Source organism: Hydra vulgaris, chromosome 07 (genome assembly GCF_038396675.1).
Source record: "Hydra vulgaris chromosome 07, alternate assembly HydraT2T_AEP".
NCBI classification, from domain to species: Eukaryota; Metazoa; Cnidaria; class Hydrozoa; order Anthoathecata; family Hydridae; genus Hydra; species Hydra vulgaris.
Window position 1 is genome coordinate 1,136,116 of NC_088926.1, and position 68,885 is coordinate 1,205,000.

The 68,885-nt window shown below is 27.6% G+C and overlaps 4 protein-coding genes across 8 annotated transcripts; 3 read left to right on the forward strand and 1 right to left on the reverse strand.

Annotated features, from left to right (window-relative positions):
• Nucleotides 1-13,208: 13,208 nt before the first annotated feature.
• Nucleotides 13,209-18,763, reverse strand: LOC136082221 (uncharacterized). Its single transcript, XM_065800758.1, has 6 exons — nucleotides 18,657-18,763; nucleotides 14,929-15,136; nucleotides 14,688-14,787; nucleotides 13,833-14,403; nucleotides 13,558-13,756; nucleotides 13,209-13,408 (listed from the first exon to the last, which is right to left on the reverse strand). The coding sequence occupies exons 2-4, from the start codon at nucleotides 15,122-15,124 to the stop codon at nucleotides 13,992-13,994; spliced, it is 708 nt and encodes a 235-aa protein (XP_065656830.1). The 5' UTR covers nucleotides 15,125-15,136; nucleotides 18,657-18,763; the 3' UTR covers nucleotides 13,209-13,408; nucleotides 13,558-13,756; nucleotides 13,833-13,991.
• An 11,915-nt stretch (nucleotides 18,764-30,678) lies between these two features.
• Nucleotides 30,679-37,802, forward strand: LOC100203178 (serine/arginine-rich splicing factor 7). 3 transcript variants are annotated; one of them, XM_065800761.1, is made up of 4 exons: nucleotides 30,703-30,802; nucleotides 33,671-34,025; nucleotides 35,567-35,596; nucleotides 37,548-37,802. In XM_065800761.1, the coding sequence occupies exons 2-4, from the start codon at nucleotides 33,682-33,684 to the stop codon at nucleotides 37,573-37,575; spliced, it is 402 nt and encodes a 133-aa protein (XP_065656833.1). In that variant the 5' UTR covers nucleotides 30,703-30,802; nucleotides 33,671-33,681; the 3' UTR covers nucleotides 37,576-37,802. The 3 variants fall into 3 exon arrangements, 2 of the variants coding, with proteins under 2 accessions (XP_065656831.1, XP_065656833.1); XR_010639486.1 differs by lacking the exon at nucleotides 33,671-34,025 and having other exon boundaries at nucleotides 30,713-30,802; nucleotides 37,548-37,755; XM_065800759.1 differs by lacking the exons at nucleotides 35,567-35,596; nucleotides 37,548-37,802 and having other exon boundaries at nucleotides 30,679-30,802; nucleotides 31,796-33,924.
• A 213-nt stretch (nucleotides 37,803-38,015) lies between these two features.
• LOC100212585 (probable splicing factor, arginine/serine-rich 6) lies at nucleotides 38,016-44,890 on the forward strand. 3 transcript variants are annotated; one of them, XM_065800762.1, is made up of 6 exons: nucleotides 38,016-38,415; nucleotides 39,481-39,540; nucleotides 40,299-40,409; nucleotides 44,227-44,304; nucleotides 44,510-44,602; nucleotides 44,685-44,890. In XM_065800762.1, exons 1-6 carry the CDS (start codon nucleotides 38,027-38,029, stop codon nucleotides 44,755-44,757), a joined length of 804 nt encoding a protein of 267 aa, XP_065656834.1. In that variant the 5' UTR covers nucleotides 38,016-38,026; the 3' UTR covers nucleotides 44,758-44,890. The 3 variants fall into 3 exon arrangements, with proteins under 3 accessions (XP_065656834.1, XP_065656836.1, XP_065656835.1); XM_065800764.1 differs by lacking the exons at nucleotides 44,227-44,304; nucleotides 44,510-44,602; nucleotides 44,685-44,890 and adding exons at nucleotides 40,854-40,954; nucleotides 41,625-41,851 and having other exon boundaries at nucleotides 38,027-38,415; XM_065800763.1 differs by lacking the exons at nucleotides 38,016-38,415; nucleotides 39,481-39,540; nucleotides 40,299-40,409 and adding an exon at nucleotides 42,296-42,756.
• A 449-nt stretch (nucleotides 44,891-45,339) lies between these two features.
• On the forward strand, nucleotides 45,340-54,252 carry LOC100209098 (probable splicing factor, arginine/serine-rich 6). The gene is made up of 4 exons (XM_065800765.1): nucleotides 45,340-45,733; nucleotides 47,940-47,996; nucleotides 48,073-48,309; nucleotides 53,917-54,252. Exons 1-4 carry the CDS (start codon nucleotides 45,378-45,380, stop codon nucleotides 54,023-54,025), a joined length of 759 nt encoding a protein of 252 aa, XP_065656837.1. The 5' UTR covers nucleotides 45,340-45,377; the 3' UTR covers nucleotides 54,026-54,252.
• The last annotated feature ends 14,633 nt before the right edge of the window (nucleotides 54,253-68,885 follow it).

Sequence of the window (68,885 nt, forward strand, 5' to 3'; positions counted from 1 at the left end):
CTTACGCGTATACGCGTTAGAGACTTTTACGCGCACAATCACTGACTTAATTTAAAAAAATTAAATTCCTCAAACCAAAGCATTTATTAATTAAAAAGAAAAACTGGTTCGAAAAATATTTTAATATTATATAATATTAAAATATATTAAAAACAAAATAAATATTTATTTTGTTTTTAATATATAGTGTTTTTCCATTTTCAACCTTGTATTTTTTAAAACAAGTGTTTGATATTACAGGATCACTTCTAATCAACAAGTATTGGTACTGGTTTTTCATTCATTTCTAGATATCTTGGCTGTATTGTTTAATCTAGCTTTGCGAATTTCTTAATTTAGAGCCTCTTGTGACTCTTCAGAGAAGTAATCAATTGGCAGTTCTAATGCCTCAGATATTTGCACACCATGTTCTAAGAGTTTATGAACAGTTGGGGGAATCACATACCAGCAATAGTTTTTGAGTATAAGAGCTGTAGTTTCATAGCAATACTGGCCAAAACTTTCAGAGTTCAACTCATAACAGGAGCATACTGCTATTAGGATTGTCCTCAATCTAATAATTACATCTACTGCCACTCCCGTTATATCAGCGAAAGTTTCAGCATTTTCAAATGCTCTTCTGGCAGTGTTTCCATCGTTAGTGTTGCCAAAACTCTGTTTGGGCATATCAACTATAAGACTTAGCTCTTCTCTAAACCTCAGTTGAATGTTCGTTTTTTTACTTTTTACTAATGCTTTTTCAGCAGGGGATTTGGCAAAGTATTTTTTAATGTCTAATTTATATCCTAAATGTAAAATATATTCAAAACATCTGAGCCAGCAATGCAGAGTAGAAAGACCCAAAGATAAAGCTTTTTCATTGATTGGTTTAGATCAAATCTGATGGGTTATTAAGTTCACTGGGCTTAGCTCCGCAAACATTACATGATTGCGAGGACAGAGTGTTAGTGAGGGCATTAACCACTTTACCATCAAACATGGTTAAATCTAGTTTGAACTTAAATGTGATAGTCGTATCCGGTTTGCCTTCCTATACTTCTAACTTTACTTCAAACTTGACTAGTCTATTTATTTCTGCTTTTAAAAGTTCATATTCATTTCTTATCGATTCTTCCGTTTCTTTTTGATATTGGAGATGGAGGGGTCTACAGTAATGTGTACTAGAGGGCTTTTTATTTAACCATACATTTTTGTTCATGATGGTTAATTTAAGTGGAACAACAGCTGTCTGGAAAAGACTTTGTTCATTAACTTGGGCTTCACCAATATTTGTATCAGTGTTTTTTTGTTTATAGACACTTTGACTGGAGGCACCATCAAAACCACCTTTAAAATGAAGTAGACCTTTAAACCTCCCCCCAATTTCAGCAAACATTCTCATAGAGTCTTGGCATTCCGTAAAAGTTAATATCCTTGTCAGAGTATGATTAAACATACCCTGTAGAGAAGTTGAAGCAGATGTTTCTGTCACAATTAAACCCTCAGGATAACATTTGTGTCTCTCATTCTTATTTTCATGAAGTAAAGGATAAATATCTGCATTATGTATTATCGATGAATTTCTAATAATTTGATACTGTTCATCAGAAAGGTCACACTGAATTTTTAAGTTCAAGGCATCTTCGGTTTTCATTTTTATCGGAAAATTTATCTTTTTGATTTTATCTTTTTCAGAGTTTGTAGCACTTTTCACAAGATCAACGAAGTCTTTTTTGCTAGGATCTCTAGAGACTTTTTTTATTGAAGCTAATGCCAATGCTTCAGCAGGATATTCAGCCAATTTGGCAACCTTAAACAAGATAATATTTAATATTTAAGCTTGTAAACTATTTTTTTAACTGGGTTGAATTTAATTTATTTATTAATACCTTAGATCTTCTGCTTCTATCACATAAATCTTCCCAGTTCTTGCACTTTCTACCTGAACCTGATGCAACATTTTTTTTGTTAACAGTAACATCTTTGTTCAACCAAGTTCGCTCGTGTTCTAAAAGTCTAGAGAAGGTTCTTGCATACTTCCGCAACTTTGATCGGAATTTACATTTATATATTATTAGAATTTTCTTTAGATTTATCATTTCAGGTTTTTCAATACTTTTATAGTATAGACCCTCCAGTCTACAAAACTCACATAGAAGAGCCTCGAGTAAGTTATCATTATTAATTCTTAACTCTTGAATTATAGGAACTAAATGTATTCTTTTCATGTTGAATTTAAGCAATGAACTATTTTAAGTTATTTTATACACAAGTTTTAATTTTAAAACGTGCCATCAAACGTTGCATATATTGGTTTTTAAGGTTTGATAATTAGCACCATTTGCATGAGCATGAGTTTTTTTACGAATAGGAACTAAATGTATAATTTGTGTAATGAATGAAAGCAATGAACTAATATTCGCTACTTTATACGGCAAGTTTTAATTTTTTAATTAATATTTTAATTAATTTTTATATTTATAATTTTTATGTTTTAATTAAGATCTTATATATATCTTATATATATATATATATATATATATATATATATATATATATATATATATATATATATATATATATATATATATATACATATACATACATATATATATACTACAGCATATTTATGTAACAAATTGTTACCATATTTTTGTTACATTAATTTTTTTATTTTGTTTTTATTTTTTATTGTTTTGTTCTTTTTATTACATTTTAAATTAGCATTTCATTACAATATTTAAAATACAAATGTATAATAATAATAATAATAATAATAATATATATATATATATATATATAAAAAGTATATATATATATATATATATATATATTATATATATATATATATATATATATATATATATATATATATATACTTTTTATATATATATATATTTTATATATATATATATATATATATATATATATATATAAAGTAATATTTATAACGTATATATATAAAATAAAAAATATATATTTATATATATGTAAAACATATACACATATATATATATATATATATATATATATATATATATATATATATATATAAATATATACACATATACATATACACGCATATATATATATACACATATACATATACACACACATATATATACATATATATATATATATATATATATATATATATATATATATATATATATATATATATATATATATATATATACATATATATACATATATACATATATACACACATATATATATACCTATGTATATATATATATATATATATATATATATATATATATATATATATATATATATATATATATATATATATATATAAAAGCGAAATATACGAAAGCGTAAAGCTTTCGTCAAGATAAGACGCTCTTTTTCTTTAAAAAAAATGGCAAAAAGTTTAACAATCACGCAAGTGAAAGAGCTATTAGAAGCCTATGAAAATACTTTATTAAAAATCTTTGGAGAGAAAATTGACAAACTGGAAGGAAAAATAGATCAATTAAAAAATGAAAATATATCACTAAAAAATGAAATTGCTTTAATAAACAACGGGATGAATTTTCAAAACGAACTATACGAAAAAACCATAAAGGAAACGAACGAACTTAATGAAAAACTAAAAAATCATATCAAAGAAAATGAAAAAAAAATTTCAAGCGAACTTTTTATCGACAAAATTGCTGAATTAGAAGATCGTAGCAGGAGAAACAACTTGAGGTTCGAAGGTTTTGAAGAAAAAGACAACGAATCATGGGAAGAAAGCGAGTCGAAAGTAAAATGTTTTATTAAAGAAAAGTTAAATATAAAACATGACATACAAATAGAAAGAGCCCACAGAACTGGAAAACAAAAAGAATCGGGACAAAAAAAGCGACGAACAATAGTTGTAAAGTTCCTTAACTATAAAGATAAAGAAAAAATATTAGATCATTACAAGCGACTAAAGCTTTGGAATGAACGAATATATCTCAACGACGACTACAGCGAAAGAACGATTGAAAAAAGAAAAATACTCTTTGCAAAAGCCAAAGAATTAAGATCCTCAGGTAAGTATGCAAAAGTAGTCTATAACAAACTGATAACACGCGATTAATGATATCAATAACGAAAAGAAATTCTTTAAACCTGTGCACATGAAAAAATAATTATAAAAATGAATGACTTTCAATCGCTAACCTATAATTTTTACGAAAAATACATTATATCAGATGAAAACGCAGACCCAGATGTAAATTTTTTTAGTGATATGTACACTGACAGTTTATATCATTACCCCAGCACCATTAAAGAATTTCTTTTTAAAAATATAAATGATATAAACAGTGAAAAAATCAGAATCCTCCACATTAATATAAGGAGTTTAAGCAAAAATAATGAAAACTTTCGGCATTTTCTAGAAGAAACTGAAAACATTTTTAATATTATATGTGTTACGGAAACTTGGTGCTCTACTTACGAACTTGAAAATAATTCTAATTTTCATCTTAAGAATTTTGAATTAGTCTCATTAGAAAGACAAACAAATAAACGCGGTGGAGGAGTTTTGATATACGTTAAAGAAAACTTTGCGTATAAAGTTAGAAGCGATTTGAGCGTTTCTGACGAAGATAAAGAGATCGCAACAATTGAATTAATTATTAACAAAGGAAAAAACATACTTATAAGCAGCTGCTATAGGCCACCTGACGGCGCGTGCGAAAATTTTAGCTCTTATTTGCAACATAATATAGTTCACGCTGGTAACAACGAAAGAAAAAAAAACTTTATAATTGGGGATTTTAATATGGACTGTTTTATTTATAACGACGACAAAAAAGTGAGAAGTTTCTATGATGAAATTTTTTTAGCAGGCGCAGTTCCCCTAATCAATCATCCAACTAGAGTAACTAAGAATTCTGCTACCCTCATTGACAATATTTTTACTACAGACATCTTTAATAACTCCATTCAAAAAGGTATCATAAAAACTGATTTATCGGACCACTTCCCTATTTTCCTAACCTTTAACACAACATTATCTAATAAAATTAAACAAAATAGAACTGTAAAAAAACGTATTTACAACGACAAAAAAATAAATGATTTTAAACATCAACTATCATTACTTCACTGGGGGCATATCAACTTTAATGAAGATGCAAGTAGTATTTATAATAAATTCTTCGAAACATTCTACTTAGTATATGACGCAAACTTTCCAGTATGTGAAAAATTAATAAGTCATAAAACCTTTAACAGTCCTTGGATTACAAAAGGCTTAAAAAAATCTTCAAAAATAAAGCAAAAGTTGTATATAAAATATTTAAAGACTAAATCTTCCGCAAATGAAAAAATATATAAAAATTATAAAAATTTATTTGAAAAAATTCGTAAAAATCTAAAAAAAAATTATTATTCTAATCTGATCAATAAATTTAAAAATAACTCAACGCGCACCTGGAAAATAATAAAAGAAATAACAGGAAAATCAAAAAATCACTTAAGTTCTTTACCACAAACTATAAAATTTGAAGACGTAAATATAAGTGAACCGAACAAAATTGCATACATTTTTAACAAATTTTTTACTGAAATTGGAACCAATCTCTCTAAAAAAATTCCTACGACCGAGAGTTCGTTTGAAGACTACTTGTGTCCTATAAATAAATCTTATTATAACAATGAGTGTACTTCTGAATTATCCCAGGACGAGCTTGCTAGAGCCTTTAAATCTCTAAAAAGAAATAAAAGTATTGGTGCTGATGAAGTAAGTGGTAACATAGTCATAGATTGTTATGAAAGTCTGAAAGATATTCTTTATAAAGTATTTAATGCATCTATAAAACAAGGAGTTTTCCCGGACCAATTGAAAATTGCGAAAGTTATACCAATTTACAAACAAGGCGACAAAACAAATATTAACAGCTATCGCCCAATTTCGGTTCTATCAACTTTTTCAAAATTATTAGAAAGAATAATATATAATAGAATATTTAAATATTTTGACCAAAATAATATACTATATACCAAACAGTTTGGCTTTAAAAAAAATATTTCAACTGAGCACGCAATTATTCAATTTGTTAGGGAAATCTCAGAATCTTTCGAAAAAAAACAATATACCCTAGGAGTCTTTATTGATCTTTCGAAGGCTTTCGATACCGTTGACCATAAAATATTGCTTAAAAAGCTCGAATATTATGGAATTAATAACAATATGCTAAAATGGTTTCATAGTTACTTATCAAATAGAAACCAACCTGTTACCTCTAATGATGGCCTTCAAAGTGACTATATTGAAATAACCTGTGGTGTTCCACAAGACTCTATTCTAGGTCCTCTTATGTTTTTAATTTATATTAATGATTTAAGTAAAGCAGCTAATCTTCGGAGTATTATGTTTGCTGATGATACGAATTTGTTCTTATCAAACAGTAATATTAATGAGCTGTTTTCTGATATGAAGAACTTAAATGCGTATCTGAGTGGTTTAAATGTAACAAATTAACCTTAAACCTTGATAAAACAAAATACATTCTGTTTCACCCTATATCTAAAAAACGTTTTTTACCAACAACCATGCCAAAAATTCTTATTGATGAACTTGAAATAAAAAGGGAAACTTTTACTAGTTTTCTTGGCATTTATCTTGATGAGAATGTTACATGGAAACCGCATATTGACTACATTTGCACTAAAATTTCTAAAAGAATAGGAGTCCTCTATAAGTCAAGAAATTATTTAAACAAAACCATTTTAATCCAACTCTATTACTCATTTATACATAGTTATATTAACTATGCAAATATTGCTTGGGGAAGTACAAGCAAAAGTAAGTTGCGTACTCTTTTCCATCGTCAGAAACATGCAATACTCTTAGTTTGTTTTGAAAATCGACTTACGCATTCAAGGTTTTTATTTAAAAATATAAAAGTACTTAATATTTATGAAGTGAATGTATATAAAATATTATGTTTTATGTTTCAATGTAAAATCAATCCGTCATTACACATTTTTAAAGATTTTATTACTTTAAAGACAAAAAATAAGTATACACTACGAAATGATAACTCACTCTATAAACCCTTTTGTCGAACAAAATTCAATCAGTTCTGTATAGCTTATCGTGCACCAAATCTCTGGAACAAAATCATTTTACCTAATTTTGACTTATCGATTACCTTCCCAGTCTTTAAAAAGAAATTAAAAGAATTCATTCTTTTTAATGACAGTATTTTGAAATACTTTTAAAAATAAGTAATTTATATAAATACGCTCTTTGTTTTTGTATTTTGTCATTTTTATTTGTTTATATTTATTAATAGTTTAAGTTATATTTTATTATAACGATTTATGGTTCTGGCGACAAGATCATTAGATCTTCTATCAGATACCAAGTTTTTATTTAAACTTTTTTTATTTTGTTATTTTATTTTTTAATCTTATTGATGTGGTGATTAAATTCTCTATTATAATTTATTAAAAGTATAAAAATTCCAATATTTGTAAACGTAAAACTTTATTTTAAAAAAGAGGAGAATATAGATATAAAAAATGTATGTATGTATGTATGTATGTATGTATGTATGTATGTATGTATGTATGTATGTATGTATGTATGTATGTATGTATGTATGTATGTATGTATGTATGTATGTGTGTATATAAATGTATGTGTGTAAGTGTGTGTATTTATGTATGTGTTTACATACAAACAATAAAAAAAAAAAAATAATAATAATAAAAAATAAAAAATTTATCACACCTGAACACATTGGTCAAAACAGCAATTTCTTAGTATCTACGCTTTATTGATTGTCAAGAACTTGAAACGATTTAAAAGAAGAAGAAGAAGAAGAAGAAGAAGAAGAAGAAGAAGAAGAAGAAGAAGAAGAAGAAGAAGAAGAAGAAGAAGAAGAAGAAGAAGAAGAAGAAGAAGAAGAAGAAGAAGAAGAAGAAGAAGAAGAAGAAGAAGAAGAAGAAGAAGAAGAAGAAGAAGAAGAAGAAGAAGAAGAAGAAAAAGAAAAAAAGAAAGAAAAAAATAAAAAAAAATAAAATGAAGTGCTATTTTATTAAAAATGAAAAACGAACATTACGATGAAAGAAAAAAAGATTAATAAATTTCTTAAAAAACTGAAGATATGGATGTGTAACAACTAAAAATAATTGTGACTTTGTACAAAATTATAATCGGATATAAAAACTCGAAAAACAAATTTCTAGCTAAAGACACACAAGTTCTGAAAGTAAACATTTTCACCACAAACAAGTTATAAAGATAAAAATGTAAGCTATGTAAACTTTATTATGTAAATATAAAAAAAAAAAACAAAAAAAAAAAAAAAAAAAAAAAAAAAAAAAAAATATATATATACATATATATATATATATATATATATATAAGATTTAGCGTATTTACATTATGCAAAGATACAACACATTTTAATATATAATAAGCTGAAGATTTAACAAATACATTTTACATTTATTTTTAGTAGAATTTTAGAATGTTGTCCATAGAGAGAATTAATTTTTTTAACTTAATTTTAAAAACAGGAAGAGTAATAGAAGAATCAAAGTTTGGTAAACTATTTTATTCCAAAGATGGGGTGCACGATATGAAATACAAAATTGATTGAACTTAGTTCAACAAAAAGGTTCACTTAAAAAACTAAAATTTCTTAATGTGTATTTATTTATTGGTTTTAAAAAAAAAGGTCGTTAAAAACAAATAAAGATAAATCGTTGTTCCATATAAAAGTAAAACATAAGACATTAAATACGTTCAGTTTATAAACATCTAGAACCTTCATATAATCAACAAAATATTTTGAATGTGAAAAGCGATCCGCATAAATAGCTACGCGGATTGCATGTTTCTGACGGCGATAAAGATGTTATAATTTACTTTTATCCGTACTTCCCCAGGCTATGATTGCATAATTTATATAATTGTGTATAAATGAATAATAGAGTTGGGTTAGGTTTTTTTTGTTTAGATAATTTCGGGCTTTGCATAAAATGCCAATGTTTTTAGAAATTTTTGTGCTTATATGATCAATATGTTTTCTCCAAGTAATATTCTCATCAAGATAAACACCTAAGAATTTTATAACAGTATCTCTTTTTATTATCGTTTTATCAAATTTGAGGCAGATTACTTGGTAAAAAACGTTTTTTTGCGCAAGAGTGAAAGATAATCCATTTTGTTTTGTTAATATTTAAAGTTAATTTATTAGCTTTGAACCAATTAGAAATGAGATTGAGTTCTTTGTTTGTAGTTGAAAAGAGTTCATAAACATCAGTATGCGATAAGAAAAGATTAGTATCATCAGCGAATATTATACTTTTCAATTTGGAAGCATTGTTTAAGTCGTTTACATAGATTAAAAATAGTAGTGGTCCGAGAATAGAACCTTGTGGAACACCACAGGTTATGCTCAGGGGTTCACTTTGCTGACCATCATTACTACACACAAGTTGATTTCGATTTGTTAAATAGCTTTTAAACCATTTTAAAATTTTATTGTTTAAACCATAATGTTTAATTTTTTTGATTAAAATTCGGTGATCGACCGTATCAAAAGCTTTTGATAGTTCAATAAAAACACCTAGTGTATATTGAGATTTTTCAAAAGATTCAGAGATGTTATGTATAAATTGAATAATGCATATTCAGTTGAACTTCCGTTTTTTGAAACCATACTGATTGTCATAAAATAAGTTGTTGTAATTAAAATAATTGTATACTCTGTTGAAGATAATTCTTTCTAAAGTTTTAGAAAATATAGAAAGAACAGAGATAGGACGATAGTTACTGATATTGGATCTGTCGCCTTCTTTGTGGATAGGGGTAACCCTGGCCAGTTTTAAAATACGTTCAGGAAAAATACCTTGATGAATTGATTGCTATGAACAATTAAAACATTTTTTAATTGTTCGTAGCAATCTATAACAATATTTCCGTTTATTTCATCTGCACCAGGTGCTTTTTTTTTTTTTAAGGATTTGAAAGCTTTTTCAAACTCATCAAATGATAGTTCGGCAGATAATTCTTCAGAGCAAATATCTTTGTCAATAGGTACCAAAAAATCATAAAATGAGGTTTGGGTATTTGGTATTTTTCTTGACAGAGTTGATCCAATTTCAGTGAATTATTTATTGAATTCATGAGCTATTATTTGCGGTTCATACAAGCTATTGTTATCGACTTTTAGCATTTGTGGCAAAGAGCTTGAGCATGTTTTTTGTTTTCCAGTAATTTCTTTTAATACTTTCCAAGTGCTTTTTGAGTCATTTTTAACTTTATTAATTAATTTTGAATAGTAAGTTTTTTTTAAATTTTTTCGAATTTTTTCGAAAAGATTTTTGTAAATTTTTTCGCTAGCTGGTGTTTTTGTTTTCAGATATTTAATGCATAGCTTTTGTTTTGTTTTGGATGGTTTTTTGAATCCTTTGGTAATCCAGGGATTATTAAAGTGTTTTGTTTTTAATGTAACTATAACAATTGGGAAATTAGATTCGCAAATAGAGGTGAATGTTTCAAAGAACTTTTCATAAAGGTTGTTTGCGTTTTCATTAGAATTTAAGTGTTTCCAATGTAATAATGAGAGCTGATTTTTGAAAGACTCAATATTTGATGGTTTAAAAAAACATTTTTTTATAACTTTATTTAATTTTTGTTGTGGTTGGTCAGTGTTTATGGTTAGAAAAATAGGAAAGTGGTCTAAAATATCTGTTTTTAAGATGCCCAATTTTATATTACTGTTGAACAAGTCTGTGGAAATAATATTATCCAGCAAGGTTGCTGAATTTTTTGTTACTCTAGTTGGACGATTTATTAAAGGAATTGCTCCAGATTCAAAAATTGCATCATAAAAATTTCTAACTTTGTTATCGTCGTTGTAGTCAAAACAATTCATATTAAAAAAGAAAGTTTTTTTTCTTTTCGTTGTTACCTTTCGCAATAACTTTTTGCTGTAAAAACATGTTCAAGTTCTCGCTCACGCCATCTGGCGGTCGATAACAACAGCTAATTAAAATGTTTTTTTTTCGTTCATTAATAATCTCAATTGTTAATATTTCTCCATCGCCGTCAGAAACGCAAAGATCATTTCTACTGCAATGCCTAATATTTTCATGAACGTAAATTAGAACTCCATCACCACGCTTATTTATTTGCCTTTCAAGAGAAATCATTTCAAAAAGAGAAAGATAAAAATTAGAATTTTTATTAGTGTCGTTTGAGGTAGCCCAAGTCTCAGTTAAGCAAATAATATTAAAAAAGTATTTAGTTTCCTCAAGTAAATTTTGGAACTTTTCAAAATTACAATTAATGCTTCTGATATTTACGCGTAGAATTCTAATTTGAACGTCGCTTTCCTTGTTAACATTCTTAAATAGAATTCCTTTTAATTCACTTGGATAATAGTAAGAACATTCGATTTTTGTATCATGAAAATAATTAATATCTGGGTCGGAGTTTTCGTGTAATGAAAAAAATTTCGTTTCAAAAAAATAAAGGCAAGAGTTTCAAAGTCACTTTTTAAAGCCTTTTAAAATGGTTTTAAAGCACTTTTTAAATGATTAGTTATAACAAATAAATTAAAAAGGAGTTCTTTTTAAGAACGTACACATTTACTTCATTTACGAAATTCTCTAGAAAAATTTTTATCATATTTTATAACTGCATACTTACCTTCGAGTCGCAGCTTTTTGACTTGATCCCACAGCTTTTTCGGTTTTCGATCGTTTCTTTAACGAAATCCTCATTAACATAAATCCCTGTTCCTCGCAAGTTTTTTGTAGCATTACGTATTTTTGTTTTGTCTTGAAAATTTAACAACTTTGGGACAATAGTTCTTGGTTTCTTATCTTCTTTAGGTGGGCCTATTCTATGAGCTCTTTCTATAACTATATCATTTTTAATTTTTAGTTGGTTTATGAACATTTCCTTTACTACATTTTCGCACTCAGCCTAATTTTCATTTGGTGTTTCATATATCCCGTGTTTTCATAGAGACCGGTTCTCTAGATCTAATGCCTTTTTATTTAAATTGTTTATTTCTTTTTCATAACGATTCGTGATCTTATTTAATTTTTCCGTGATGCTTATTTCTTGAAAGTTAAAACTTTCTTTAAAATCGCGTAGGTCTTTTTCTATGCACAAGACTTTCGATTTGTTAGTGTCTACTTCTTTTTCAATTTTATCTAATCGCTTAGTGAGTATTTTTAAATTTGCACTCATTATACCCGTAAAAATTTTTTCTTGATCTTTTAACAGGCGCTCCGTTTCTTTTCAAATACTCTTTTTTTGTTCTTCGAGTTTGTTTGTAATTAATTTCTCTATATTTTTCAATGTAATTTCCATTATTTCTTCTTTTACTTTATTATGATCAAGTTCTTTTTATTTTATTAAATTCAAATCAGAAACAATTCTGTTCAAATTTACCAAAAAAAACAAAACAAAAAAATTTGCCAGAAAACAACAATTAGAAAACGAAAAACAACAACTTTCAAACATCTTCAACAACTGAATATATTGAATTATGAACATATTGACTATGTTCTTTATTCTTTTTTCTTTGGTGATTGCTTTGTTAACCACGGATTAAAAGAAAAGTAAATTGATGCCCAATTAAGCCGCCATCTTTGCTCGCCGTAAACCGTATAACTTTACTGTATAACAGAATAGCATGACCAGTCAACAGTCGCCAATCCATTTGATCGAAAAATTTTTGGAAAGTCTGTTGGTATAATATGTTTTGTGAACTATTGCATTTTGATTTCACGCAACTTCTTTAATATACCCAGCAAACATGCCTTTATCGGACCGCCGTGTTGCCGCCGTCGGCATTATATGCTGGCACGACGCTGGCGTCCGGTGCCGGTGCCGCTGCATTTTGCTCATCGGTTCTATGGCGGCCCACCATCCACAAGCCACTGATGGGCCATCATCGAACCGGCAGAATCCCCGAAAACAAACCTTCCTTGGACCACCGCGTTCCCGGCGTCGGCTAAATATGCTGGCCCAGCTTTGGCGCCCCGTGCCTGTACCACTGCTTACTTTTCTTATAGCTCCTATGGCGGTTCTTCGGCGGCAAAGCAGCATTGTATGTTGCACTAATTTTATAGCATTGTTGCACCTCGCGGTGCAACAATGTATGTTGGTCAACATTGTATGTTGCACTAATTTTATAGCATTTTTGCACTTCGAGGGAGCGAATTCGAATAAAATAGTAAAAAATTAGTCATGAAACTAAAATAATGCTATTATTAAGATATAAAATTTATTCTTGCGGTTCGTCATCATTGTCGATATCAGCTCTTCTCTTTTCGATAAAAGTTCTTCTTTTAACAATTCGGTCTGGCGCTCCTCGTAAAAATCGTACAATTTCTTTTTGAAAATCACACTCACTAACTGTACTTGTAGGCGGATTCCTTAGCACGGCTCCTTAAAATAAACATACGCGTAAGAGATTTTAAAATAAAAATAGCAAGTTTACAATTATTTTATAACCTATAAAATTATCTCCGACAAAACAAATGACATTTTCTCAGAAAGGCATGCTAATATACCTGCATAAACAAAAATCAACTCACTTTCAAGTACACGCCTACACTGCGATTCTTTTAATCCAAATTTATTTTTTATATCCAATTTAAGGTCAGCTTCACTTCCTTTACGTTGACCACCGGTCCAATTAAGCTGACAACAAAGTTGATTTGTAAATAGAGAAGCAGACATTCTTCTTACAGCATCTTTCAGGTTGTATCCGCCTTTGCTAGCTACAGCAATAACCTATATATAAAGATTGGAAATACTTTGTAGCAAAATATTTTATTATGTTTATTAATATTTAAAACAATTTACTTACTAAGTTTGAAAATACTGTCTTATCGTTCTGTATGAGCTCTTCAAGTGTATTCAGCTCTTTTAAGTCGTTAAGAGGTAAGTATAGCTTATCAAAAATTCCTTTATCATTTTCCCCCGCAGTTAAACTTTGCAGCAATTTTGTATTAATTTCAGTTTGACGTTAAAGATCTTTCAAGCAAACTTTGATCTCCATAACAACATTTACTAATGATGTTATATCAGTTGGCAAAATGTTCAAAGATGCAGAAGGAACGACAGGATCATTAAATGTATTTTTTTTAAATATGGGTTGTGTTGCTTTCTCGAAATTGAATTGACAATTTGTTACTGATGACAATTGATCTGTATTATTATTTGGTGAAGATGATAATAAACCTGGAGAAGTTACTCTATTAGTAAGTATATCATTTCGAACCAGTTGGTTTGGTATTGCCAATGATATCTTAGGAGCTTCAGGTAGAATGTGTCTCTTCAATAACTTTGTCATCTTAGCTTTGCTTTGCTTATAGCTGTTATTAAATTTATTTGTGTCATTATCACTCTCGTCCTCATAATACCAGTAATCGTTCTTTCTGGAAAAAAAAAGTAAGTTAATGCAGAAAATAAGTTAATGTTTTAGAAATGAGAATTTTTTATTAAATACAAGAAATTCTTATCTACTAAATTCTAGTTTTATAAACTGTGCAGAAATTCTATTGAAACTAGATAAAACAAACAAAAAACTAGACAAAAAGGTAATAAAAAAATAAGTAAAAAATAATAAAAATAAACAATTCTCAAGTAAGAAAATGAATATTAAGAGAAAAACATCATTAAAACTATTTCCATAAAATCAAAAAACTGTTAAAACATAAACCTTTTTTGGCGGCTTTGTGTCTTATGCTCTTCATCTTCTGTTTGTAAATCTGAAGTATCTTGCGCAACCACCAATTTTTTACAAGCTTTTTCATATGTTTCTGAATAATAAATAATTTTATTTAATTTCATAAATATTCGAGAGGTGGTTTTAATATTATCTGAAGATGGTTTAACTTAGTTTGCCCACTAATTATACAAATCTCTTACTTTCTGAAAAAAAAAGTTTTAAAAGATTATACCTGTTCTATACATGATGGAAATAGTGTCCTTTGACCAGGTGTCATCTGGGATCTCCCCGGCTTTTCTTGATTTTTTAATTCTTGCATCACTAACATATTGTGGCCAATAGCATGAACAATCATCCACTAACCAATTGTCTGGTATAACATACATTGAACCTTGTTCGTTGAGAAATGATACAACAAGGTATTTCATTTTTCTTTCTTTCTAAAAATCAAAAACACTACTGGGTTAGGGTTAGGGGTTAAGGTATTACGGCTAACCCTAATCCTGATGAGTAAATATTAAAAAAGATTCATTGCTGTCGAATGAATATATTGCTAAACAAATATTTATTTATGATTTAAATGTTATTAGTAAAAAAAACTAAACAATCTACAAACAAATCAAATAGTAATTAATATTTAAAAATACATTCTATAATAGCAAGCAATGAGCAGCTTTTTTTATAAAACCTGGTATACAATAACTCTAGTGCCTGCTTATTTTCTTCTTGACATTAGACTTAATTAACTTATAATATATTGCATAATTTAGTGAAACTAAATGTTTTTTAAATTATTAATTAAAAAAATACAATTTGAAACAAAATACAAATTAATTTTAAATATATTTTGAACTTATAAATAATCCATTACATAGACAAAAAAAGCTTTTAAAAATACAAAAGTGGGAGTGCAGCATATTTTTGGTTGTAAGGCAAAAGTGCATACTTCTTATCAATGTTACCAATAGAGCAAGACTTTGTATTGTCTGATAAATTACAAACTAAGTATATGCCAACGGATGATGAGTTCCAAGGATATGTGAAAGTGTTTCTACGCTTTCAAATGTGTTGTATAAAACTAAAATATCACCATCTTTTCCATATTTTTTAACTATGTTTTGCACAAAAATAATTTCACCAGTTTTCAATTGACAACAACTGTCACCCACAGTACACTTGATACAAAAATCTCTTAAAATCACTTGCTTATGCTGAGATTCAATATCTGTAATATCGTTTGGAAGCCTAACATTCTGCTGCTGTTTTAATATAGGATACTTTAATTCAACCGCTTTTAGTATTAATAAATTTTTTTCATGCAATCTTCGTTTTACCTGTTGTAATGGAAAATTTGGCTTTCGTATTAACTTTTTCAGCTGACCAAGATAGTTTTCAAATGGAAACGCAGATATGTTGTCTAAAGGTCCATACTTGATTGCATCTTGGCACAAATGTGAAAGTCCATGCACATTATAAGTTATCATTTCTGGACCATATATATCTGAGGTATGTTTTATGAACAGATTAAGAAAAGTATCAGCACTGACAGCATGATGTAAACATAATTTTGGACACAATAAAATTCTCATAGCAACAGATAATAACAAGAAGTTTTTATACATGGCTTCATTTAGTATATCTGCTAAGTATACAACACCAGTATATAACAAGAACTGTCTGAGTTCGGTTGCTTTCCATCTTTCAAATTCAGACACAGCCCTAGGCTTACGAGCAAATTCTTTTGGTATATACTTGGAAGCACCAACCAATCGAACAGAAAGTCGTGTTGAATCTCTTGCACTTAATCTAACATGCAAAGGACCTTTCAACCATATGTAAAGCAACTTTCTTACCACTCCCAAGCAGACAAGATGCATATAGTCATGAGGAAACTGTGTTACCATTCCAATACCAAGTTCCAAAAGAACAGACTCCCCATTGTGATGTTTTTTTTGAGTCATGTTAAAAAATGACTGATCTGTTCGAAGTTTAGCACCTAAAATAGGAAAGGTTACCCTTCCTATATAAAAACCTTTTAGGCAGCACTTATCACATCCGAAATATCCTCCATGCCCTTTGCATGCTTTTACAAATGCTCGTGCTGGACTATCACAAATAACAGCTGATATACTAAATTTGTATAATTTTCCACAGATAACAATTCCAGAAAGTAAAAGTGCTTTACTTTCTTCAACAAACTTTTTTAGAAACTCGTTGCAGTTTGATGGTTTACTTTTACCATAAAATAAACCAATTATAAATGGAGATTTGTTTTTCTGAATATTGTTTTGATGATACTCAATTAAACCCAATATTGGCCAAAACTGACCATTAGAACTTTGAAACAAAGGAAGACCATCAATATTTACTTGTATAGATATACAATTTAAATCATTAAAAAAAATTAAATTTGATATAGAACTCTTAATTCCGCTTTCAACACCAAAGTGATAATACTGTCCTCCAGAAATTTTGTCTACAGACATAACCAATTTTGTTTGACGTAAAGTACGTGAATCATTTGGCAACTCTGGAAACCAATTTTGCAAAACTTTTAACAATGAAGACAAAGCTTTCTCTGTAATGCCAAACTCAATTGACCATTGTGCCAAATTAAATCTTAAATTATAATCAATATGTAAAATACTATCGCCAGAAGATTCAGTGTCGGACGATTCTGGATAGCAATCAGAATTGTTCAAAATAGAATCTAAGTTTGCATCAATTTCATAAGTAGAAACATTGCTTTGACATTGGACTACATGATTTCGTGCTATATCAGGACTAATAACCAATTGAAGATTTGCATTATCTGCAGTTTTTGGTAAAATGTTTCTCTGATCATCTGTGTAGTCATCTAAGAACCTCTTGACATATTTTACTACCATTCGTCTTTTTGTCCAATAACTCATTACAAAAGATAAATAAGTAGTTTTGTTAACATCATGTAGTTATTGTATAGTTTTAAGATTCCACTCAAACAAATTTAAGAAATATATATATATATATATATATATATATATATATATATATATATATATATATATATATATATATATATATATATATATTTACAAATACATCATAAGTTGCAAAAAAGTGCGCTTTACTGCTTTAAAAAAGTGCGCTTTAATTCTTCATAAAAAATGAGGGAAACAAAGAAGATGTCATCAGTTGCGCCTAATGCTGCATTTGTAGATGTATATATATATATATATATATATATATATATATATATATATATATATATATATATATATATATACATATATATATATATATATATATATATATATATATATATATATATATATATATATATATATATATATATATATATATATATATAGCATGTACAACTTAAGTTGTACATGCTATATAATAAAGCATGTACAACCTAAGTTGTACATGCTTTATTATTAAACACAAGGAGAAACTTCTCAACATAAGGAGAAATTTCTCCTTATGTTGAGTTTAAGCTATACAAATTTTTTTGTGAACTTTAAGCACATCTGAAATATTATGAAAAAATTATTATGAAGGAAAAAATAGATAGATGTTACTTATGTATTTCTAAGATCTTTAGTTACTAAAGATCTTAGAAATACATAAGTAACATTATTTAAATATTTTTTTTACTAAAAATTTACAAAGCTAAAGTTTAGTAAACTTTTTTAATTATAAATGGTAATGGGGTATATACCCCATTACCATTTATAATTTTTCAATTAATATATATATATATATATATATATATATATATATATATATATATATATATATATATATATATATATATATATATATATATATATATATATTAAAATAAAATTTTAACGTTAAAATTTTAATATTAATATTAAAAACCAACATTTTTTCATTAGAAGGCTTTAAATAATAACATAATAAATTTCAGTTGCCATAAAATATGAACTATATTTATTTACTTAAATTTGTTACCTTATAGAAATGTGTCCAATCAATTTAAATAATGAACAATTTGAACTTTACAATAAAACTTTACTTAAGTACTTAAGTTCTAATTTGAACTTTACAAATTTCAAATTAAAAAAAAAACAGCGTGAACTTAAGTTCACGCGTAAGAGTAAATTTACACTTCTCGCCAATTTATTTTCTAGTTAAGGCACTACAGATATCGGACCGCCATGCTGAGTTGCCGCATTCGGCATTCTGCATAGAAACGACAAAGGGCCAACATGCACTAGCCTCTGTCGGCATTTTGTAGGCAAATCGAGCTATGGACCGCATTATAAATTCCGGCGGCGGTATTTTGTAGGTTAATCCAACTATGGACCGTTTTTAAAATGCCAGCAGCGACATTTTAGATAATGGTCCGCAACCGGCATGTTTGCTGGGATACTTTGCTCAATAGTCCTTATGTTCATAGTAGACGTAACCTTTAACTATTTGAATGTCGTTTTGTTGATGATTACTGGTAGCAATAAAAAATGTAGACGATAATTAGACCGAATTTTTTACTATAAAGTTTATATATATATATATATATATATATATATATATATATATATATATATATATATATATATATATATATCTTTGGCTATTATTTTTATATATAAATAAAATTTATATATAAAAATCATTTCTAAAAACAAGCGCCAAAATTTGTTAGTTGTCTTTAATTTTATTTTAGATCAAAAACGATTATCTCAGCAAAAAATGTCTTACTACAACTATTTGGCTAAAAAAAGTGTTTGTCTGAAGCCTAGGCTTGCAAAGTTTCTTATACCCAATCAAAAGTTGCTGTATATAATTGAAGACCACACGGGTAAAACCACAGATGTCCACTTTTTAAAAATTTTGAGTTTGAGATATTTTTATGATATTCTAGTACTAAGCTATTTTAATTTGAAAATTCATAATAAAAAAACTATGTTATAAGGTTCTATGATCATTTAAAAAAAAAAAGCATTGATACGATAGTGCAGCATGTCAAGTCATTTCGAGGACGATCTTCTCATTATGCTAGAACGAAATTAAATATTTAGAAAACTTGAATATTTTTAAAATGTACTGCATTTTTAAAGAAAAGTATCCTTTAGAAAAGTGTTCCTATGAAAGTTATCATAAAGTTCTTAATTCAAAGTTTAATATTTCATTTGGATATCCTAGAAAGGACACCTGCTCATTTTGTGATTTAACAAATAAAAAAGTAGTTGCAATAGATTTACAAGTACCTATTGGCTCTGTTGTTGCTAATGATTTGTTAAGAAACAAAAATGCTTTAAATGGATCTCTTGAACTTCATCAAAGGAAAGCTGAAATGTTTTACCAAAGAAAAAGAACTGCGCGTTCACAAGCTCAGCAAACTTTAGACTGTGCAGCAATCTGCTTTGATTTTCAAAAAAATCTGAAATGCCCAAGCATTTCAACTCAAAATGTATACTACCCCAGGCGACTGTCATTTTACTCTTTCAACATTCACATACTTTCTACTCAAAAAGTATTTTTTTATTGCTATGATGAAACCGTAGGCAACAAATGCTTGGATGATGTATGTTCTATGATTCATGATTTTTTTAATTGTCATTTGCCTGAAAATGTAAAGCATATCAAATTGTTTTGCGATTCCTGTGCAGGACAAAATAAAAACTGGACAAAAACTGTTTTGCGTTTCTTTTATCATCTAGTTCATAAAATAGAAAGATTTGACAGCATAACAGTTTCATATCCTATTAGAGGTCATTCCTACACGGAATGTGACAGATATATGGCTATTATTGATCAAAAGTTTTCAGCAGAAACACCAGAAGATTGGAGGAGTGTTTTCCAGACACCTCGCAAAAAACCAGAGCCATTAAACATTATAAACATGACACAAGAAAAGTTTCTGAAGTTTACAGAGTTTTTAAAGCCAAGCTTTTTAGTTGTTTGTCCATTTAAGACACATTCACTCAGAGAAGTTGAAATATCAAAAGCTAATTATGTATTATAAACTCAATTATGTATAGGGAAAACTGGAGTGGTATATTTAGTTCTATGCGTGTTACATCCCACAAGTCTAGATCATGTTCTGGTTCAATGAGAGGGAGAATATTGACCCGATCTAAACATGTCTTTGAAGTGCCTGATAAGCCAAAACAAGCATACATAGCCCCTTTGCCACTTTCTTGTGAAAAATTCAAAGACTTATTGAAGCCAAAAAAATTTGGAAGTGAACAAAATAAGTCTTTCTATGATCAGTTGCCAGTTGATAACCTACTTGTCCAGGAATCAGAACCAGAGCAAATCTCTGACGCAGAGTAAGAAAGTTACAAAGTGCTCTAAAAGGTTACAATTTACGCTAAATATATTGCTTTCTATTACAACCTCATATCGTTAATTTAAAAAATACAAACAACTTGAACTTCACTGCTTGCATATTTGAATTCTTTTGTTATGCTCATATTACCCAAATCTACCCTTATCTTTATTTCTTTATATTTTTCAGTAAAAACTTTTTTCAAAAGAATAACCTTAATATCCTAAGATAAATACCTTTTTTAATTATTAATTTAAGATTTAAATTTTTTTATATCAATTTGTTTTTGGAAAAGACTTTTTATTTATGTTTTTTAATAAACTTGTATTATATGTAAAATCATATTTAAAAATAAAGTTGAGTAATTTTGTTACATTAGAAACTTTGCCACCAAATCATGTAATGACGTAACTATTGGACAAAGATTCTCTTATGATTTAAATTTCGATTAGAAGAAAAACAAATTTCTTATCAATTTATATCAAAATAGTACCTATTTCTTTGAAGACTTGATATGAAAATTAATTGACAAAAATAATCTTCCAAAAAATAGGAGATTTAAAGTTCTTGTTTAATTTTTTTTTTTTTTTTAGAATTTTTTTCGTCATTTTCATGATAAGTTATTTACAAAATATTTTGAGTAAAGATATGACCGGAGCAGGCAGAAGACAAAAGTCTTATTATCTAGCCCCGTTGTATCGTTTACAATATCATAAATCATAAAATTTTACAATATTAATAAAATAATATAAATACTTTTAAATAAACATTTTACATTTTTTTATACATAAAAAAAAAATATTTTTACATACATAAAAATATATATAAAAAAAAAGGAAATAAATACAAATTTAGATAAATAAGCAAAAAAAAAATATGTTTTGCTTTTAAGCAAACGAAAGAAAAGTTAAGAATTAAAAAAGAAGATATTAAAAATAAAATAGAATTTGAGATATGTCATAATCAAGTAACTATTTTTTTAAAATAACTTTGAAAGTTTGAAGTGAAATAAAAGTTTTACTTTCAATTGGAAGGAATGAGTTCCACAAATGTGGCCCTCGGTATGTTATTGAGAAATTAGACTGTTTTAATAAGGTTTTTGGTACCTGATAGTTATGCAATGAATGCTTTGTTTGATATTTATGATTTATAATAACAAAAAGGTCGTCAAAAATATTTAGCAGCATACGATATTTAAATCTAAACATGAATAAAAGAATACTGTAAATATTTAATAAGCAGTGGATTGGCACTGGTGTATTTATTAGCATTTAATATAAGGCGGCTTGCTTGTTTTTGTTTATTTAAGATACGCTTTATTTTTGATGGATAAATTTTGGCCCACGCAATATTACAATAACTGATATAGCTATAGACAAATGAAAAGTAGATAAGTTTTAAGCAGTTTTTATCCAACATATGTCTTGTCTTGTACATTGTTCCAATACTCTTTGAAATTTTGTTTTCTATTAAATTAATGTGGTCTTTCCAACTTATTTGTTCGTCAAGTAAAACGCCTAAAAATTTAATGCAGAATGTCCGTTGTAAATTAGTTTTTTCTATTGAAATATTTGAGAGTTTTAGGGGCAAAGTTTCAGATTTGGAGGATTTATAAAAAAGAATATATTTGCTTTTAGTTTTATTTAGAAATAGTTTGTTGGCTTTCAACCATTCATTGAGGTTGTCAAGCTCACGATTCATAGTGACAAAGATTGACTCTATGTTTGAGTGGGTATAAAAAACCTGAGTGTCGTCAGCAAAAAGATTGAAATTTAATACACTAAAAGATAAGTAAATATCGTTTATATAGATAATAAATAATAAAGGCCCTAGAATAGATCCCTGTGGAACTCCGCAAGAAATGTTTTCTAGTTTAGTACAGGTTTTGTCACAAGATACACATTGTTTGCGGTTATTAAGATAGGAAAAAAACCATTTATAATTATTATTTTTGACACCATAATTTCTAAGTTTGTAAAGAAGAATAGTATGGTCCACAGTATCGAAGGCCTTTGAGAGGTCAATAAAAACCCCAAGAGTATATTGGTTGTTTTCAAATCCGTTTAAAATTTCTTTAACTAATTTAATTACTGCATGCTCTGTCGAGTGCCCTTTTCTAAATCCGTACTGATTATTATTAAGTAATTTATGTTTTATAAAATAATTGTATAGCTTATTATGCATTGTTCTCTCTAGAATTTTAGAAAAACATGGTAGTATTGAGATTATTATTAAAAAGTATTGTCTATAACTAGATAAATCTAATTATTTATTTCCGTCAAAAAATTTAAAAAACTAAAATGTAAATTAAAATGCATCCCTATTTACATTAAATAAATAAAATAGAGATGCGTTTTGATAACTAATATTATTTTCTTCTATCCTCTTGTTTTGGTAATTAATTTCTCAAGTCATGTTTTAATTAACTTTAATTGGTCTTATAAGCAATTAAAAGTAATTAAATTGATCAATTACCAACAGCAATGCCTCAAAACTACAAAAGAACATCTCGTCGCGTTGGTTTGACAAGGTTCTAACTGACATTTTTACCAAAATTGACTTTATCATTTTATTAGACTATTTAAATCATGATGAACAAAATAAACTGAAATTTACAGCGGTATAGCGCAAAACAAGCAAACGGCTTATGTGCCAAAGTTCTATCTGCAACTTTATTTGACTAATATTTAGTTTGACAAGGTTCTAGCTAACAATAACTGCATAATTTCTTGCTGGTTTTTATTAACTAATTATTATGAAAAATTTAATATCAAAAATTTAATAAAAAAAATTTTATATCAAAAATAATATAAAAAATGGGTCGGAAAATCAACAAAAAGTGTTTTAATTTGACACCGATGTAGAATAAAATACCATTAAAGCTATTATTTGAAAATTAAAAAAAAATCTTTTTTATAACGTTACTCAAATTGACACCTGTCACAATGGGAAACAAAAAACAGTGGTTTCGATTAGCATAGAAATAACTATTATAATTCAAAATAAAAGAGGGTTTATGAGCTAAAATTATTATTTTATTTTAAAATAATGATGTTTTGGCATTAATAAATTTACAAACTTAGCGCAGCCAATGTAAGTATAATTTGCCTTTTTTGAAAAAAGTTTTTGAAGCAACCAAAAATGGTTTGAAAAACCAGGCTGCGTAGTTAAAAAAAAAAAAAAGATTTAAAAAATGATTTGAAAAAATTTTTTATGAAAGTGTTTTTTGAAAGTTTGAAAGTAAAAAAAAGACAATTTGAAAAGAATTAATTTTTGTTTTAAGTAAAATATCAACAGAAAATGGAAAGAGTAGCATTTGATATCAAAAACAGTTATTAGAGTGATGAACTTGTAGGTCCAACCAGTGAAAGCGGCGAAGACTGCTGTGAATTAAGTACACGGTTAGTAACCTAATACAACTTTTTTGTATGACTTTAGCCATGCATTTACATATTAAAATAAATTTATAAGCTTCGGAATAGTTGTTTAAAAAGATTTTTACTTGTTAACATGTTTAAACAGGAAGAAGAGGCGTTTAAATTTAATCAGAACTGCACCAGATTCTAAACGAAATATTGTAGAAGTAGCTTCTGGAAACAATGACAATAATGTTTATGTAGCACAGACTGAAAATAATTTTGAGATAGACATGAATGTACAACCTACGAATGATGCTGAACTAGTGACAAACAAATAAGCGAAATATGTAGTGGTCCCGCTCGATGATCCTCTAAATCTTAAATATTTTTTACTATAGTTATGGTTTGTTTTTATCATAAAAATTTTATCTAAAAAGTGATTTTGACATTAAAATCTACTGTTATATACAAAGTGAACCATTTTTAACCTCTTAAGAATGATTCAATTAGTATATAATAATATACTAGAGATACTATTATCTACTAAGTAATATTACTCTTCAAAGGATCACGTTCAACAAACGTTTAAGAAAAAATTTCGAAAATGAATATCTAAACCTGAAACCTGGGGATGTAATAAAAAAAAAAGGCATACCAAGCTGGTAAAAATTATACAAGTTGAAGAGGAAAACAAGTACCAAATAAGATCATTCAAACAAAAAAAACAACTGTTTGGCAAACTGTTAGTTCGAATGTGCTAAGAAAATATCAAAAGATGAGCGAAACGATATTTTTTATCATTTTATGCCTTAAATTCAGCAACTGAAAAGAAGCATTTTTTTATTACTTCGACTAATCGGCAACCACTGCTAGACTAAAAAGAAACCACGAGGAAAACAATGGTAGTGAAAATGCAAATAAAGAAACTGATGACCACGCTGAAAAACAAATTTTTTCCAAAAGAAAGTATGCCCATAGATATTTTTTTCTTATAAAAGGAGAAAAAGTGCATATTTGCAAAACATTTTACTTAACTACACTGCCAATTTCACAAAAGCCAGTTTACACAGCCCTTAACACCAATGATGTTAAAACAAATCCTCCTGCACAAGATCTACGAGGTAAAATAATGAAAGGCAAGCGTATAGCGCACAGTGATGCCAACTCAACTAGGGATCACATAAAATCTTTTCCAACAGTTGAGTCACATTACTGTCGTGTAAGTACCAATAGAGAATACCTTGAGTCACACCTTAATGTTTCAAAAATGTATAATCTTTACAAAGAAAAATGTATAAACAAAAATATTGAGCCACTAAAAAAATCTATGTACTACTATATTTTTTCAACCGAATTCAATCTTGGTTTTCTCATTCCCAAAAAGATAGATACGACCTTTGTGAGAAGTTTAAAGTTGCTGAAAACACTGATACTATGTCTGAAAAATTGAGAGAAAACTTTGAAAGACATCAAGTTTTTAAAAAAGGAAGTGAAGAAAAAAACGTGCTGAAGAAAAAAACGATAAAAATGTTCTAGTTTTACTTTTTGACCTCCAAAAATGTTTTGATTTGAAAAATTTTGACTCCGCATGCAGAAATTAGTTCCCTTTTTTATCTGAGAAAGTTAAGCGTGTATAATATGACAGCTTATTTTTCAACAAACAAATCATTATGGACTGAATCAATGGCAGGAAAAAGCGGCAATAATCTTGCCAGTACCTTTTGCAAAATTTTGAGTGATGTGGCAGAGGAAAACGACGTAAGTGACTTAATTACTTGGTCTGACTCCTGCGTTCCTCAAAATCAGAACAGTATATTACCAAATGCTGTGTTACATTTTTTAAAAGACAATCCTAACATTAACTCAATCACTATGAAATACTCCCTTCTAGGTCGTTAATGCGTCCAAGAAGTGGATCATGCCCATAGCGAAATCGAAAAGCTAACGAAGAAAACTGATTTTTATAGTCATTTTTCCCCGTGAATTTTTTTATTTGAATGATACGATATGGATTTTCTCAAGTTAACAGAAAAAGTCCTTATCGTATCATTCAAATGAAACCGCATGACTTCAAGGATTATTCAGTAAAAGCGAAGCTGTTTAATTACAAGTCAGTTCCTTTTTCTAACGTTGCTGTTCTAAAATTTACTCAAATATCTCATATTATACATTTTAAATCTAGCCATGATTGCAATGAACCTATGAACTGTGCAAATGTCAAGTTCAATGAAAAACCTAACAGAAAGAATGCAGCAACAAATCCATCAACTCCCACTGTTTTGAATGTAAAATCAAAGATTCAAAATTGTACAAAGGAACTTGCAGACTTTTAAAAAAAAGATGTTAAAGCTGCGTTTCCGTTTATGCCTTTCGAGGACAGAGATTACTATCGATTTGTTCTTCACCTATAAAATAAAAAATACAGTACAAAAAAAAAAAAAAAAAGAGTAAACAAAATGTTGTAACCTTGTTTTGTAACTGAAACAATAATCTAATTTATAAAAATTAGCTTTTTATTATATTATTGTTTTAGTTACAAAATTTAAAGTAACTAACTGCTTCAGTCACAAAATTTCAAGTAACTAACATGTTTCCATCTACCGTTAAACAACAGTTAGAACCTTGTCATAGTGAAATCACTATGACAAGGTTCTAGCTACATTTTTCTATGCACGGCGATTTTTTTTGCTTTAAAAATTCTTTTTTTTTTAAGAAATACGAAATTTGGTCCAAAACGTCCGCAATTTTTTGAATTTTAATAAAAAGTTGCAAAAAATTACCATCTTTAGCATTGAATTAGGGCTATAAATATAATTTTATGTATTTTTTTTCTAATTTTTATTAAAGTGTAAATACATATCATGGGTTTTTTTATAAAATCTGCTCTTTAAAAGTTATATAGATATTGAAATTTTGTTTATTTAAAAAACCAGTACAAAAACTAGAAATAATCAGCTTGATAGACTAAATGACAGTTTCCTTAACTATCAATGTTATTACTTATAAAGATAAATTTCATTTGGATCTCAAATTCCAGTTTACAACTTTATTTCTAAATTACAGTTAAATAGTAGTTTTAAGCAAAATAGACATAAAAATCACTGTTTTTTAATGAAATGCATATATATTTACGACATTAATTATCAGAAGGTATATGTTGTAACCTGGAATCCTAGATATACACATTATGAACCGATGTGTGAATTTTTATATCATAAGATGCATCATGGATCGAGTCTATCCACGAGTTTGAAAGTAGGTTACTTTATCGGTAAAATGATGGTTCAGAAACCATTTTGAATTTTTATTTAGAGAAAACTTATTTACTTGGCGCGTAAAAATAAAATAAACTGTTTTTTTTTTTTTTGATGCCCCAAGAAGTCCTAACGGTCTTGTCACAGAGCACCGCCGAAGTGTATTTAACCAGGAAGTTCACGCTTCCTTCCTTACCGTGACGCGAAAATATGTCCAAAGCTTGTTTCGAACCTGGATCTCCTGCTTATAAAGCAAGTGCTCTAACCACTGCGCCACGGCCGTTTTTGTAACATATGGATCCGAAAATCTCGTAAACCATAGCAAGTGGGAGAAAATCAATCAAAAAAAATCGCCGTGATGAAGAGTTAAACATTTTTTAATAAAAAATAGTAATACTTATAGCAAATGCTGATGTTATCATGAGTAAAAAATATTATCGATGGATTTTAATAACTTTTGATGGTAGAAACATAACAATTTTTAACACTGTTTTACTCAAAACTACTCGCGGATCAGTTAAAACCTTTTTAAACCAACGTGACGATCTATCACCAAATATAGCGAAAAACAAACGGAAAAAACCATAGCAAAAGTTAAAGCGGGTGAATTGAATGGCGAACACTCTTGTATTTTAATTTGCAAACTTTTTTAATATGCATAATGGTTTTACCTTTTTTTTCTGTTCTTATTAATAAAAAAAATTCTTTTTTTTTTGTTAATTTACAAAGTTTAAAAAAATATTAATAACAATAATAAAAAAAGACATTATTTGCATTTTTGGTTCTCAAGTAATTTTTAATTTATGATTTTGGTGGCAAAATTACCCCAGTTTACTCTATGTATCATATCATATTAAAAAATGATTGAATTAAGTTTACAAATGCATCTTTATAGACATTTATGTAAACTAAAAGTAGAACAACGTACTTAACACTAAATTTTTATATTTCGGATTTCTTATGTTGCACATATTGCTTTTTGTTCGTAAGGTAGCTTTTAATAGAAGAACAAACTTTATAGATGAGAGAGTACAAAAATTCTTAGATCCAATGTTATTTTTGATATTGATAAACTAATGAATCAGTGACAGATCCAGGAGGGATGGGGTATGCATCTCCCCTCCCACCAAAAACCCTTGGATCTTTCATTGTAATGAATACTCAATTTTTTTCACCAACTTTAACTTTTAATACATTTTTAAATGATGATCTTAAAGCACTCTCTTTGCTTAACCAATTTAAAACACTCTCTTCGCTTAACCAATTTAAAACAAAACTCAGGCAAGTTTTTCTAATAAACGACAATGAACTAAATTTCTTCTAAGGCGTTAAATAAGAGTACTCTTATGATTTGATTTATATAATTATGAATATATTTATTAATTTCATACATACATACATATACATATATATATATATATATATATATATATATATATATATATATATATATATATATATATATATATATATATATATATATATATATATACATATATATATATATATATATATATATATATATATATATATATATATATATATATATATATATATATATATATATATATAATTTATTATACAACAATCAGTTTGGCTTTAAGAAGAATTACTCAACCGAGCATGCAATTATTCAGTTGGTACGTGAGATTTCCAATTCTTTTGAAAAATCTCAATTTACATTAGGAATTTTTATCGATCTTTCAAAAGCATTTGATACTGTGGATCATGATATTTTGCTTTATAATCTTAAATACTACGGAATAAATGAAAGAGTTAGTAAATGGTTTCAAAGTTATTTATCCAACAGAAAACAATTTGTTTCTTATAATAAACTTAATCATACTCAGTTAAATGTTTCCTGTGATGTTCCGCAAGTTTCCATCTAAGGCTCTCTTTTGTTCTTAATATATATCAACGACTTGCATAAAGCATCAAATCTTCTAAGTATTATGTTTGCTGATGACACAAACTTATTTCTCTCTAACAGTGACATCTACCTACTATTCTCCGTTATGAACAAAGAACTTCAAAACATATCTAAATGGTTTAAAAGTAACAAATTAACATTAAATGTAAACAAAACAAAATGGATTTTTTTCCACCCGCTCTCCAAAAAACGTTCTCTACCCCAAAATTTACCAAAAATTTTTATTGACCATATTGAAATAAAAAGAGATTCTGTAACTAAATACCTGGGGAATTTCATTGACGAGAACATCACATGGAAACATCATATTAACTATGTCTGCTCGAAAGTTTCAAAAAGTATTGGAATTCTATATAAGGCGCGTACTCATTTAGATAAAAATAATTTAACTAAACTTTATTATTCTTTTATTCATAGTTATTAAGTTATGGAATTATTGCCTGGGGTAGTACTGATCAAAGCAAGTTACAATGTCTCCATCGCCGTCAGAAACAGTTTTTATAATACTTTACGTACTCTGTTTTGTAAAAGGCTTCTGACGATAAGATCATTTGATCTTCTTTTAGAAGCTTTGTTTGTATTTGAAAAAAAAAAAATGTAATTTATATAAATATATATATATATATATATATATATATATATATATATATATATATATATATATATATTATATATATATATATATATATATATAATATATATATATTATATATATATATATATATATATAAATTATTCTTAATCTAACAAAAGAAATTAAAAAAAGAAGAATAAGATATAAGAGGATAAAATATAAAAAATAAATTTTATTTATTTATTTTTTTTCTCTCCTTTTTTCTTTATTTAAAATATAATTTTTAAGAAAATTTGATTAATATTTAAAAGATTTTGTATTATCTTACACGGTTTTAAAAAGCTATGCTTTGTATGGTATATAAGGCTTCGTGATAATAAAACTATAGTCTTCTTTTTGCTCCTGTCCTGTAAATTTTTATTTATTTACTTAGTTATTGTAATTATTATCAAACGGCGAAATATATATATATATATCAAAAAAAAAAAAAATAATAATAATAATAAAAAAAACAACAGCAAAAACTTAAGATCCTCTGACTTACCATTACAAATGGAAAGAAAAATTAAATGTCACGTGATTAGTCTTTTGAAAGCGCCTGACCATTTTACTACGGCCCGTGTGAAAAAAGTCGAGTCATACATGCTTCAAATCTCTTGCGCGCTGTATTGGCTTGCTCTGTAGATGTTCTATTTTTCTCCTTGAAGTAAGTTGTATATGTTTTCGTTTACTTTAATTATAATTTTAATTAGCAAGTTGTATTAAAGGGTTTATGTTTTTTTAAATTAGTCATCATAGATAGATTTCATTCGTTTTTAGAGGTCTAAAAATTACTTTATAAGTCTTTTTGTAATATTTCTGGTAACTAAAATTTTCAAGCTTTTTGAATAGCTTTTTGAATAGTCGAAACTCGAAAGGTTTAAAAAATATAAAAATAATTTCTTATTAAGGCTAAACAAATTGAATGGTTTAAATATTGTGTATAAAAATTATGGAAATAAACTATTAACATATATAGACCTAAAACATAATAAAAATATGCTTTTTATTATTGTTTGCATGAATTAAACTGGTGAAATTAGTACATTAATTGTCAGGGTAAGCGAACTTTTAGTGCTCTTTAGTAATGGTTATTTACTTGTATTTTTAGTTACATTTACGTTTTATTTATACCATTCTGCATGTTCTTAAAATAAATATTGCCTATTTTGACTGCTGGATGTAATCTCTTTAATAATTCTAAATCAGTTTTAATCTTATTTTGCAATGACTATTTTTGAAGTCTAAACGCTTACTTCATGTTTTTTAGTTTAATGTGTCTTCTAAACTCTGTTTTAAATTTCTACTACTAATAATATAGTATGCTTGAATATGTTTTCTATGAATTTAGTATACTTCTTAATGTGTTTTAATATAAATAAATAGTTCAAAATAAGATTTTAAAATCACAGATTTTTAATATTTTTATGTCAGTTAAACAAAAAAAACATGACTACATGCAAGAAAAGTCTAATTTAAAATATATTAGACAAACAAACTTAAATGTATTTTGTCTCCTTTTTTATTATATATTTTATAAGTTGATTATTATTGTGTTGTTTTTATATTACTTTTTTTTTAACTCATGCACTTAGTTTTAAATTAAAACACTATGTGTATTGTAAAGAATTTAAAAGGGTTCTTTATTTTTCTTCTATAGAGTTTATATGTATTCCTTATGATATGGCGGAGAAATCAGGTTCAAAAGCTTTGGATAATCTCCTAAAATTATCCCTAAAACTTTCAGATCAAGAATTAACAGAATTTAAGCATACTGAAATAAATGAAGAAAGGAAAGAGTTTCTTCGAGCTGCTTTAGAATCAGTTTTAGAAGATGATGATGCCAAAAAGATGACCCTTTATACTGATTTGCTATGCAAAGCCAGTCTATTAAAAACTTTTGGTCCAAATGAACTAGAAGATTTAGCTGATATTTGTGATGAAATAAATCTTTTGTTGGAAGGCTTTGATATGAACATTGTTTTTAATAATTTGGGTGGGTTAAATGCTTGTTTAATTTTTCTTACAAGTTCATACTCCTCTATTCAGTGGCGAGTTGCTGATTTGATTGCAAATGCTGTACAGAATAATGTAAAATGTCAAGAGACAGTTCTTTCAAACAATGGTCTTCAGACTTTGATTCAGGTTTTAAAAGAATCAGAAACTGACATAGTGAAAGTTAAATGTTTGTATGCAATATCTTCTCTAATTAGTGGTAATGATCGTGCTGAGTGTCTTTTTATTGATTTAGATGGTGTTGCATTAATTTCATCTTTACTAAAAAGTGAAGTCCAAAAGATTCGAATAAAGGCTACATTTCTTTTACAAAAAATTACTTCAACAGATGCTGGCAATAAACTGAATTTGTCAAATTTGATTCCTTTACTACTAAGTATATTAAAAAAAGACCCTTGTGAAGAACATGAGGCTGTTATTGGGACGCTCGCTCATGTACTTCAATCAAAGGATTTATCCTCAAGAGAAATTTTTAATAGAGAATTGCCTGATTTAAGAGTGCTAATAGAGCAGCGTTTGAATTCAAATAACATTGAAATAAGTGAAAGTCTTTATGATGCTTATAAAAATCTTCAATTATTTTTTTGATTTATGTCTTATTATTGAAATTTCAATTTTAAGTAGATTTTTTTACTTTCGAAAAGGGAATATAATCATAATGTTATTTGTTTAAATAGTATCAGTAAAATATTTACACAATAAGTAGTGTGCATCCTTGTAAAAAATCTACGAAAGAAAATTCTTGTTAAATAACTGTTTATGATAATCAAGTAAAACTTGCAAAATAAAGTGTAATAAATATTTTTCTAAGATTTAATATTTTTTTTGTATAAACATTAATGGTTATATAATGCAAGTGTTTACTGGGTTCTTCTACTGTTTTCTAGGACATATGTAGTTTCTGATTCTAGGTTTTTTAATTTTAGATAATCCAATTTTAGTATTACTTGGCATTTAATGATATTATTTCATTACACTCCTTAAACAAGTGTTATTGTTGTTTTTATTTAATATTTTTAATTTTTAAATGTTTAAATGCAATATCGTCAAACAGATCACAACAACCTTTGCATTTTTAAAATATCAATAAAAAAGTTTTTATCTTGCAATAAAAAAGTTTCATTTAACTATTGGTTTTATTTATTTTTATTACTATGCTTTTTATCATCTTATTTAAAGCTGTTTTTATTTGATTTGAACTTGATTTTGAGTCAGCAAGTTTAAAAAAATTACAATGTTCATTCATGCTCAGTATTGATAAACCAAATGTTTCTAATGAAGACTTCACAAAACATTTGGTTGTCAAGAAATTAGCATCTGAGTTTTTGTTTATATCCTTTCTTAAAAAGCTATTTTAGAGTGTGCCTGTAATTATTTTTTATATTAGCAAAAATGTGTTTATCCAATATTAGGATTCCAAAGAAAGTATTTCTATCCATGGTATCTTTTGTTGTTTGTGTTTGTATTTAAACATCATAACTTTTAGTAAGCATTTTTATTATACAATGGTAAATTTTAGAACCATAAATAATGTCCAGAATCTTCATTGGTGGTCTTCCTGAGGATGCTTCTCGAAATGAATTAGAAAAGGAATTTGAATCTTTTGGCAGACTTCGGGATGTATGGGTTGCACGCAATCCTCCAGGATTTGGTTTTATAATTTTTGAAGATGCTCGTGATGCAGAAGATGCAGTCCGGGAAATGGATGGTAAACGAGTTTGTGGTTCAAGGATTCGTGTTGAATTTGCAAGAGGACCTGCAACTGGTAGAAAAGGGAGAGAGGAAAAATGTTATAATTGTAACAAATTTGGGCATATGTCCAGAGACTGTCGTAATCCTGGTGGCGGAAACTCTCACAGTCATCGCAGATCAAGGTAAGCTTTCTTTATTTCATTTGACTAATTAAAGTTATTATATCAATACTCAAGTAATAATATTTTTGGTTTTGTCAAAGTTAGGTAATTTTAATTGTACTATATATTTTTTTCTTTTTATAAAATGCTTCATCAATGGGTTTAAATGAATAAATCTGAGTCAACAAAAGCAATCAACACATGCTCTTCCAAAATTAGTTTATAGAAATTGACTACTAATCAACTGACTGGATGTTTTTACATTACATTGAATCATAAATCTAAAATACTTTCTACCAACTGCTACAAAGTCAGCTAACTAAATGTATCTAAACATGTCTGTCATATCTGTCTTAAAGTTGTTAGTCTTCGTGTTAAAGTTTTGCCTCTGAATAATAAAAATACCAACATCTACAGCAACAAATCTCAATGAATATGTTCATTTTAATTTAATAAAATAGTTATTAGGTTTTGATAAAGATCATCTATAGGTTAAATAATATAAGGTATGAAACTACAATATTCATTATGTAATTTTGTAGTTTTATACCAAATATATTATAGTTTTATTTAGTATTATGTTCAAAAGATTAATTTACAACTTTGTTTCTGAATTGCCTTTAATCTCGCTTTTTTTAAATGTTTTTTTTTTTAATTATTTTTATTATGCATGTGAAGCACTTGCTTTAAAGTAAAACACTTTAAATTTAAGTTGTTTTTTTAATTATAAAAAGAAATTGCTTATTAAACAATTCAAACAGTCTATGAAAGTCGGAGTTAGAGTAACAATTAAATTTGCTGATTTTTTCCTAATTTTTGCTGCTAAATGAATCATGTTAAAATGCAGCTAAAGTTTTAATTACTATGTACAAGGGAAATAACGTTCAGCTGTTTGCTAAATTTATTTATTCAATACTTCAAACGCTGCCTTATCCGGACCATTTGTAACCTTTATACCTACGCAACTAACAATCAGTATATATTTGAAATGGTGTACCAAACCTCAATCGTCTTTGAAAACAACTAATTTAAACTTTCATGTCTACATTACTCAGGGGAAAGTGATTTTTAAATGATTTTCAACTAAAGCTCGTCTCAGCAATTTAAGTTTCATTCAACAATAGGCAAGCATGTAGTAGCAGCCAACTTAGCACTCTGTTACTGAGTGGTTGTATCTCAGTTCAACCAGTGCTTCATTTGTCGGTTTTAAGCCATAATCCAAGTTGGTTTTCCAACTATAATCCAACTAAATGTAGGGTATTTGTTTTGTTTTGGTTTTTATTTTTGATTTTATGAGAATTTGATTCAAGTACATTTTTAAAAATAAAATCAGTGTTTAGAGAATAATCAGAATATTTTTTTGGATCAGGGTGGGAGAAATTTGTTTGAAAAGGTGGTTTTCCAACTTTTTAGCATGTGCACCAATAAATAAAATTATTTAACTATGGGTGGTAGCACATGTTTAGTTGTGCTAGTCTTCTTTTGTTTATTTTTAGTATAGATTGTTTTATTGTGAAATTTTTAATTTTTGTAATTATTAGTGCAACTTATACAATTTTTAGATCTCGGTCTCATGAAAGATCCAGAGACAGGTTAGCATTTTTATGTTAAATTATTTATCGATGCTTTTTATGTCCATAGGATTAAAAGTAATTACTAAGTATAAAATGGTTAGTAGAAATAGAAAAAAAGTAGGTATTTGTGCATATGGTTATTCATTGTATTAAGTTATGCTCTATATTTATAATATAATATTAGTACACAAGAGTAAACATTGTTGATTTTGACTAGTGTTTCACTTGAATAATTTTTAGACATAATTTGGTGTTTTAGAATTTAGAAATAATGTTGTTTAGCAGATTACATGTAAATTTTTTAAATTTATAAACCTATATGAAAAACTTATATTCCTTTATGGAAAAGAATTTTTTATAGATATTTTCTTTTACTCCTGAAATTTGCACTTGCTCACAATTCATGTTACATTTTTACGTAACCATTAAAATTAAGAGAAAAACAGCAAATATTAACATAAGTGCAAATCGACATTTTGCACTTATGCCAATGTTTGCAAATTTGTTTGGTGCACTTATGTCAGTTTGCACTTGTGCAAGTATTTTCACTTGCTTCGCATTTATGCCAATTTGCACTTATCCCGGTTTGCGCTTAGGAAATTTGTATCTATTCAGTTGTCCCTTTGCAAGTTCTATAACATTGATTGTTAAAAGTTCTTTATATGAATTATAAGGTTTTATGAATTTAAAACTGAGAATAGTACTGCAACCCTCAATATCCAAAGAGTTTCAGTGCGGCACAACAGTGCCAAACTTAGCTGACTGCAAGGTAGCAAATTTTTGTTTGTTTAATATGGGGTAAACAAAATCAATTAAAATTAAAGAGTAAATATTCTGTTTGTTGAATAAATGTTGCTGTTCTATTGTTCAGAATTATAGTTAATAAAGTCTGTTTTGAAGTAGAAATTATTAATGAATTTTAAATCAACATTAATGTTTATCATTGATATGTATTTAAAATATAGCACAATAACTGGGCTAATAATAATAATAATTTTTAAAGAAGCAAGAAAGTACTAACACACTAATGTTTGTTTTATTACCTTTTTTTTTACTTAAAAGTTAATGAAACAGTGTTTTAACTTTTTAGTAAATCAATTATCTGGCTTTGCTATAAATCAACTAATGATTTAGCTGTGGTGTAACTGTTTTACTTTAAATTTGTTTTACTTTTTTTTGCTACAATGTTTTGTTGTTTGTTTTTTATTAAGGATTTCTTGGCTTTAATTAAACTATTAATTACAACAACTAATTTGTTAATTATTTAATGTATTATATGTATGTGTGTCTATATATATGTGTGTTTATATATCTGTATGGCCAACCTGGTTTTTCAAGGGTTACTTTCTTTTCTTTTTTTTTCAAGGGTAACTGTAGTTCTAATTTAAATGGAAATCTTTGCTTTCATTGCAATTTTAGATGTGCATTCTTAAATTTCTTGCAATATATGTTAGAGTTTTGTTTTTAAACTTGTTAAGTTTCTTTCCTGGTTCCGCAAAAAATATTTAAAAAAAAAAAGTAATAACAAAATTAAATTTTACATTTTTCTGAATTTAAAGTTGATATTAAAAAAAAAAAAAAAAAAAATATTGTTTTTCCTCTTTACCTATTTATTATATGATTAGTTTCTGATGTTCTTGGATTGTCCTTGATGTGTCTTAAGAATTAGATTTCAAATAAAATATTAAATTTTTATTTCATGTTTTATTTGGTGGAAAAATGTGGTGGTGGTAAAGTGCTTGTTTTGAGTGCAAGAAGTTTTGGGTTTGATTTCTCATAATCTTTAAATTCGAGTACAAGTACATGTATAAAGCAATAGTGAAATTTAGTTATTATCTTTTAAGAAATAGTAACTATAGTAACTATGAACATACTTAAAATATATGTAATTTATCTGGTTTGCCTTTTTATTTGTTTGGATTTCTATCTTTATAATTTTCTGATTATGATTTTGCATTTCTTATATTAGGGGTGGTGAAAGAAGATATCGTGATTAAAATACAATTGCATGAAGATATCGTGATTAATCAGAGATCCTAAATTCAATCAAAGATGCTCAGGCATACACACAACAAGATAGTAGATTTTAGATTTAAGGACTGTTTAATGCGGCACAGTTTCTGCATTAAAAAAAAACAATTAACACTGATTTTTAATTTGTTTATGTAAAAAAATAATCAGATTTTTGGATATTAAAAATTAGTAAAAATCTGCTATAAATTGATATCGTTATTATTAATTTGTCTGATTAAACAAGAAAATTAATTTTTTTTAAGTTGTTGTTAATACTATTTTGACTCTTGACTTGATAAAGATTTTATTTGATAGAACAAATAATTTTTATTGTGTATTGTAATTTAAATTTATCAAATAACTAATTTTAAAATAAAATCCAAAATTTTAAGAAGTTTTAAATATTGTTTTTTAAAAATTTATAAATAACTAGTAATGCATTTATTTATTATTAGTAACAAATATATAATGTCTCGGATATTTATTGGTGGCCTTCCTGATGATGCCTCTCGAACAGAGCTAGAAAGAGAGTTTGAACATTTTGGTAGTATGCGTGAAGTTTGGGTTGCTCGAAATCCACCAGGTTTTGGGTTTATTGTTTTTGATGATCCTCGTGATGCTGAAGATGCAATAAGAGAAATGGATGGAAGGCGTGTTTGTGGAATGCGTGTTAGAGTTGAAAAGGCTAGAGGTCCAAATTCAAATAATCGTAATCGTTCAAGTGCACAAAATGAAAAATGTTATAACTGTGGAAAAATTGGTCATCTTTCAAGGGATTGCCGAAGCAGACCAGCAGAACGTGGATACAGTCGTAGACGATCCAGGTATATGATTTATTGTATATATTTCATTATAGTGATATGTTAAATAATTTCTCATAATATATTCCTTTCTATAATAACTAAATATTCTAAATTTTTAAAAGTTTTAAATTATGAAAATTGTTTTGCATTATAATGGCTTTATTGGTTTGTATGAGGAATATGCACTGAACATTTTATTGATGTCAGGAAAGCTTTTTAAAGGGTTTTTAGGGCATAGATTTAAGTAATTTTTTATTTTTTACTTATTTAAAGTTATTTTGTCTATTTATTTTAAAGTGTTTATAGTTTATTTTAGTATTGATTGTATTATTTTAAAATAGTAGTAATATGAGCAACCAAGGTAATTAACCGTGGTTGCTTTTATTTCTCTAAGTGTTGCAGTATTTTTACTAAATAAAATTTAAATTTTTATTCTATATAATTTAAACACTATTTATAGTATAATATGATGATTTTGTCTCCTGTTGTCTATTTATAAGTTGCATCATCCTACAAAACAACTTTTCGCACGCCACTGTTTATTTTACTTAATCATACCATTGGTGTGCTTCCTACATGAACGACTTTTTGTCTTACCAGCACAACATCCTATTTATTGGCTTCTATACATGTCATAATGTACCTTTTGAAACTACTTCCTACTTTTGAACTAGAATGTATATGATGCTCTACTGCTCTACTATGAAACTATGCAAAGCTAATGCAAGTTAGATCTTAAGAAGAAAACAGTAAAAGTTTGCTATTTATTTGCTTTGTAAGTTCCGCATATTGCTGCATGTGTATGTATGCACATTTGTGCAAATATGTATACACATTTGTACATGTATGTATGAGGTATACATATGTATGCATGCATATACATGTATAATTTCATAAATGTATTATGGTTTTCACCATTTGATTTGGTGTTTTTTGTTACCAAGTCAAAAATAATTCACAATATTTCATGGAGTCATTTATTTATTTCTTTCCTGGTCTTTAAATAAATTTATATAAATAAAAATTGTTGGGTTCATTTTTATTTTAATTTAATATATTAATTTTGAGCTAACTTTATTCTTTTAGATCTGGATCACGTAATAGGAGGCGTCAAAGGTCATATAGTCGATCTCGTAGTAAAGAAAGGTGCTTTTTATATCTTTCTTTTTCTTTTTTTTATTATAAAAGAGCAGTTTACTCCAAACAATTACTCTACCAGTTTTCTTGCATTGCCTTACATATTTCTTGTAAATTAAATCAAAGTATTAAGTTATGTACAAATTATTTGTTTAAATAATTATAATTTAGCTTATTTGAATGTTAATTTATATTGTAATTGACATTTTGTTTAAGTGAATGCTTTGCTGGTATATTTTTTAAAACTCTTTGTACAAAAAATGTAAGCTTAAGTGTGATAAATGCTTTTATATGTCAAATAAGTTAACTCTTGTGTTAAAATCAATGTATCAAAAGAGCAACTTGTGAAGTTGCAAACCAATTAAAAACTGTTTTCAATGTTTATTTATAAAAGTGCTATTTAATTAACCAATTACTTTTCCAATACTGAGGAAATTAAACCCAGCTTTGTAAAAATAAAGACTTAACTGCAAAAGAAAATTAAAAGAATAAATTAGTACATTGAGATAAATCATATTTTAAACCATCTTTTAATATATGTTTTATATAAATATATATAACTTTACAAATTTTCATAATTTAATAATTATTCAAATAACTTGGTATGATTTTTTATATTTTTATAACAAAAGTTTCAGTTACAATACTTTTAAGTAGATAAATTTTTATAATTTATAAATAGTTAATAAATGACAATATACTGTCAATTTTTTTTCCATTAATGTATTTACTTAAACAGTTATTAGTTTTGGTCTAATTTTCTTTAGGTCTCGAAGATCGCGATCTGGATCAAAAGACCATAAAAGAACACAATCTCCAGAAAAAAGAAGGTCTGCATCACAAGATGATACATTTAATAAAAAATCTCCAAAACAAAAGTATGTTAATTGTTTCAATTGTTTCAAAAACCAAGGCTTTTGTTTTAAACTTTCTATTTATTTTGTTAAATAATTATTTTACAGAATCTTAAAGCATAGCATTTTAAAATACCCATAATAAATTTGGTAAAAACCAACTAACCAATTTCTCCTGCTTTCATAGCAGGAGAACCTTTAAAACTAGAAAACTTTAACATAAACCATCCATCAATAAATTTTGTAAAATTAGTATGTTTTCATTATGCACTTCTTACCTTTTTCAAATTTTAGCAGATCCATCCCAAGTTGACTTATATAACAGTAAAACTTTCTTTAAAAATATTTAAAAAATTATATTCAAAAAACTTTTTATTATTCATTTCAGCATATTTTTTTTTCATTTTTATCTGTTCCCCACATTTCTCTTTATTTCTTAATTCCATCTCTTGGGTCATTGTTGTATAGAGATTCCAAAGATTGGGCTAATTCTTCAACAGAAGTCGATTATAATGAGAAAATATATTTTGAATCAGATGAAGAATCGTCTAGCAAAGCTTAGTTTAGAGGTAGCTTCAAATAGTTTTTAAAAATCTTTGTAGTTGAACTTTGTTATTGATGCAGTTATCAGAGATAAACTTATCAGAGATCTTTGTTATTACTTATTTATTAAACTTCATTGTGAAAATTTTATTTTCTTTTAGTATTAATAGAAACCTGCCATCATTTGACTGGCTTTTTATATGTAATATTCATTTTTCAAATTATAAATTTTGCTTTTTTAAGTGGTTTATGTAGATTTTTTGACGGCATTCAAATCTCAAACATACCAAGATAGAAAAAAACAGAAAATAGTTATTAATTTTAGAAAATAGTTATATAAATTTACCATGTTTTAAATAAAAGAACACTTTGAATTAATTTGTACCAGCTAAAAAAAAAATTAGTACAAAGTTATCACGTGAAAAATAAGTTTAGACTTATAAATAAAAAATTTTGACCGGACAATAGAATCTTTGTTTAAAGTATTATCAATTTACAACTGAAATTTGAATAAAAAATTTGACCTCGATGTACTAAACCCTAATTTGTGATAACTACATGACTATTTCCTCTAAAAGTATGGTGTCATCTATAACTTCATAGTTAAGCATTTCCACTAAATTTATTTTGTTCATTTGTATTGCTTTTGTGTTATGAAAATTTTATTCATAAAAACCTAGTTAATATTGTTTTTAGACAAAACGAGGCTGTAAATGGCGATGATAGTAACAGTAATTGACCTTTGTGAACGAGTTTTTCAAGATGGCGATCAATTGAATATGAGCAATTATTATGAATTATTTTATTGTATTTTACAAAGATGTTTATATCAGTTTTAACCATTATTATTGATGAAAATTTTGTAAATATTAACTTAGTTTCTTTTTAATGGTTTACTGTAAAATATATATATCAGACAGCTATTTTTTTCTTTAAATTTTTTAATATTTTTTTTCATTAATGCTTACAATTATAGATTTTGTTAAGTCCTTTATAATAGTTACAACTTAACATAGTTAGGTTTTTTTATGAGTAATTTTATTATTAAACAAGCCATCTGATTTTACCATTTTGGGTTTTAAATAAGTTATGATATTTAATGTTTTTAAATGTATTTCATAGCAGTATAAGATAGCACTGTTTTTATGATTTTTCTGCACACACAAAAAAAATTAAAAATTGAAAAAAGATTTTTTTAAATTAAATTTTCAATCTTTAATTTCTACTCTGTTCTTTGATGATGTTATACCTTTAAGGGAAGGTGTTCATTAATTTTGACAAAAGAATGTCTGTATTTGAACATACATTGAGTCAAGCTGATAACTGCTGATAAAAATGTATTTATTTTAAGTTTTTGTCTTTGATGCTATGTGTTTCTATACTGTATATTTGAATAATTTTAGAACATATATAAAATGTCAAGAATTTTTATTGGTGGTTTACCTGAAGATGCAACCAGAACAGAACTAGAAAGAGAGTTTGAACACATTGGTAGAATGAGAGATATCTGGGTTGCTCGAAATCCACCAGGGTTTGGATTTATCATTTTTGAAGATCCTCGAGATGCTGATGATGCTGTTAGAGAAATGGATGGTAAACGTGTTTGTGGATCTAAAGTCCGAGTTGAGAAGGCTAGAGGGCCATCAAATGGACAAAAAGGTAGACAGGGTGGTGGTGGTGGTAGAAATGAAAAGTGCTATAACTGTGGAAAAGTAGGTCATATTTCAAGAGAGTGTCGAAGTGCAAGAGGTGGTGGTGGAGGCGGTGGTGGATATGGTGGAGGAGGAGGCGGTGGTGGATATGGTGGTGGAGGTAGACGCAGATCAAGGTAAAATTTAGCGTTTTTTTCTATTCTGCTTTAAGTCATAGTCATCAAAGATTTCTGGAAAATAGCATAGCCAACATGACTTTTATAAGACATTGATAAAAATGTCATGGTTGGGTTTTCATAATATTTTTAAAAATTCAAAATAAATTAAATTATTTATATTTTTGTTTTATGTAAATTGCTTCATTGCACAGAACATCAAAAACTTCCACTGGTTTTCAGTGATTATCTCCATAACTCCAAAACAGTGACTGCAAACAACGCTCAATACTCTCTGGGTATTCTCCTTTAGCTGATTTCACGTCAGACGTTCTCCTCAATTCACTGCAATGAACTTCTAAGTTTGAATTCACACCGGCTAGTCTAAAATCTTAATTTACAACAGGTGTACTGCTAAAGTTGACTGTGTGCTCTGGACACACTCTTTACTCAGCACTTCACCAGCTTCACTTATAAATACTTTAAGAACTGCGTAGTTTCTACAGGTGTGTAAGTAACTTACAACAAAAATTAATTTTAATTGAACAACGTTTAGTGGAGAACAGATTTTAGTGAAAATCTTTTTCACTTAAGTGTTTTCAAAAGTTTGCAATACTGATTTTGGAACAGCCACACAGGCCCTGAAATATAAATTTGTTGGAAGTTTAATTTTATATTATTATCAATGCTGAGACTATTATAGTAAATTAAATCGAACTCAACAGTAAAAAATAATTTTTTAATCTCGGTTTTTTTTTTTAGTTTTAATTTTTTTTTTAATTTATTTTAATAAACAATCTTAAGTTACTGTTGTTTTCTTTGTGACTATTGAATAGTAAATTTTAAATTAATTTGAAACCCTTAAGATTCATAATCTTTGTAAGGCCATAAAAGGTAGTTTAAATGCAGCTAATTGCACAAATTATTGCCTAATTCTGTATTAAATATCTTTTAAATTGTATAGATGAAACTAGAACCATACTTAACTAGTTTAAAGTAGTTAGTAATTCTTAACAGTAATATTTATATTCACTATGGCTTCTACAGTTTTTGAAATAATCTGTATAATTGCTTTAAATTACTTAATAGACTTTATTATTAATATTGGTTGTTTTGTTGCTAATCACAAATTCCCAAAATGTTAAGTTGCTAACATTCTGAATGTTATAAATATTTTAATTAAAGATCACATTCTATAATATATATTAATACATAGTTTGCTAAATCATTTGAAGTTAATGTTTTTTTTTTTAATTTTCCTCCAAAAACTCCAAGAATAATTATCTAGCCTTACTTCACTTCACACCTCATCAAAACTCCTTTTAATTTCAGGGCCTGGTAGTGAAACGACATGTCCATACTTTAAGTTCGTGAATAACTGCAGATCATTGGATTTTTCTTAGATTCAGTGCTATCAAATTTTTCACAAAATCAAATTGATTTTCTTTCCAAGCTGCTATATAATTTTTTTATTTTATTCTAAATTTTTAGGTCCAAGTCTCGCTCACGAGAACGTAGTAGTAGGCGTCAAAGATCACGATCCCCTTCTAAAGGCAAATCAAGAGATCAGTAAGAAATTTTATTTATGCATTATGCATTTAAATATATGAGTTGGAGTTGTAAAAAAACAGCTTATACTTTTTTTGTTGTTGATTAATCATTTATACATATAGTTTTCGATTTAATATATCATTGTCTGTTATTTTAATACCTTATTAATAGTTGAGCAATTGTCTTATTTCCTTGTTGAACATTTTCTATATTTTGATTTTAGAGCACAAAGATCAAGATCTCGCTCTCGTGGTGAATCGAGAGAACGCAAAAGATCTGTTTCAGAAGAAAGACAGTCACCTGTCAAAGATAAGCGGTCAGTATACTTTTCATGTTAAATAAAATATTATAGTTAATGAATGTTAGTTTTAAAATTTATTTCTTAAATCTGTTTGCAGTTCCCGTAGTCGATCTCAATCAAATCATTCTGACAGAGGAAATAACCAAGAACATAGCGATGAAGATCATTAGCTGTTTCACAACAATATATAAAGAACATAGTTAAAGTCGATTATTTCCAGAATATGATGCTATTCGAAAAAACTGTTAAAATTTTGTGTAAAAAGTAGATAGTCTTTTATAAAAAGCGTTTCACTTTTTTTTTTGCTGTGTCTTACATGTATTTCATGTCACATGCTAAAGAAAAGTTTGTTAAACTATATATGGACTGCATGTTTTAAAAGCTTTGTGTAAATCTTCTTATTTATATGATTTTTTAAGAGACTTTTTTTAACTGCGGTGACTTGATATTATAATAAATATTTAGTAAAACTATCAAAACTATAAGCATTAAATCATTGTACTTAAATAACTTAATTTTTGCAAGCTTTTTTTTTTTTTTCCTAAAGTAATTTAAAAGAAACATTTGTTATTTATTTTAAATTTAATTTTTCAATACATTGACTTTCAAAATAAATAATATTTACATTTTTACCTGAAATGTTTAGTCAATTTTTCAGTCAGTCATTCTTCTGGTTTCTATAATTAGTACATTCTGCTTAACACAGTTTTTCATCCTTTAATTGTTTTGTTTGCACAATTTTTTATAATTAAATACATAAAATATATGTTAATGTGTTATTTTCAGCAAAATGTCTAGAATATTTATTGGAGGTCTTCCAGAGGATGCATCTCGAACTGAATTAGAGCGTGAGTTTGAGTGTATAGGTCGCTTACGAGATGTCTGGGTTGCACGCAATCCTCCAGGGTTCGGTTTTATTATATTTGAAGATCCACGAGATGCTGAAGATGCTGTTAGAGAAATGGATGGAAAGAAGATATGTGGCTCACGTATTAGAGTTGAGTTAGCTAGAGCAACAACTGGTGGTAGTCGTGGAAGGCAGATTAGAAACGAGAAGTGTTACAACTGTGGGAAAACTGGTCATTTGTCTAGACAATGTCGTAGTAGTGGAAGAGATGGTGGGTATGGCAGTAGAAGACGATCAAGGTAATGTCATTTTAATTTTGTAATTTTTTTCCCTTACTTTGAGTTTTGATCATCCATTTCATAAAGTGCAGAATTTTGTAATTTTTTTTAAGTTAAATAAAACAGTTTTTATTTTGTCTTTGTTTGTTTTTATAACTTGCGCCATCAGGGAGTACATGCATCATTTGCATCAGTGATCAAGTGAATTCTGAAAATATGTACTCAGCAGCCATTCTGCAAAATATTCAATCAGCAGCAATTCTGCAAAATAAAATCTACGATTCCTTCTAGAACACTCTTTCGTCAGTCTAGTTCGAAAATAGTCTCTGAGTGTGCATGTTCATCCAATAATTTGCACCATAAATCTGCTTCATGAACAGTGCTCCCAGGTTTGTAACTTAAGGCAAAAAGAAGCAACACTATATCCAATCGAATGGCTTAAAAACTAATTCACGCGTGCTCTGCAACATAAAAGTCAAACAGGGTTAAATGACACAAATATTCAATTATACAAGAATCTGAGTTATTTAGATAAGTTTTCTTGCATTTTTTTAAATATGCAACTATTTGATAAATGTCTTGCCATTAAATTTAATGAAACTATTGATTAGTAATTTACATTAACTTAAATTTTAACATTAACTTTAAATTAAATTTACATTAACATTAACAGTAAAAGTATATGCAATTGGCCATGATTAAATAACTTCTTGTAAAAAAATAATTACAAAATCTTTTGTAAAGAGTACTTTTATTAAAGTTGCTAATGATTGTGTTTGTATTTTATTTTATTGGAAAAATTTTGAATTTAAGACATTTAAAATGTTTATTTTTTAGAATAGAGTTTGATAAGTCTAAGTGGGTGGGATTGGTGTAAAATTGCTTAATTTCTCTGCATTACCTTATATATTGACTTGTTAGCTTAAGCTGTAATATTCATTGATCTAAGAATCATAAATATAGCATTTGAAATCATAGTCATAAAATAGCATTTGAAAGAATAGAACTTAATCAGTTAAATTTTATTATGCTTTTTTTTTAATGAATACTACAATAGCGAGGTTAACTTTTAATGTTAATTTGTTTAATGATGCAAATCACTTTTATTTAAAATTTGTTAAAGTTTTTATTTAAAAGTATTCACTTGTGTTAATTTAAAAGTATTCACTTGATCTACAACAGTTGCATTTAAAAGTTTTTTAAAAACATTACTTCTTCATCTTATTTATATTCTTCATTGTGTCAAGCCTAATAATAAAAACCTACTATAAGCATAAGGATGAAAACAAATGACTAAAAGCATTTGGATAAAGTTGTGGAGTTCAACCAGTCGAAGATAACACATGCCTTGTTTTGTAATAACTAGAGTTTGCTTATTCTCTTTAATAATATTTTGCTGGTCCTTAAAATCTATAATGCTTTTTTGCTTTCATCAATTTTTAGTTACATCAATTTTATGTGTGTTTTAACAGATTCAAAAAGGTCTGATGCTCTTGAGAAACATAAGACTTGTTTGATATTACCAGCAAAAAAAAGATGTTTTCAAAAGTCAATCAAGGTCAAAAGTGAAGTTGTATCAAAGTTTTTGAAATAAACATTTTATAGAAAGATTTGAAATTTTACTGCATGATTACTATTTTAAAAAAATTCAAATGTTTTTTTTTTCTGTTTGGTTTCTTTTGGTTTTCTGTAATTCATTTTTTAACTGTTAAAAATTCTTGAATACTGTGACAATAAAATAACTTAACTCAATTGTCACAAAAAAGGAACTTAAATGGTTAACTTATTCTATAATTATCTATTAAAATCTGACTAGTTTTTAAATGAGTTTAAAATTTTTTTAACTGATAATATGAAGTTTGTAGGAAATAAAAAAGGTTCATGTTGTCTTTGAATACTTCATACCTTTATCGTTAATTTATCCGGAAAAAAATCATGGATATTTATTTATGAAAAAACTTCAATAGATCCAACATTTAAAACATTTAGTGATGTTCAGCTTCCCTTTTGACTGCTAACTTAGCTTTTCTTGTATATATATTTTTTAAAATTTAAAACATTGAATATTTATTTGACTTTTAACCTTGTTTGACAAAAACTAAGGGTAATAATTTTACCTACCCTGGAATATTTTTTTAGTTGCGATAGTCAAAGATTTTAAGTGATCTTTTTGAGTATTAAAATTATGTTTTTATTGTTTTTGTGTAACCAAATACTATCTTTACAGGTCTAGGTCTAGATCCTACGAAAGAAATAAGCGGCGAAGGTCCAGAAGTAAAAACAGGTGAGTTATAACTTTTTTTAGAACCAAATATAATAAAATTTTAAAGAATTCAATTCTAATTGTCTGGTTTTTTTAGATCACGAAGATCAAGATCTCGAGATCGCTCTGGAGAAAGAAAGCGATCATCTTCAAGAGATAGAAAAAGGTCTTCGTCGCGTGAAAGACAATCCAGATCTAAAGGTAATTCTAATGAAAAACGATCTCACTCTAAAGAAGTTAATTCTGATGTCAAAGATAGACATTCTCAATCGAAATCACGTTCTGCTTCAAAAGAGCGATCACCATCTAAGGATCGTTCAGTCTCTCGTGACAGGTAAAATAATTAATTTATTCATACAAAGACTCCAATAATTATAAGATATTTTAATATTTTATTATTATATTATATTCGTTAAATGCAAATTTAACACATAATAGAGGAAGTATTTTAATTAGGATAGTTCAAGCAATTATTATAGTATAATAGGGTATTACCTAAAACTGTTTTTAATATAATAGGGTACTTTCATATAATACCTTCAAGTAATTTTGTTGTTGTTGTTGTCGTGGATTTCAGGCTATTAATTTATCTGTAGACTTCAAAGATTTTTTGATCTTCTATGATTTATTTGAGCAATCTGTTTAGATTTGTTGTGCTTTTAAATATCAGGGAATGGGGTTGAACCTAATTGTTTTGTTATTGTTAGTCATGCATTTGTAATGTTCTAAGGATAATTTTAAATCAAAAATTAAATGCTATATAAAGTTGATGCATGCACACCGCCATATTTTATTTCTAGTAATAATAAAACAATGCATGTGTGTTTTTGTCAAACATGTATATTACATCTTCCTTCTATAATTTAAAAAAAAGTATATAAATCAATAATTAAATGAAGTCCTTCAAGTAAGCAGGTCTTTTTTTTAGTCCTTATCATCGTCAAGTTGCAGTTTGGTCTATAGAGTTTCAGGAATACTTGTTGCTTCTTTTATTTTATTGTCTGCTGTGTCCTCATTTGATGTAGTAAGTGTGATATTTGCTAGTGATTTTTAGCCAGAACTTTAGGGATATTACCAAAGCTCAGTTCAAGCATCTCCTTTGCAGCATCAGATGCGCATGGTGTATACCAATTGGCATGCGGTTGAATTTGTATTGGCCATAAGGAATGTTAAATGTGCATAGCTCTGAGGATGGTTAATCTAGTTTTATATAGCAATAGCAATCAGCCATGTCTATGACTGAAAATGTTGTTGCCGCAAAGTTTGCTAGAGGTTTCTGTAGATAAAGTGGTTTTGTATTGTCTTATAACAGACTTGTTTAGTTCTTTTGGATCAATACATAATCTTCATATCATAAGGGTCCATCCATAATCATAAGGGTCCATTCATAATCATAAGGGTCCATCCATATTTTCAATGATGACCATTGTCAGTATAGAAATTTTTGAGATGTGGTTTTTACCAGACAGTCAAGTACGCTTTTAGGCTTAGGTAGGACATTTTCCCAGGTGTATGAATGACTGGGACTGCGTTTTTTGCAACTGCGATATGGTAGTTTTCTTTAACTAAACTAAAGCAAGTAAAAACATCAAGATGTTTTAAAATGTTAGCTTTATTAATTTCAACATTGTTAATGTTTAGTATTTCAAGTGATTTGCTGGATTTTAGATCAAGAAGTAGTTTTACATCATTTACATAGAAGTAGTTTTACATCTTTTACATCAGAGAGACAATGAAAATTTGGCACACTCTTTAAGTATTATTCTTTTTAACAGTCAGGTTGCAAGTACCTAGTACATGAATATTATTTCCATCATGATTTTAGTCTAGTTATTGTTATTTTAAGAGGAGGTCTTTCAGGAATAGAGCTGTAGAATATCTAATTTAAATGTTATTTTTGTTGTTAACTATAATATTTGTTGGCAATTTGTCAGTACATTCAAATGGTGCTGTCACATGGTCAATTTATAACTCTGCAATCTTGAGGTTGACTTTTGATCAACTTGGTCTACAAGATTAATATCAAAGCAATTAGTTTTGGATTTACATATTCAGTTATCCAAATGCTGTACAACTTAGGCCATATGCTGGGCAAGATAAGATAGTATGTTGTGATCCACAGTAACAGGAAGTTTTTGATTAAGGTCTATCAAATTTAAGGGAGTTAAGTTCTGTTTCCTTGTTTGTTTATAGAATCTGCCTGGATTGTATTTTCGAGGTCTTTTACTTATATTTTTAATGTTTTGTATGCTCTCATAGAATTAATTGTTTTTTCTAGAGTGAGCTAATTGTCACGAAGTAGTCGTTCTGGGGCAGCTTTCAGTCGATATCAGACTACACTGTCACATAAAGCTTTCTTCAAGGGTTCCAAACTTGCATGTTTTAGCTTTATTTTGTAAATCAATCAAGATGTCAGTAAATAGTCTGCTGTTTTGTCATTGTTGTATAGTAATGATTACTGAAAGTAATGATTACCTTTTTCAAAGTAATGGCAAAGTAATGTTTACTTGGTTTGTGGCAAATAATGGAAAATGTAATCATCACTTTTTTTGGAAAGTAATTAGTAATGGTGATGTTTAATTACCCATTACTTTTGTTTTGTTGCCTATTTTTGGAATCCTAACTTTGGTTAATATATTCCTCATGTTATCAATAATAATCCTGATCCAAAGATCATTTGGATCATTAACATTGTGATAGCTATATAAGCTATATAAAGCTATATAAGCTATATAAAGTATTTAAATATATATAGTAAATAAACATTTTGGCAATTTTATAGTTGTATGTCTTTCTTTCAAAGCGCTGGTGACTGGATTGTGTCCATCTGCAACTGTGCCATCTAGAGATATGTTGGCAGAAAGCATAAAGTGCGATTATGACATGATTTGTCTCTATCAAGGAACATCGCTGCAGTATTGACTGTCTGTACAACTGCTGATATCTGATAACAGTCAACCAATGTTTTCTAGGAATGATACTGCAAAAACATTAACAGATAAAACTTTTTTCATTCACAATCAGGCAATGGCAAAAGCAACAGCTCTATAGAACTTAACAAGTAAAAGTACAAAGGCTGCAGATTTAACATATGATATTCTTTAATTTCAGTTTAATGCGCCTTGTGTAACAAGATGTAATTCGTGCTATGAAGCTGTCAGGAAGATTCTTAAAGCCGAAAAAAAACTGAAAATCGTCTGCTCTGCATTAGAACTTCCAGTATTTTTGCAGAACAAATTGGCTTTTCTGAAAGAAAATGTTATGTTTGAACATGTGGCAACTGTTATTATAATTTTACAAGGTGAAGCCAATTGCTACTTGGCATACATACTTCCAACAATCCAGTCAGTTTGAACTAAGTTCCAAAATGCAGAAATCAGATATACGGCACCACTAAAACAAGCTCTTCTGCAAGGAATTGCAAATCGCTTTGATGGTTACTTTGATTATCCAGAAATTCTCCTGGCTACAGTTTCACATCCAAAATTCAAATTAGCCTGGATACAAAATTTAGCTGTGAAAGAAAGGTCCATGCATCTATTAAATGCACAAGCTGCAAAATTTGAAAGAAAAAAAAGTCCCTAAAAGGCAAAGATGGTCAGAGTGTTCCAACTGAAAATAAAGATGATTTCCTTTTCTCAGAAGTTAGCAAACCAAATATAATGTCATGTGACAGCTTTCTACATGATTCTGACCATACTTTGGTCATGCTTTACGATCATGGAGTAGTCAAGCATGTTTTTCTTAAATACACCACCACACTGCCATCAAGTGATCCAGTTTAAAGACTTTAGCAACGGATCAATAGTTATGACAAAGCAGAGAAACAGACTGAGCGATGACTTGTTTGAAAATATTTTATTATTGGAGCAAAATAGGAAGAATGAGTTATAAACCTCAAATTATTATAAGTTTCAATGTTTTGCTTCTTGCATCTGCACTGCAGATGTCAGCTTTGTGATAAGCACAAGCAGTCCATAGACACACAGACTTTTACTAAATACTGTCACACAGATAGTTTATAGACTTTTATTAAATACCTATTCTAATTACATGGCACAGCCATAGATGATAGAATGTTATATGTATTATAATGCATAATTGTTATAATTGTTTTAATTCTTTTTGTGCATCTTTTAGTGAATAGTAATAGGAAAGTAATGGAGAAGTAATTATCATTTCACCAGTAAAAAGTGATGTAGAAAGTAATCATTACTTTTCCAGTGAAAATTAATGGCCAAGTAATCATTATGAAATCCAAAGTAATGGATACGACACTGTGTCTTGTATGCATGTATTGAATGGATACCGCTCTTAAGTTATGTTATTTTTTGGACTGAAATAACTTTCAAACTTTTGAACTAAAGGTGCTATTCTATTGTTTTCTTCAATTGTGAAAATAAATGTGTCATATTCTTAAAGCGGTCTTGCCAATCATATGAAGGAAAATGGCACATTAAATATCTTTTTTCTTGTCATTAACTCCTGAAGCTATTTTATAAAGATTTTCCATCTCTACTTCAGTTTTCGCCAGTTTTCTGAAACATTTCCATTAAATTCATTAATTCCTGACATCTAATGGCTCAAATTGTTTCATTTTATTTTAAATACAGGTTTACTTCTGGTACCATGGTAATGTTCTAATGATAATTAAAAATGAAATACTACATAAAGTTTAAGATGTGCAGACCGCCATATTTTATTTCTAGTAATAATAACACGAGACATGTGTGTATTCTGCCAAACACGAATATTACAGCGTTGACTATCTTTCAAACATAAATAAAGATGAACTTTATAAGTTATAAGGTTGTACTATATCTTCAGAAACAACTCAGTTAAATAAGAAATTGTTAATCTGTAGTTATTTACAAAAAAAAACTATCTGATCTTTCTATTTATAGTTCAAAGTAAATAACTCCAGGATCAAGGCAGTTCTTGATCGCAATAATAAACCTTTCACAGTTGGTTTACTATATATATTGATATAGCATGATAATTTTTTTTTCGAACTTTGAATATTTTTTATTGCTCTGTAAATACTTTATTTCATAGTTATACACATTTTCTTATTCTGCTTCTTTAAGAAAGTTTTTTTGTTAACCTGTATACCAATAAAGACATAGAATATTTTTTTTAATAAATTATTTAGGCTTCTACTAATCTAAGAATAACAACAATTAGATTTACACAACTTTTGTTAAACATCAGAAATTTTGTTTTTACAACCGTCGTTAAATTATTAAACTTACGCAAAAAATGTTTTCATTAAATATAGTAGTTTGATATTTCTGCTATTATTCGAAACCAAGATAAAATAAAAGCAATCTGTGTTGTACTTGGTGATTTGTGTTCGGTTTTCTTTATTAAATTAAGTGGTAGTGCGTTCGATTTAATTACGCTCCGAAACTACGAACAAAAGCTTTCGCAATTCAAACAACACTATACCCTAGGTAGTACTACAATTAATATTCATACGTGAAGCATTGTTGCTCCTTAAGTTTTGTTTTCTGTGTCTGTCTAGAGGGTTGTAACAATGCGAGAGAAAAAAGAGCATACTCTTTAACTGTTGTGGTTCCCTCGGACTTTAGTGTTAAAAGTGTATTGATGGTTTAGTAATTTATGAGTTGATATGGTTTATAGATATTTCTACTGACTTAAACATTGTTTACAGGGGTTATCGTTTTCCGGAATTCTGGATGTTTTTTTCCATTTTTGGTATTTCCGGGCTTTCAAAACGTTTTCGTAAATATAAATTTAAATATTTTTTGCCATATATTTTTGTCTTTTTTGTTTTTTGTCAATTTATCCTAAGGCATATACAAAAAATTGAGAAAGCTTTTTTAAGCTAATAAGCTGTAAAAAATCCCTTTTTTTTTCTCTAAATATATTTTCCGGATTTTTTAAGTATGATCTGAATGATCATTGTATTTATATTTAGATCGTGTAGTCGCTCGCCATCTATAAATCGTGAAAATAATGGAAGTGGTGAAGATCAACACCAAAGTGATAATAATGACGACGATAAGAAAAGCAGTGACGGAAATTGATTTCAAAGAATTAAAGTCTAGATATTTCGACCAAATCACTATGCATGGTGGCAAATATGGCATATGTATATTTTTATTTCTCTAAAACAATGTAAATAAACCGACAAAATAAGCTTCTAACGTTTCAGTCGAACTATAAATATTCCTTTTAAATGTAGTTTCATATTTAAAAAAGATAAATATGAATATATTTTGATATATTAACAAATATGAAAATAATCTTAAAATTTTTTTTTTTAATACGTGATACGTGGTACTTTATCGTTTATTAGCTTTATTGGTAATTCGAGGTTGTTCAAGTTCGAATTCCCTATTCATCGCGAAAACTGGTTTTTTTTTCTACTAATGAGTTAATTTGTTTCCATATGTTATTATGTGTTATGATTCTTAACTCTTTGTTACCGCAAGTCGCTAACAGGCTTAAGATTTTAATTTTTACCACAAGCCCGCTGCACAGTGAAGTGGAATGACCGAAAAGCGTACAAAACTCATAATTCGTAAAGTAATGAACATTGTTTCAAATTATTGTCCCAATTCAGCAGTAATCATATAAAATTGGCAATTTCAGAATTTTTAAATTATGGACCTCTCCTAGGTTTTTTAATGCACATTCTAACTTTTAGCGACTCTTTAGAATCGCCGCAAGTTTCTAGGAGGCAGCATGTTACTTAAGTTTAGTTACTAAATCACAAATTCCAAGCCCTTCTGATAGATGCACTGCACTGATAGATGATAGATGCATTGCACTGATCTCGCATTAAAACTGGTTAGCGTATTCTATTGTTTTACATAAAAAATGTCGGAGTAAATTGATTTCGAGAAATACATGGAAAACTGGCCCAAGCCTAATTATCGCTCCAAAAATAATTGTGTTCATTAAATTTATATCATTTAATCTATAAAATCACGTGCGTATAAAAAATACAACTACACAATCCTTAATTAAATCTTTTTGAAATGTGAACTTAGCTTATTTTGATTATGTCAGTTGGACTTCCATTATTTTGAAAATGTTTGGTTAAATTCGCATGGCTTGTTAGTTTATTAAAAAGCATTGAAATATTTTGATTTATTTAACTGGCGCGAATTATAGATTTTATATTATTATACTACAAATAAGGTAACGGAAAAGGAAATATAAAACAAACAGTTTTATATTAAGAAACTTATTACAACAAAACAAAATTTGAAATACAACAAAAAGTTAAACATGTCTGCTTACAGCATCTTCATCAAGATAACTGCATGTAGTATCTTCCTCATCTTCTAGGCGTTCTACTATTAAAGATTTATCCTTTAATTTAAACAATTATCCTGCTGCCAGTTCACTCCTGCATGCACAAGAATTAAACTTTTGGTATCTTTCTTTTTAGCATCTACAACTGGGACTCCTTTCTGAATCTGAGATGGACAAGAAAAACAGTCACACCCTCTCTTTGTTATAATCTGAGGACTGTTCAGAAAAAATTTAAAACTTGGTTCTCTTTGGACTTTAATATTTTTAAGTGATCAAAAAGTGATAAAAAAAGCATTTATTTTCCTGAATTTTGATTGGCTAACCCCTTATCCTGACGAGTTGAATGGTTTTTTAAAAATTCTTAGAGATACCGAATTAAAATCTAACACACTCCAGTCTCTTTCTGCAATTTTCCCTGTGTACTGTAGACATTAAAGTGCTCTTCTGGGGAATGTATTTGTTTAATCTTTTTAAGCTTTTTTTCTAAAGTTCCAAATACACGGTCACAAGGCAATAATGTATGTCCTTAAACTGGAAACAAAAGTTCAACTGTTTTTATTAATATCAGTGCATGTCTTAACAGCCACAAGCCTGCGACATAAATTAAAGCAATATTTTTATTTTAACCACCACATGCTTCAGAAACTAAACAAACAGTGTCTATGCCATCCATGTTTGTCCTGCAGAGCTTGTCAAATACTGCACTGGAACAGAAAGAACTATTCTTTTTGACATCATTCTCATTCCAAGTATAGATAGTGTCATCTTGATTTAATAATCCGTTATTTTTGTTTTCTACAACACAAAAGTTGTATATGTATAGTTGCCTGTTGTAATAAGCTTGCTGATCGGGAATGGTTTCAAATACTTTTACAAAACAAACATGCATCTGATTTAGGAGAAGCAAACCCTAATTTAAAGTTGATTATAAAAATTTTTCGGAAAAATTCATGTTACTGGTAGATTGGGTTCCTTATCTGCTTACAATTTCTATACTGTTTTAATGTTTTTAAGCTCTGATGGTAGATAAAGTGATACAGATTTCTTTCTGCTATAATGACTCTCCTTCCAGAAAGAGTCTTTATAAATTGTGACTCTTTTTATCAACACCTTTGTTTTCTTTTCTAGGATTACCATGTTTAAAGAAATGTTTTGCAATATTTTGAACACTAGTTTTACCAACATGTAAGTATTTTAGAAAAGTGTCTTTACAAACATGCCTTACTTGTCTGTTTTCTTTTTCCATAAAATAACTAACTTCACAATTAGATCTATTTCTCATTTTTTAAAGATAAAATTGCTTTTTTTTATTAATCGTTTTTTTTTCTGAACAGACAAAAACTTTAATATATATTTTGCCTTGGTCACATTTTTTGATAGCATTATAAAAATGAGCATTAAAAAGGTAGAGGTCAGTATTTTTTATTCCAGAACATTTGCATGTCGTTTTCTGTTCATGTTGGCAATAATGTTTTGAAGGTGGTTTTGGTCCGAAAAACTAAAATGTATATTTATATATATATACATTTATATATATATATAAACCGAATCATACAAATTTATCTTATAAATATATAAAATAAATTTGTATAATTCTGTTTGCATAAAACTTTTAATATTCATAATATAAAAATACACTACTTGTATTTCAACTTGTTTTCTTTTCCTTGCGTTACCTTTAGTAAAACGGTGGCTTGCTTTTTCTCCAACAGCTATAAAATCTTGTGTAATTTTAGTCATTTTTTCTATGTGAATATTAAGTAAAAGTTGAAACGCCTACAAAAAGTTAATTTTAATATAAACACACCTTTTATTGTGGCTGCTAAAAAATTATAAGGTCATTGGATTCGCTGCGGACTTAGTACATTTTGATGTTGTAACCCTGTTTAACTTAGCCTGTTTTGAAAATGTTGAGATATTTTCACTAAATATTTTTAGGACCTGGAGTCTTTTATTAGATCTAATATTTAATTAGATTAATGATTTGAGTGTCTAAAATGTAGAAATGTAATTAACACAATTGTCACATTTCTCATCAACTATATTTGATGTAAAAAATTTAACGTTTATTTTTTTGTATACGCGATATTAATGTGTTTTTGAATGTCAATTAAGCCTTATTAAGCTACGAGCTTGTGCTTCACGTAAAGCTTAGATATTCTATTTACCATTAAAAAAAAAAAGGTTGCACATGTACGCACCCTAAAATTTTGTTAATTTTCTTAGTCAATAAGGCAAAAACATTTTTTTTGTGATTAAAACTTTTATTTAATTTAATTTATATTTTTATTGTAGAATCTCAAGCTATCACAATAAAGATGACTAGACGATCACTTTATGGAGTCTTGGAGCAAAGTTCCGAGAAAAAAACTCGTGTTTTTATTAGAACACCTTAAAAACATAACCAAATGGCCTGCAAATAAAGAAAGTGGACTAAAAACCATTTTTTCACCTTTTAAGTTCCAGTTTAAACAAAAATGGGAAGAAGCTAGCCGTAAAAGAGAGCGATTTTAAAAAACAACGAACAATGGCTCAATACCACCATAGCTTTACCAACTTGGACGGTAGCAAAGCCCGGCTGACTGTCAAAAGAATTTTGTGAATCAAGTTCACCAACGAGAAGGCGAAAAACAAGGGTTTTAAGGGAACATATACATTGTGAGCAGTATGCTGCTCAAATGAGTCAATGTGCTACCGGGAACAGTGACACGTTTAACGTTATAAAGGAAATTTTATTTACACCCACAAAAGTCAAACAATATAGAAAAAGTGACACTATATCATTAAAAAGATATCATTAATAAGCACACACCATCAAAAGAGTTGTCAATTTTTGTGGAAGTTGATATGACAAAAAAACAATATGAAATTATTCATGCAGCCAACAAGAATATCTATCCATGTTATTCACTTATAAAAAAAACCAAAGAGGGATGTTATCCACCAGAAGAATTGATAACAGTTACAGAAACTTGTTCAGAAATTAAATTACAAGATCTTCTGAATCACACGTCTAGAGGATTATGTTGTTATTTGAATAAAGTTGTTAAAACTTTAAATGAAACACGGCGGTTATTTTTGATTGTTTTTCTCCCACTTGCTAAGATTTATGAGATTTTAAAAAATTATTTATTATGCGGATATAACGAACACATTTACTCTATCTGTTTTAAGCATTCAACTATGTCCATAGAGCGAGGTAATAACTTTTGGGTTGAAGAAGAACTGAGGGTTGGAACATGCCAACCCAGATGGACTAAAGAAATAATTAATGGTATTCATAGTGAAAAATCTTTTTGTGGAGAAGAAATGAATGATATTGTTGAGAGAAATGTAGATTGCCGTTTGGCATTGGCTGGTCCAATGATAGAGGGCTACCTTAAAGAAATCAGTAAAGCATTTCTTCGTAAACTAGCAAAAGGAAAGACGACTGGTTTAGCTCCTTCAGTTTCATTGTTATTTCCGGGAGTTATGAAAAATATCGTAACTCTGATGAAAGCATATGGTTGCGCTAGTAGCATGCTACAGACGCACAATAACAAAAAAAAACTCCTAATGAAAATAAAAACCATAGAAGCAGCTAAATAAAGTTTTTGATCCTTGTCGATTTGACGGAATAAATTTTTCAGCAAAATGGATGTTTCACTAAGTTAATCAGGAAGGAAAGCAAAATAAACGCTTTGCATTTAATGGTAGCGCAGAAATTATAATAACTGAAAACACTCCAATTCAATTTGAATACTCACACATCACACAATATATAAGATTAAGCTTTTACATTCAAAGATACACTGCAGATTATTTTGTTGTTGATACTTCATTACAAGCGTTAATAAATCAATAATTTGTGAGCTTAAAATATATACTATATATATATATATATATATATATATATATATATATATATATATATATATATATATATATATATATATATATATATATATATATATATATATATATATATAAACTGATATTGCATACTTAAGTCAGCAATATGACATGACGTCACGCAAATTTATATGTATATATATATATATATATATATATATATATATATATATATATATATATATATATATATATATATATATATATATATATATATATATATATATATATTAGTAAAAACATCTAGTTTCTACTCTGAGTTTCACCATTGCTTGATCATCAGGAAGCTTTCTGTTGATCCAGCAATGGAGAAACTCAGATTAAAAAAAAGCTAGAGTGTTTTTACAAATCTATTAACAATCTGTTTTTTAATTACTTTGAACACTCTAATATATATATATATATATATATATATATATATATATATATATATATATATATATATATATATATATATATACATATTTTATTTTATTCCGTTTAAAAAAAAGCTGTGACATCACAAAAATCTTTTATATTATACTCTTCACTATCTATACTGTAAAATCGTCTTCTTCCAGTTGCTTCTTTAAGAGTGCTGTAAAAGTAATGAAAAAATATATCGTATATTCAGTACAAAATCATATTAGTACAAAATCTTTTACAGCGATAATGCAAATTATTTGTATAAGCTTTTCATCAATAGAGCATAAATTTGTTATAGATCGTAAAACTAGGCTCCTGAATTAGAATTAAATTGAAACTCACTACAGTGTTTGATAAATAAAACTGGTATGAAAAATGAAGGGTATAGAAAATGTGAAAAAGGTTGCCACGATAACTAGGAATGATATATCATGGTAGTTTGTTATTATCTAGATAATTAACATATTCTTTGGATTACCTTTGACGCCTTTAAAACTCATCAAATTCGTTGCCTTTTTTTAGAAATGTAGTACTTTTCTAGAAATTGAGGAGTTGCCCCTCCCCACACTTTAAAGGCCGTGTCAACGGCCCTGGTTAAGCTTGATCAGATTTGGTTACAGTAAAATAGTTAAGTGCAGCTTTGTCTGAAATTATGTTTGATATTTGTGAAATAATCAAACCATAACACTTTTTTTAAAAAAAAAACATGTAAAAACCTGAATAAATTATAACAATACGATCCACTGTTACATATATAGTTGTTATAACAATGAACTGTAAACTAGTATGTAAAAGTAAACAAACAATAATAATAATAAATTCCATAATAAAAAATGTCAAAGAAATTAAAAGAAATATACATAAAATTGCAAATGCAAATAAAAATAGTTAAAAGTTTTTTAAATTGATAAAATAATTACCAGCTTTTTATTAACCTGAACTCTTAGTTTATGATTTTAAAGATAAACATCTGACAGAGGTTAAACTATTAAAATCATTTCTAAAAGTGAAGGTTAGCTTTTAGTTTAAAATTTAACATTTTAGTTTTGAACCTTTAATATACTAATCAGGGTATTTTAAAGACATAAACACACTTACCTAACACTAACATGCACACATTTAAAACTTGTATATACATAATCTTGAATAAATATTATATTAGAAAATTAACTGACATAGAATTGCAAACATGTCTTGACCTAACAATCTTAATAGTATTATGAAACATTTTGATAGGTTGGAAAACAGTACTTTTAACATCATAACTGAATCGTTAAATCTTAACTTAATCTTTAAAGTTTTTAAAAATCTTTAAAATTTAACTGAATCTTTAAATTTGTAAATATTGTTACAAAATACAACCCAAAACAACAACTTGTTTTTATAGAAAGTATTTTAAAATATTTTAAAAGGTATAACAATTAAAAATTAATACGCTTAGAATAAAAATAATTTAAAAATTCACATTAAACAAAATTATAAATAACGCATAAAATAAAAATACTAAGAACTCACCCCAAGTGAAAGTTGACCTACCCCGAGTTTTAACGAAAAACCGTACTCAGGGTGATATTTCACTTAGAGTCAGGCTTCGTTAAAAAACGGACTTGGGGTTGAACACTACTTTAAGTAAAACTTACTAGTTTCAAAAGAAGATTATAAGTAGTCTTTGGAAGAAATTGATTATTGCGCACTCTTAGTGTCATGGCTAGATGGTGCCATTGCAGAACCCCGAATCTTTATTCGGGCCCCAAAATCTCGATTTTTATATGTAATAATTATATATATATATATATATATATATATATATATATATATATATATATATATATATATATATATATTTATGTCTTGATAAAAAATCAACACTTTCTGATCTCTTGGAAGGGGCATTTGATATTGAATATAACAAGCATAAAAATTATATAAAGCATTAACATATAAGTTATATAAAACATATAATTATATAAAGCAAGAAGCGTTTTAAACAAACATTCATTAACTCAACTATATTACTCTTTTATACACTGTCATACTAATTATGCTAATATTGCATGGGGTAATACCCATAAAAATAAATAAAAGCCACTTTATTGTCAGCAGAAGCATATTGCACGTCTTATAAATTTCAAAAATTGTTTTACTCACTCAAGGCCACTCTTACTTAACATGAATGTTTTTAATATATATCAAGTAAATGTTTATAATGTTCTTTGTTTTATTTTTAAATGTAAAACCAACTCATCTCTAGCTTCCTTTTTTGATTTATCTTCTTTAAAAGAAAAAAATAAATATTCTTTAAGAAATAATAATTTTATTGAACAACCAAAATTTCAAACAAACTTTGGTAAATTTTGCATTTCTTTTCGTGGAGCTTTTTTTATGGAACCAAATAATTTTAAAAAATTTTGATTTTTCTCATGAATGGAATTATTATATGTTCAAAAGAAAACTAAAAAAAGTAATTTTCTCAATTGAAAATATATTTATATACTTTTTAATTATACCCAGTTTTGTCATCACTCATTTATATTTTACTTTTATACAATATTGATTTAAAGTTTATGTGAGAAACTATATTTAAACACTATTATTTGAATTTTGTTAAAAGTTTATTATTTACTTGTTTACTTTAATTTTTATTGTAATTCGTAATATTTGTAAATAATTTGTATTACGAACGGTATATACTTTTAATATTGAATTTAATTTTGTAAATAAAAAAATATATAAAAAGATAAAAACAAAAACAAAATAAAAATTAAAAAAAAAAATTGATGTATGTGAATGGATGTATGTGAATGGATGTATCTGCAAATATTGTATGTATGATACTTTTGGAAGTTAACCATCCTTTGACAGTGGTTTAGCATTTTTGTCGGTGGACGCGTAAATGTAAACGCACCAACATTTGATAAATTCTTCTACACAATCTTTTGGACAACCTTAAAGTGCATTTGGATGTACCTAGTGCAATCATATTCTTATTATTTTCGTTTATTTATTAATTAATTAACAATTAAGATTAGTGTAATTGTAAGATACATTTGAGTAACAAGAATCAGTGATCGTATAGATGCGAGTAAGATGCGAGACGTATTTGTTTATCAAGAATACTATGATATTATTGTTTTCGCTTGAGTGGTTCAGAAGAAGTATTTTAATTCAAGCCATAAAGACCATAGCTAAAGAAAAGTTTAAAATTTGTATTTATTTATTTTTGTTTTTTCTAAAACCTAAATTAAGTTCAAAGTTCTTCAACAGCGGTTCTCAGTGACAAGACCTGTATGGTCTTCTTTGAGTATCCGCGTTCTTTATCTTTATTCTTTATTTATTTTTTAACGATTTCTTTGCATGTAATTTTTCTTATTGATGTATTTGTAAATATTGTATTAAATATTGTAATAAAGAACAAAAACAAAAAAAAAAAAAGAACCTGTAACTGTGCACAAAATACTTGTACATAGCACGGAAGTTATAAAAACATGCCTTCTTCCAATAGGACTACTGTCGGAAGAGTCTCAAGAAGCCCGCAATAAAGATTTTTGTCGATTTCGCGAACACCATACAAGAAAAAATTCACGTATTTGCATAAATATAGATTTGCTCAATATGCTTTTGGTAACATCAGATGCTGTCATCAACTCACACAGACAATTGTCAAGAAAACTGGTAAAATAGCGTTTGAAGTTTTGAATTAAATTATCCCACCTATAATACCACCACAGCTTGATGAAAATAGAATTATGTGTAAAGATGAAGATTATTTAGAGTCCGATTCATCTGGTAGTGAAAATAACAAAGATTCATCCGATAATAATTAATTATTAATAAAATATTTTTTTATTTTACGTAGTGTAGTGAGTATATTTTTATACTTTGTATATTTGTAGTGAGTATATTTTTATTTTAGCCAAAATTTTATTACATTATTTATGTGTTGAATTTTAGTATTTATTTTTGTTACTTAATTATCTTTTTCAAAACAAAAACTTTTAAAAAATTAAAGATAATTAAAATATCGCTTTTTTTACAATAAAATTAAAAAAAATATACTTTTTATAATAAAATTGACTTTTTGGCGCCCCTTTAAGCTTAAACGCAGTAGGGTAGCCTTCCCCAGGCAACCCTTCTGCGTAACTAATCAATAAAACACCAAAATATTGTTAACTAGATTCTTAGGAATGAAATTACAAAACAAAATATTTTTGTCCGCCTAGCTTGTATGAAGCGATACACTGTGCGACGCACAGTGAGTCCAAATCCATAAAAAACGACAAAAAACTCCCCATAAAAAAAGTATTGCTGGAAATTAATTAATTTAATTATAATGTCACTAAATACCACTAAAAGTCAATAATTAACTAATTTGTGAACAATTTTCAAGATTTCATCAATTTATACGACTTTTTCCGAGACTAATTTATTTTATTTATCGAAAAACTCGTTCAAAAAAATCTAGCTTTTGTATCACTCTTTTAAGATTGACATGGGTAAAAACAGTTCAAAATTTAATTTGAAGTCATATGTTCAAGATGTTTGGCAACTACTAACAACATTTTTGACAATAAATTTTGTTTTTAGTTTTTCATTACTGAGATCTCAAAAATGTGTCATAAATTGATTTTTTTAAATTAGTTTAATTATGAGTTTAGTTTAAAAACTAAACGATTCCACTAGATTCCATGGTAGTTTTAATATTTTCCCATTAATAAGTATATATGAAAGCAGAAAAATTAAAAATCATTTGCCCAAACTTGCCCCAATTAAAATAAGACCTTTCAAATACTTCGGTTTTTTTGTTGTTTTTTTTCGTTTTTAAATAAAACTTGCCGTATAAAGTAGCGAATATTAGTTCATTGCTTTCGTTCATTACACAAATTATACATTTAGTTCCTATTAGTAAAAAAACTCATGCTCATGCAGATGGTGCTAATTATCAAACCTCAAAAACCAATACATGCAACGTTTGATGGCATAGTGCACGTTTTAAAATTAAAACTTGTGTATAAAATAACTTAAAATAGTTCATTGCTTACATTCAACATGAAAAGAATACATTTAGTTCCTATAATTCAAGAGTTAGGAATTAATCATGATAACTCTTCTACGTGAGTTTTGTAGACTGGAGGGTCTATACTATGAAAGTATTGAAAAACCTGAAATGATAAATCTAAAGAAAATTCTAATAATATTTAAATGTAAATTCCGATCAAAGTTGCGGAAGTATGCAAGAACTTTCTCTAGACTTTTAGAACACGAGCGAACTTGGTTGAACAAAGATGTTACTGTTAACAAAAAAAATGTTGCATCAGGTTCATGAAGAAAGTGCAAGAACTGGGAAGATTTATGTGATAGAAGCAGAAGATCTAAGGTATTAATAAATAAATTAAATTCAACCTAGTTAAAAAAATAGTTTACAAGCTTAAATATTAAATATTATCTTGTTTAAGGTTGCCAAATTGGCTGAACATCCTGCTAAAGCATTGGCATTAGCTTCAATAAAAAAAGCCTCTAGAGATCCTAGCAAAAAAGACTTCGTTGATCTTGTGAAAAGTGCTACAAACTCTGAAAAAGATAAAATCAAAAAGATAAATTTTCCGATAAAAATGAAAACCGAAGATGCCTTGAGCTTAAAAATTCAGTGTGACCTTTCTGATGAACAGTGTCAAATTACTAGAAATTCATCAATAATACATAATGCAGATATTTAACCTTCACTTCATGAAATTAAGAATGAGAGACACAAATGTTATCCTGAGGGTTTAATTGTGACAGAAACATCTGCTTCAACTTCTCTACAGGGTAAGTTTAATCATACTCTGACAAGGATATTAAATTTTACGGAATGCCAAGACTCTATGAGAATGTTTGCTGAAATTGGGGGGAGGTTTAAAGGTCTACTTCATTTTAAAGGTGGTTTTGATGGTGCCTCCAGTCAAAGTGTCTATAAACAAAAATACACTGATACAAATATTGGTGAAGCCCAAGTTAATGAACAAAGTCTTTTCCAGACAGCTGTAGTTCCACTTAAATTAACCATCATGAACAAAAATGTATGGTTAAATAAAAAGCCCTCTAGTACACATTACTGTAGACCCCTCCATCTCCAATATCAAAAAGAAACGGAAGAATTGATAAGAAATGAATATGAACTTTTAAAAGCAGAAATAAATAGACTAGTCAAGTTTGAAGTAAAGTTAGAAGTATGGGAAGGCAAAACGGATACGACTATCACATTTAAGTTCAAACTAGATTAAACCATGTTTGATGGTAAAGTGGTTAATGCCCTCACTAACACTCTGTCCTCGTAATCATGTAATGTTTGCGGAGCTAAGCCCAGTGAACTTAATAACCCAGCATTGATCAGATCTAAACTAATCAATGAAAAAGCTTTATCTTTGGGTCTTTCTACTCTGCATTGCTGGCTCAGATGTTTTGAATACATTTTACATTTAGGATATAAATTAGACATTAAAAAATACTTTGCCAAATCCCCTGCTGAAAAAGCATTAGTAAAAAGTAAAAAAACGAACATTCAACTGAGGTTTAGAGAAGAGCTAAGTCTTATAGTTGTTATGCCCAAACAGAGTTTTGGCAACACTAACGATGGAAACACTGCCAGAAGAGCATTTGAAAATGCTGAAACTTTCGCTGATATAACGGGAGTGGCAGTAGATGTAATTATTAGATTGAGGACAATCCTAATAGCAGTATGCTCCTGTTATGAGTTGAACTCTGAAAGTTTTGGCCAGTATTGCTATGAAACTACAGCTCTTATACTCAAAAACTATTGCTGGTATGTGATTCCCCCAACTGTTCATAAACTCTTAGAACATGGTGTGCAAATATCTGAGGCATTAGAACTGCCAATTGATTACTTCTCTGAAGAGTCACAAGAGGCTCTAAATTAAGAAATTCGCAAAGCTAGATTAAACAATACAGCCAAGATATCTAGAAATGAATGAAAAACCAGTACCAATACTTGTTGATTAGAAGTGATCCTGTAATATCAAACACTTGTTTTAAAAAATACAAGGTTGAAAATGGAAAAACACTTACCCCTGACGTTTTATGTTTGTTAATGCTGTAATAATGAAATAAAGCCTTTTTATTAGTATAAGGTTTTCTTTTTTTGTTTTCTTGAAAGAAAAATTAGATAAGATAAATATTTATTTTGTTTTTAATATAATTTAATATTATATAATATTAAAATATTTTTCGAACCAGTTTTTCTTTTTAATTAATAAATGTTTTGGTTTGAGGAATTTAATTTTTTTAAATTAAGTCAGTGATTGTGCGCGTAAAAGTCTCTAACGCGTATACGCGTAAGTAGTACGAGCCTTAGGCACAAGAAATATTTAGATTAAAAAATATGTGGTATTCTTTTATATGGTATTTTGGATCAAGGAATTCGATTTTTTTATTTAGGTTATATTTTACGCGCGTAAAAGACAGTTACACGCGTATGCGCACGCCCTACGCGTCATAGGTACGCGTAAAAATTATTTTTAATGAAAAATTTAAATTTTTTGACCCAAAATACGATAATATTGATGTATCGCATAATTATATATGATAGTTATATAATTTTTGCCGTTATTTCACCTTTCTGACTCACTGTGCGGCGTTTTTCCGTAAAAAAAACATTTGCCGTAAAAAACGTAAAAAAGAAAAAAAAAAAATAAGGTCCTCATTTTTTAGGCACTGTCGAAAACGGTTTAGAATAGCCAATGTATATATATATATATATATATATATATATATATATATATATATATATATATATATATATATATATATATATATATATATATATATATTATATATATATATATATATATATATATATATATATATATATATATATATATATATATATATATATATATATATATATATATATATATATATATATAGTTATATATATATATATATATATATATAGTTTATATATATATATATATATATATATATATATATATATATATATATATATATATATATATATATATATATATATATATATATATATATATATATATATATATATATATATATATATATATATATATATATATATATATATATATATATTCTCAGAGTCTGCGTTTTCGGGGATATGTTTTTTTTTTTACCATAAGGTATTTTTTTACTTTTCTACTACTTTCATCATCTTTTATCATTTTTTAAAATTTTTATTTTATTCCAATTTTTTTTTTATACATGTTTAAATTTATTATTTTGTTATAAAAATTTATTTCTTATATTTATTTTTGTTATTTTTGTTTATTTGTTATATATTATATTAACTAAATATAATTCTAAATATAATTCGAAAACTCGAAACCCACTCGAAAAAATAATATTCTTGATCTTGTTTTTTCAAATATCATTTCCCTATTAAGTAATATTTCTGTTGAGTGTCCATTTAGTACAAGCGCCCGCAACTCAGTCTTTTTTCATATAAATACCTTTAATTATTATCAGCCCAAAACAAACTCTGAAACTTTTTACGATTTCAATAATACAGATGTAATTGATTTTATTTCTCATTTATCAAAAATAAGTTGGAACTTCGATTTTTTTTTTGTTTTTACAACTGAAGAGTATTAGAACATCTTTTCTGATAATCTTCGTAAAGGTATTGATCGTTTTGATCCAATCAGAACAATATACCATAATTAAAAAAAATTCTTATCCAAAGTATATTTATAAAATGCTCATTCATTTCTATGGAAAAGATGGTCGATCACTAAGACCATCTTGTACAAAAAAGCATTTATCCAATATTCATCTTAATGTAAAAAAGCCATACCACACACCACAAAAATGTGGAACTAAAACTGGTCAAAGAAAATAACTCAAATAAGTTTTTTAGTTACGTAAATAAAAATCTAAACAATCCCAAAAAAATATATCCTCTAAAAACTAATAGCAACTTTATTACTAGCAATGTTGAAATCTCGGAAGTGATTAACAAACACTTTGGAAGTGTTTTTACCGTAGATGACGGAAATTTGCACATTAAGATGGATTTCGTAGGTTTTTCAGCAAAGATAGTTCATCAAAAACTAAAAAGTCTAAAACCTAGAACATCACTTGGACCTGACGGTATACCAAATATACTTTTAAAACAGTTAGCACAAATAACATGTATTCTGCATTCATATATATTTGAATCAAATTTTACGTCAAGCTCGTTACTAAAACAGTAGCTTCAGGCTTCGGTTTCCCCTATTTTAAAAATAGGATCTACTTCAATTATAGACCTATATATTTTGTAAATTATCTCGCAAATGTGTTATGTGATTGTAGGGCATGTTG

Coding starts and splice junctions, on each gene's coding strand:
- LOC136082221 (XM_065800758.1), bottom strand. CDS start 15,124: ATGAAATACCTTGTTGTATCATTTCTCAACGAACAAGGTTCAATGTAT. Junction 14,788..14,928: donor TTCCATCATGTATAGAACAG/GTATAATCTTTT, acceptor TTTATTATTCAG/AAACATATGAAAAAGCTTGT. Junction 14,404..14,687: donor ACACAAAGCCGCCAAAAAAG/GTTTATGTTTTA, acceptor TTTTTTTTCCAG/AAAGAACGATTACTGGTATT.
- LOC100203178 (XM_065800759.1), top strand. CDS start 31,819: ATGGCGGAGAAATCAGGTTCAAAAGCTTTGGATAATCTCCTAAAATTA.
- LOC100212585 (XM_065800762.1), top strand. CDS start 38,027: ATGCATTTATTTATTATTAGTAACAAATATATAATGTCTCGGATATTT. Junction 38,416..39,480: donor TACAGTCGTAGACGATCCAG/GTATATGATTTA, acceptor TTATTCTTTTAG/ATCTGGATCACGTAATAGGA. Junction 40,410..44,226: donor AAAAAATCTCCAAAACAAAA/GTATGTTAATTG, acceptor CTAAATTTTTAG/GTCCAAGTCTCGCTCACGAG.
- LOC100209098 (XM_065800765.1), top strand. CDS start 45,378: ATGTCTAGAATATTTATTGGAGGTCTTCCAGAGGATGCATCTCGAACT. Junction 45,734..47,939: donor GGCAGTAGAAGACGATCAAG/GTAATGTCATTT, acceptor CTATCTTTACAG/GTCTAGGTCTAGATCCTACG. Junction 47,997..48,072: donor AGGTCCAGAAGTAAAAACAG/GTGAGTTATAAC, acceptor TGGTTTTTTTAG/ATCACGAAGATCAAGATCTC.